The 72,089-nt window shown below is 38.3% G+C and overlaps 2 protein-coding genes across 3 annotated transcripts; both read right to left on the reverse strand.

Moving 5' to 3' along the window:
• Nucleotides 1-13,438: 13,438 nt before the first annotated feature.
• On the reverse strand, nt 13,439-23,689 carry ANKRD7 (ankyrin repeat domain 7). The gene is given in 7 exon segments (XM_060157536.1): nt 13,439-13,492; nt 13,494-13,584; nt 14,263-14,369; nt 15,290-15,463; nt 15,624-15,738; nt 23,457-23,592; nt 23,644-23,689. Coding segments are annotated over 7 exon segments (723 nt in total).
• Nucleotides 23,690-35,483: 11,794 nt separating this feature from the next.
• Nucleotides 35,484-43,737, reverse strand: LSM8 (LSM8 homolog, U6 small nuclear RNA associated). Of its 2 annotated transcripts, none has more exons than XM_060156800.1 (4): nt 43,607-43,737; nt 42,384-42,424; nt 39,758-39,885; nt 35,484-37,629 (listed from the first exon to the last, which is right to left on the reverse strand). In XM_060156800.1, exons 1-4 carry the CDS (start codon nt 43,635-43,637, stop codon nt 37,539-37,541), a joined length of 291 nt encoding a protein of 96 aa, XP_060012783.1. In that variant the 5' UTR covers nt 43,638-43,737; the 3' UTR covers nt 35,484-37,538. The 2 variants fall into 2 exon arrangements, with proteins under 2 accessions (XP_060012783.1, XP_060012782.1); XM_060156799.1 differs by having other exon boundaries at nt 43,523-43,652.
• Between the last annotated feature and the right edge of the window lie 28,352 nt (nt 43,738-72,089).

The following is a 72,089-nucleotide window of genomic DNA, read 5'->3' on the forward strand; positions in this document are numbered from 1 at the left end:
GTACCATAAGCAGTCCTGTGAGTAAAATGGTCGAGATTTTAAAACACTGTAATCACTTAGGAGTAAAAACTTTGTCTAGAAGGGAAACATTAATGATCATAAAAAGAGGAAATATTCAAATAGCATAACAGTTCAGTGAAGGATGAATATATTATTATGGATAGAGTCAATTACTGTAAGGAATCACTGACTTAAGATCTATTGAACCAAAATAAAGTCATCTCTGCATACTCTATCACATGCAATAACATGACGAATAATAGGTCAATAGCCTTGATATTTCAGTTGTTCATGTAAATCAATAAACAAGTAGAACTACATCAAACTAAAGGGCTTCTCCACAGCAAAAGAAACAATCAACAAAATGAAAAGGCAATATATGGAATGGGACAATATATTTACAAATCATATGTCTGATAAGGGATTAATAGACAAAGAACTTATACAACTCAAGAACAAAAAAGCTAACAACTTGATTAAAAAATGGGCAGACGGACTGAATAGACAGTTTTTCAAAGAAGACGTACAAATGGCCATCAGGTACATGAAAAGAGGCTTGATATCACTAAGCCGCAGGGAAATGCAAATCAAAATGAGATATCACTTTACACCTGTTAGGATGGCTATCATCAAAAAGTACTTCTCCACAAGATATCTATTATGACACAGGGAAAAAAAGATATGATTATGTTAAGGGTCTTGAGATGGGAGATTATCTTGAATTTTCTAGGTGGACCCAAAGCAAATACAAGAATCCTTATATGTGTATAAGGGAGGCAGTAGAGCCAGAGAAAGAGATGTGAGGCAGAAGCAGAGATCAGAGTAATTCGATATCTGGGAGTCAGGAGCCAAACAGTGTGGGCAGCATCTTGAAGCTAGAAAAGGCAAGGAAACAGATGCTCCCCTAGAGCCTCCAGAAAGCAACACATTCTGCTGATACCTTGATTTTAGCTTTGTGAGACCCATTTTGGACTTCTGACCTCTAGAACTGTAAGATAAAAAACTTGTGGTGTTTTAAGCCACTGTGCTTGTGGTAGTTTGTTACAGCACCAATTAGAAACTAATGCAACTCCGTAAAGAAGAAATATCAGGTATTTATTTTAAAGCAAGAAGGTAACTACCTAAACCTGAGTAAGATTCACTTACATCTCAGAAAAGACTGCAGGATAAAAGCATCCATCTTATGTTACACATAATGAAAATTTGTTTCATTGTAGCTGGTAAAATAATTGTGGAGAAAGGCCTGATTTCTTGACAAGGTATTTCGATGAGCACATTGCCAGTGGGATACACACTGTGAAAGTGACAAGTCTCTTCCAAGTTTCACTGGCAAGAGGAAAATAATCCTGCATAATAAAAGAGACCAATTGGGGGTGCAAGACTGAGCTTCTATGAGACAATTAGGGGATGGGGGGATGTGGAAACCAGAATAGGACAAGAGTACTTGTCCTGGGGACTGCGTGAATGAAATGCCAGGAGCTGTATGCTGTGACCCTCTCCCCATGGTTTCTGTATTAGTCAATTTTTGCTGGGACAAAAAACAATCCCAAAGTCTCAGTCGCTTAAACAATGAACAATTATTTCTCACTTATGAGTATTGGCTGTGGCTCTGCTGGGCCTACCTGGGTTCCTGATATCAGTTAGGCTTTAGTTTAGATCTGCACTGAGTCTCCTGCTGAGACCCAGGCTGAAGAAGTAGCTGCTATCTAAGCATGCTGTTCTCATGTAGGATGGTAAGAGTGCAAGAGGGTGATGGGCTTCTGCTAGAAAAAGGCAACCTGTCACTCCCACCCCTGGAAGTCACATGGGTAAACCAAGTCAGTGGGAAAGGGAATAGGGTCAGGGAGAAAGAGTGGATACTGCTGAACAATATTACAATCTACTATAAAACTACAGTCATACTAGGAAAATAATAAAAAAAAACCTGGTGTCATGTGAAATTTGGTGAAATCTATAGTGTACGGTGAGTTTTGCATTAAGGTCTGCACAGAACTGAAACAGTAAGCCCAGGAGAAAAACAACAGAAGAAAAAACTGGTTACAGTTTTATTTATTCAACCCAAAGTAAAAGGAAAGTAAACTAACATTTTTATAAGTGACATCTCTTTATCAGGTACTGTGCTGAATAATTTCATTCTCATTTACTTTCACAACAAGTTTTTCAGATGAGGAAACAAGTTCAGAAAGGTTGAGATTCTTGCCCAAGTTCCTATAGTTTGTGTTCCATGATGCTAATCCAGGAATATAGCATTAAGGAAAGTTGAAAAACTAAGGAGCAGAGGGGCTCTGAGTGAGATCGGTGGGCATAGAAATTGATTCTTTAGCAATAGAAGACTAGACAAACGCAAAAAGATGGCACCCTCCATCAAAACTGGGAAGGACTTGTTTTATATGGAAATGAGGTTAAAACAAGCTGGATCTATAGCCCAGGCAAAGACATGGTCCATGGGTTTCTGGAAGACAGTAGGGTAGCATCAGCACCCAGGAGATGGCTGGTGCCAGCAGAGGCTACAGTTGTAGAGAGATAACGAAGGGAACAAATTCAGCAGAGTTTGTGATGGAGCTAAGACAGGGCCACCACTAGCCCATTAGAAATACCCTTGAAAATTAGAAATGTGCCCTTTCTTCCTTTGGCACAGACCTGTGTCAGAACACATACTTTGGCCAGTACCACCTGCTCCCTCCAAGAGGGTGGCCTTCACAACCTATGGCATCACCCTAGTTTGGTTGGGATGAGAAGGGGAAGGGTAAAGTTTGAGGATTCAATCATAAAGAACGATATTCCTCCAAGCTGTCCACATGAGTGAGAAAAGTAGTCTATTTATATGGCTGCCTAGAGGAAATTTAAATATTCACCTAAAGTTGGGTATATATTAAATAGGTGTTTTCTGTTGTTAAACTTCTTAAGAGTAAATGTGCTCTATTTTAGACATTACCAGACATACTAAAAAGGAATTCTCAATGTAAGAGCATTCTAAGATTTTAAATACTTGAGAGAATTAAAAACAATGAGCTGGCAATTAAACTCAAGTCAAGTATTGCTGTACTACACCTGCCCTACAACATACTGTTTTAAAGTATGCATTTTCCCCAGATGGACACAAATTCAATTATAAAATATCAAAGTTCTTTCTCTATCCTGTCTGGTTTTTTTTGAGATGTCCCATGTCAAAATTCCATCCAGACTTCAGGACCTGATTCAAACCCTCTCTTCTCCACCAAGGTTAACCTTGGGTAAGGTTCCATAAATGATCTGTCCGTCCTCTGATTCTTGGGTCCTTGGCTTGTGTCTCTATTATGAATTAACTTTTATTATGATGGGTACATTTTGTTTGGAACACCCAGAGAAACTTTACTTATGAAGGCAAGCCCAGCCGAAAGGTTTCTCTTTTATTTTGAATCACCTCTGACCCACCCTAACCTGCTGTAAGTATTAATAGTTTATCACTAGCTCTCCCATGCTAATATTGGGTTGGCCAAAAAGTTCGTTCGGGTTTTCCCATACCATCTTAGGAAAAACCCAAATGAAATTTTTGGCTAACCCAATAGTAAAGGCCTGATCTTCATTAACTTGGAAGTTGACAAAGATTGGGGTGGGGGCCAGACTAAACATTTGTGAGATCATTGAGGGCAGAGGATATAAGATACCTTTTTCTTCTTTGTACCCCAGTACATAATATAGAATTGAGATCAGAGGTTCTCAACCTGGGCACTGTTGCCATTTGGGACCCGACAAGGACTTGTAGGGGACTGTCCTGTGCATTATGGGCTATTTAGCAGTATTCCTCCATAGTGCTGACAACCAAAATTCTCTCCAGACATTGCCAAATATCCTCTGGGGGACAAGAAGTTGCCACCAGTTGAGAACCACTGATCTAAACCATAGTGAAAATTAAATGTGTGTTGAGTTGCTGTCAGGAATTGTAAGGTTTTTCCTCCACTTTGGCTCTTCCACACCTCCTAGCACTAGTGGGGAGTTCAACAAATATATTTAAATGAATGAATTCTTTAAATACATTGCAAATAATGCACAAAGCTTTCCTCTGAGCCATTAAAAATCGAGTTTATAAGGATGATACATATTCATTTGTTCATGAGAGAGATGGTATGGTATATTGATTAATGCAGCAAATTCTGGAGTCAGACTGGGTAGGTTCAAATCCAGAGTGCAGGGGTTCATATCCCAGCTCTCAGCTTCCTAGCTTAGGAACTTTGAGCAAGTCATTTAACCTTGTTGCACCTCAATATCCTCATCATAAAATGAGGATCCAAATAGTACTTACCTCAACAAGACTGTGAAGACTACATGAGTTAAGATACGTGAAATGCTTGGAATAGTGCCTGACACGCTTGAGTTATTATGTATTCAGCAAATTGAATACTTTACTCCAGGCATTTATAAGTGATGGGGATTTAACTATGAACAAAAAGTTCAAGCTGTCATGGAGTTTGCAATCCAAAAGGCAAGGAGGAAAGGGACAGAAAATAAAACACTGTAAGAGATGAACAGCAGGGCAGCCACGGAAGGCTGCGCTGAGGTCCCATGTGAGGCGAGGAAGCTGTCCCAGGAGACAGCTAAAGAAGTCTTCCAGGGAATAGTCCTGAAGCCAGACCATGCTGCATGTGTTTAAGGAATGGCAAGCAGCACAGTGAAAACTGTGAACTATATACTGTGTCTTTAAAAAGAAAAATGCAAAATTATAAATTTCCTCTGAGATAAAAAAAAGCTAAGCAAATTTTAAAAGACTACAAAAACATGCCCAAAATTGGACAAATGTTTTGTTTGAGTGATGAGACTATGGGTGATGCATTTTTTTTTCTTTTCTATAATACCCTGGATACATATTAATATAGTATTTCTAAAAAATCGAAAAGGCTTTATCAATGATGGACCTTGTAAATGAAACAGAATTTCCATTTACACAGGATTATTTCTATTTTTTCCTCTATTTTGTAGCTGGAATGTTAATTTTTTACTTTATTTGAATGTTCTAATGCGTGCTTAAGACAGTATGTTGCAAAGTTTACTTTTACTAATATCTCATTTAATATTTTGACTAAAAAGTTTTTTTCTGCCCATATGCTTAACACAAATTTCTTTTTTTCAACTGATGGGTCACAATATAGATGTTTGTCTTTTGAAATTTCTTCACATCTTCTAAGGTGAAAATGGCTCTCCATTTACCAAACTTTTCTTCATTGAGTAGTCAGCAAAGATTCTGTGATAGTTCACTTAACTGCTCTTTCAAAATAGACTTTTCTGATCCAAGCAGCAGCAAAGGATTTGTAGAAATGAGGTTACACGTCTGGAAAATAAGTGATATTTTTAATGTCTTCATTTATGTTCAAATATTTTCACTCCTAAGTATATTTCTTAAATTCTATGTCTCAGCTACAACACAATTATAATTTAGCACTGATACTTCTGCATTTTATAGTCATTTTAAAATAAGTTACCCCCTTTGAATCTGACAGAAATATAACTTTTTAAGTTTGCCATGTTTTGCAGTGTCTTCTGATAATTTTCTTGACCTAATATTTCTATTATGCTTTGATACATTATAGTGAAATTTTAAAATTCACTAGAAACTAGAAACATATATTGCCAGGGTAAAAGGATTCAGGGTGGTTTTGTTTGCCCTCAGGAGATACACAAAATGTAGGAGAGGTGTTTCTATAGGTTCTACTGCTTTATTTCCCTAAAGAAATGAAGTATAAAATCACGGAAATTCTTTACTTCGTATAGCTGTGTGGACATTAAAAAAGAGACAAGAAGTTGTAGGAGAGGGAGATATGAAGATGTAGATCAAGAGTCCAAAAAGCCAAAATTTCATGAAAGATTATAAGATTAAGTTTATAAAAGAGAAATTAGGGAAATTCTCTCTTAAATTTACTCACCTAGAATCAATAGGGCCAAGCATTGTTCTAAGTATCATAATTATACATTTGGGGGGATAGAGAGTGTTTGAACAGCTGTGGCATTTAAATGATCTCCTATTCTCATCAGGCTCTCTCTCTCTTTCTTTTTTCTTTTTTACACTATAGGTGAAGGGTAGGGTGGAAGTGTGGTTGCTAGTGAATATAGAGAATAAATGTATGACATTTTAGTTCATCCAACATTTTTTAAATGCCAACATAAGACATATTCACACACATACACAAAAGCTGTGTTTTACAGACCTAAATAACTGTATGTATTTTTTAAAATAAGCACCAAAAATTATTTTAATGCATGGTGTTTTCAAATCTTCCCAAATACTATTACTTAATTTTAAGTTTTGTGTAATGATTAGGTATATATTATATTAACTATTTTCAAATATACTTATGTGAAGTATTTTGAGAATAAAATAAAAATATACTAATAGTTGTATATCTTGAAAATCTCTATATACATGCAAAAAAGTGTTTTTTATAACTATTCAAGAGACTGAATAAAAATGTCTTAATCATTCAGTATATTTTTACATTACATTTTCATTCAACAGTGTCAGAATATTTTAATCACCAGTATTCCTAAGAACGGTGCTTAAAAATATTTACCATTAAAAATAGGAGAAAATTTCAAATCTAGATATTATTGGCAAAAGCCGTGTCCCTTCTTAAAAACCAAACAAATAAAAATCAACAAGGAAAAGTACTTGTTCATTTTGTATCTTCTTACCTTCCTCCAGTTCTTCTGTATCAGATATAGAGTCCAAAGTTGTATTTGTAGAGTTAGATATCTGTTTAACATTCTTCTTTTCATAATTAGCAATTAATTGGTGATACCTATCCACAAAGAGAAAATATATATGAATTCCAGCATTCATAAATATTCAGTTCAATTCATGATACCTAATTATCAAGTCAAAACTGTAGACATTAGCTAATGCCTTTCCAAGCATATCACACAGAGCTGACCTCAAGCCTCCTCTCAAGCCAACTCCATCAATAGACGCCATTTTTATTTCACATACTCCCATTTTCTGGCACTTCTTTTTTTCCTATAACCACAGATAAGCCACTGGCAAGGTAGAAAAAGTGGCTTAAGTTATACTTGGTGTATTAGATTTCTAGGGCTCCCATAACAAAATACCACAGACTGAGTGGCTTAAACAACAGAAATTTATTTACTTGCAGTTCTGGAGGCAGGAAGTCCAAGATCAAGTATGCCAGTAGGGCTGGTTTCCTATGAGGGCCACAGGAAGGATCTGTCTGTTCCAGGCCTCTCTCCTTGGCTAGTAGATGACTGTCCTCTTGCTGCCTCTTCACATAAATTGTCCCTCTAATCTCCTCTTCTTATAAGGACACCAGTCAAATTGGATGAGGGACCACCCTAATGCACAGTCATTTTTAACATAACAACTCTTTAAAGGCCCTTTCTCCAAATGCAGTTATCCAAAATCTGTGGCACTGTGAGAAAGGACTTTAACATGAATTTGGGGGGAACACAGTTCAGCTCATAACACTTGGGCTTAACAGTAAATTGACAAAGTGAAGACATTTAACTCAGTCTAAGACTGAGCCATATCCAGTAAAGAATAAACCTTTTCTCCATGCCTGAAAAGAGCCCATTCTAGCCACTCATTAATAGACATATGATTTCAGAATTTCAGTGAAAGGAATGAGGCAATGTATGGGGTAAAGCTAACTGTAAAATAAATATCTAAATATAATTCCCTCATTTGAGACAGTTTCACTTATTTTTTAAAAACTATGTATATGAGAAACATATTTATTCTATGTTTCCACTCTGAATAAAGCAGTAGACCTTATGTACCAGGAAAGAGAGCTAACAAATGATACTAAAAATAGAGGCTGTGTACTCACTATGGTAGATAGGCAATAGCTACTTAACCAACAAAAGTCACAATTACAGAAAGCTTAGTTACCATTATAAAAGAAGGGCAAAAACAAAAAAAGAGGATGGGGGCATTAGATTGCAGCTTAAAGTCATTTGCAATTTTTATTATATGCTGATAGTTTTCACATCCTAAATGTAATTGCTTAGTCATTAGGAAATTACCTCTCTTCCCTTTTACCTCTCTGGAAAAAAGAAAAGTAATATAATGCTCTTAGAATTTTCAACATTGGTGATATTAAAATAATATTGAGATGATGAAAATTCCATAGTCATTTATTCTTAAATTAGTGATGGAGCAAACTACAAAAAGAATGTTCTAAAAACCACTTAGGGGAGATGAAAGAAGATTGTGAAATTTCCTACTTATCTACCTACCCAATAATAGCTTCATAAGACATATAGATGTAAACAAGTTATTTAGATAACTAAGTACTGTTTTCAGACCAATAAATATATTATTGTACAGATATATGTGCCTCCTAGTTTCATATATCCAAAGTTTTTAAGTGATGAATGAACAGTTAGGAACCCCTGTTATAAAGCAAATAATCCTTTTTATACTACAGATATTCACCAGTAATTTATCTCTTTATTTTATTTAAATTTTTAAACATATGGTTTGCTTATACCAAGGTAAAACAAAGTGCACATGTCCAATATTGCAAAGATGGAAATACTGTATTCAATTACAGTTGACAGGTTTAATAGATTATGAATTCCTTATTTTCTAAAGTTCAATTAAATTAAGACGTTTAAAATAAACATCTGAATGTATATATGAAAATTATTTTACTTTCCCTCTCCCCCTTCTAGTTCTCTCTCCCTGTGATTTTCATATGAAATTAATGATTAAAAGGTATTGTTAAAATGTAAATAAAGTAGATGGAAGAAGAATAAGAAAACAATAAACTAGAAAAAATATCTATGCATAATTTAAAATTGCCCTTAAAATTATAAAGAACATATTCTATATGTTGTTTAAATTCATTAGCTATAAAATAATTTCTGTTCATTGCATCTTATTTCTCATTGACTATGAAAATCAGAAATTCATGTTCATCATGAAAAGTTTTATCTTTTGGGTATAATGAGAATATACTTAAGAATTCTGAAACCTTAAACTATAGTTAGCTAATAACAAATTAACAATAATATTCAAAACAAACAAAATATTTACATTACTAATATGTAAAAACAATGAAAGGGGCTTATGTGGATTAATCATCTTTTGCCCAACTCTATTGCCCATACATTTATTTTCTTTATTGAGGTGTAGTTGATGTACAATATTATATAAGTTACAGGTGTACAACATAGTGATTCACAATTTTTAAAGGTTATACTCCATTTATAGTTTGTGTAAAATATTGGCTATATTCCCTGTTCTATACAATATATCCTTGTAGCTTATTTATTTTATACACTGTAGTTTGCACCTCTTAATCCCCTACCCGTATCTTGCCTCTGCCCCCTTTCCCCTCCCCACTGGTAACCACTAGTTTTTTCTCTAAGTCTGTGAGTCTGTTTCTTTTTTGTTATGTTCACTAGTTTGTTTATAAATTCCACAAATAAGTGATATCATATAGTATTTGTCTCTCTCTGACTTATTTCACTAAGCATAATACTCTCCAAATCCATCCATGTATTGCAAATGGCAAATTTTCATTCATTTTTATGACTGAGTAGTATTCCATTGTGTGTGTGTATATATATATATATATATATATATATATATATATATATATATATATACACCACTTTTTCTTCATCCAGGTGATATCTCGCTGTGGTTTTTTTCGTTTTCATTTGTCTCCAGGTAGTTTTTGATTTCCTCTTTGATTTCTTCAGTGCCATTGGTTGTTTAGTAGCATACTGTTTAGCCTCCATGTGTTTGTGTTTTTTGCAGTTTTTTTCTTGTAGTTGATTTCTAGTCTCATAGCATTATGGTGAGAAAAGATTCTTGATATGATTTCAATTTTCTTAAATTTACTGAGGCTTGCTTTGGCCTAGAATATGATCTATCCTGAAGAATGTTCCATGTGCACTTGAAAAGAACGTGTATTCTGCTGCTTTTGGATGGAATGTTTTATAGATATCTATTAAGTTGATCTGGTCTAATGTGTCATTTAAGGCTAGTGTTTCCTTATTGATTTTCTGTCTGAATATGATCTGTCCATTGATATACGTGGGGTGTTAAAGTACCCTACTATTATTGTGTTACGGTCTATTTCTTCCTTTATGTCTGTTAATATTTGCTTTATGTATTTAGGTGCTCCTATGTTGTATGCATATATATTTACTATTATTACATCTTCTTTTAGATTGATCCCTTGATTTTTATGTAACGTCCTTTTTTGACTCTTGTAACAGTCTTTGTTTTAAAGTCCATTTTGTGTGGTATCAGTATTGCTATGCAGCTTTCTTTTGATTTCCATTTGCTGATCTCTACATTTCAAATGCATTTTAACAACCCTATATTTTTATTCTACTCCCTTCACAATTACTATTTTTGATATCATGTTTTATATTTAATTGTTTTGTGTATCTCTTAACTGCTTATTGTGGATATAGATGATATTACTACTTTTGTCTTTTAACCTTACTAGTTTTGTGCATGGATGATTTCCTACCGTTCCTGTATGTTTGCCTTTACTGATTTGTTGCTTCCTTTTATAATTTTCATGTTTCTAGTTGTGGCCTTTTCTTTTTTGTTTAGACAAGTTCCTTTAACATTTCTTGCAAAACTGGTTTGGTGGTGCTGAACTCTTTTACCTTTTGCTTCTTTGTAAAACTTTTGTTCTCTCCATCAAATCTGAATGAAGGCCTTGTTTTTCCCTTTCATCACTTTAAATATATTGTGCCACTCCCTTCTAGCCTGCAGAGTTTCTGCTGAAAAGTCAGCTGATAGCCTTATGGGAGTTCCCTTGTATGTAACTTGTTGTTTTTCCCTTGCTGCTTTTAATATTCTCTCTTTATCTTTAGTTTTTGCCATGTTGATTACAGTGTGCCTTGGTGTGTTCCTCTTTGGGTTAATCCATATGGGACTCTCTGCCCTTCCGGGACTTGGAAGCTGTTTCCTTTTCCACGTTAGGGAAGTTTTCAGCTATTAGGTCTTCAGATATATTCTCAGCCCCTTTCTCTCTTCTCCTTCTGGGACCCCTATAATGTGAATATTAGTGTGGTTGATGTTGTCTCAGAGATCTCTTAAACTCTTTTCATTCTTTTTTCTGTTCAGCATCAGTGATTTCTACTACTCTATCTTCCAGCTCACTGATCCATTCCTCTGTATCATTTAGTCTACTGTTGATACCTTCTACTTGATTGTTAGTTTCAGTCATTGTATTCTTCGACTCTGTTTGGCTGTTCTATATTTTCTAACACCTTGTTAAAAACTTCTAAATTCTCAGTCTGTGCATCCGTCTTCTCCTGAGTTCTTTGATCATTGTTACAATCACTACCCTGAACTCTTTCTCGGGTAGATTCCCTATCTACTTCACTTAGTTATTCTGAGATTTTATCTTTTTTGTTCATTTGGAACATGTTTCCTTTTACCTCATTTTGCCTAATTCACTTTTTATTTTTCTGTATCTGGTAGGTTGGTTACATTTCCTTGGATAAGTGGCCTTTTTGTAGGCCTGTGCATCCCAGCAGTGCACTCTCCTCTTGTCACCATAGCTATATGCTCTAGGGGTGCCCCTTATGTGGGCTGTATGTGGCAGGCTGATTTCTATTCTATTGTGGCAGGCTGATTTCTATGGTCAGTCTTGTAGGCTTGGTTGGCCCCTGGTCTGGTTCGTTGCCAGGCCCTGCCCCTCTGGTTGGCAGGGCCAGGTTATGAGGTGGCTGACTATAGAACCCTGGGGGTCCCTGTAGCTAGTGCTGGCTCCCTAGTGGGCAAACTCAGGGTCCAGAAGACCCTGGTGCTATTGCCTGCCCACTGGTGGATGAAACCAGGTCTTGGGGCTAGTGCAAGCCTACTGCTGGGCAGAGCTGGATCCTGGGGACTGGTTGCAGGTCCCAGGAGTCCCAGAGCTGGTGTCAAATTGCTGGTGGGTGGGGCCACTTCCTGACACAGTTGGCTACAGGGTCCAGGGTGTCTTCAAGCTTGTGTTGGCCTAGTAGTAGGTGGGACCAGGGCCCAGCTGGTCACAGGGCAGGATTTGGCCTGCTGGTGGAGGGGCTGGATTTGTAGGTTGCAGTGCTGTGGTTGTCTTGTGGCTGCTGTCTGCCTGCTGGTGGGCGAGGTTGGTCCCAAGGCTAGAACATGCTTGCTGGTGTGTGGGACCAGGTCCCTGGGCAGGGTCTGGCCTGCTAGTGGTGGGCCAGGTCCACAGGCTACAGGGCTGCAGTTGTCTTGTGGCTGGTGTCTACCCACTAGTGGGTGGAGCTGGGTCCTAGTGTCTCTGGCTGGAGGGCCCTGGGGGTCCCAGGTCTAGTGCCTATGCACCGGAGTGTGGGCCTGGGTTCTGGGCCTTCTGGTGAGCAGGGCCCTGTCAAGGGGCAGCTGTGGGATCAGGAGGTCTTAAAGTAGCCTGTCTGCTATGGGTTGGGCTGTGTTCCTGCCCAGTTAATTAATTGCTTGACCTGAGGCATCCAGCACTGTTGCCTACAGACTGTTGGGCCAGGGCAGCACTGCATCCTGAGGCCAATAAGCTAGAGGAATGATTCCAGAATGGTGCTTGCTAGCACCAGTGTCCATGTGATAGAACAAGCTCCCAAAATGGCTGCCCCCAGTGTCTGTGTCCCCAGGGTGAACTCTAGTTGCCTCCTGCCTCTCCTGGAGACTCTCCAAGAACAGCAGCTGGTCTGACCCAGGCTCCTTTCAAATTACTGCTTCTGCCCTGGGTCCTGGAGAGTGTGAGACTTTGTGCGCATCCTTTAAGAGAGAAGTCTCTATTCCCCCCAGCCCTCTGGGACTCCTAAAAATAAGCCCTGCTGGCCTTTAAAACCAAATGCTCTGGTGGCTTGTCTTCCTGGTGCAGGACCGCCAGGCTGGGAAGCCCAGTGTTCAGCTTGGACCCCTCATTCCCTTGGGAGAATCTCTGCAATTGTAATTATTCTCCCACTTGTTGGGCACCCACCTCGGGGTATGGGACTTGACTATATCATGATTCTGCCCCTCCTACCCATCTAGTTGTGGTTCCTTCTTTACATCTTTAGTTGTAGAAGATCTTTTCTGGTAAATTCCAGTCTTTTTCATCAATGATTGTTTTGTAAATAGTTGTAATTTGGGTATACCCATGAGAGGAGGTGCACTCAGGGTCTTTCTACCCAGCCATCACTGCCAGTCTCCTCTATTGCCCATATGTTTTATTAATGGTATATCACTAGTTGCTGGAATCCCTGTTCTGGCATACTTCAAATTCCCATGCCACTGGGAATTTATTAATCTGTAGACTCAGCCTACCTGCAGTTCTTATATTGATTAGGTCCTATATTGCTGTTCTTATATTGACAGCGAAAATCAAGCATTCCTGGATCCATGGGTCCAGAGTTCTTCATGTGTTTACCCCTATTGTGTGCTTTGTACTTTGGGGTTCGTGTTTCTTTCCTTATGCTCAAATTCCACACAATTGTTAAAAGATATGCAGTATCACTTACATAGTAAAACCATTGAAAGAAGCATATTCCTCAGCTGTGAATCCATAAATATCTTGACAAGATAGGTTCACCTCTTGCTGAAGAAGAAGACTGACTAAACTTGTTGGTTCATCACTGAGAGCAATCATAAGGGCTGTTCTGGAGCAAGAGATATAAATGTGTCCATTCATGAATCTTAACCATGTCTTGTACTTTTTAAAAAATGAGTCTTCTAAATTTACTGTTTAAATGTATGATCAGGAAAAGAGTTGGGGCAAGAATGTAAAATGTGGGGCAGATCTACTCAAAAAGGTGTGCTAATCACAGATCATATCATGAAGTCTAAAGATAAGAGTCTCTAGGAAGCAGCTAGCTCAGTGGTTTTCAACCCCTGCTCCTGGGAACACTAGTGTTTTCTGGGAGATGTCTCAAAAATTCTATGGAGGGGAGTGTCTGGGACTCTGGGTACCCTATCCCCATTTAACTACGGCATCTGGGATTTAGAGATTGAGTTTCTGTGTAAGATTCTAATGTTAAAAAATAATAATAGCAATAATTACATACCAATCTGGCCCAACTGTTTGATTTTGCAGATAGAGAAATAGATCCTGGGAATCTAGGTAATTTGTCCAAAATCATATGGCCAAATCTTTTCAGTTTCAAAAATATGTCTCATATATACATATATGATATATATATAGGCTTACTTCACACTGAGGTCGAGAGCAGCCTGGAGTATTTAAGTAATGAGCACCTAGAATTTAACATATGTGTGCATGTGTATATATTCCTGTTAGATAGCTATAGTTATATGCTCTTATTTAACATTAATTATACCTTTGATTCTTATCTGAAGCATTCACATCTGCCCCACTCTTCAGAAGAAATTCTACCATTTCTGCATTATTTTCAGTAATGGCAAGTAAAAGTGGAGTATACCCATCCTGGAAAAATTATTTCAAAATGATTATTTAAAATATTGTACCAACATTCCATGCCTTTTAAGTTCAATTTAAAAAATAAGTATGCTTATAAGAAACCTCTGTAATAACCTATAATTGAACAGAATCTAAAAAAGAATATATATATGCCTGTCAAAAAATCAAAATAAAATTATAAAAATTATAAAAATAAATAAATAATACTAAAATAAAATATAGTTGGCCAGTCAAAAAATAAAATTGAAGTTTCTGCTTTAGGCTTAATTCAAATTGTGGGCAAGAGCACTCTGGAGTATTTAATTACTGAGCACCTAGAATTTAACATAAGTATTGCAAACCATCAATTCACATTTCGTAATGTTGTTACAGCTGAGTTTCCTAGGGTTTCATTTAAACTTCCAAGGCTGGCACTTATTTTGGCCTGTCATGCAGATAAAGTATCAGTGAACTAAAGTGTTAGGAAGCTTAAAAACATATATTAATCAGTTATCCATAAAGTCTTAATAGGTGACTTGGATTACTTTTAGTATAACAAGTGATTTTCTAATTTTACTCTATTATAATTATTCACAAGTATACCAATAAAATATAAAAGGACATAGTCTTCATGATTTTTAATCAATGTTCATTTATAAGGAAATCAACTATTTCTCATGTGATGTACTTCTTTGAACAGTTATAATTGTTAAACCTCATGTTGCTTTGGCGGTCAAGGTTATAATCTGAAATGAAATGGAGAAAGGTTTTTTTAAAAAGGAAAACCTTATCAGTATTTGATAATCTCCTTCTCCTTCTCCCTAATTTCATTTTCTAAAATTCATGTTTTATATAACATGTGTCTCAACAGATATAAATTATCTGCAATGAATACCTTCTTTTACTGCTTTCTAAAATATAATGTATTGTTTTTAATAGAAGACTACCTTATTTTGAGCTTCAAGATTAGCTTTGTGTTCAAGCAATTTTGCAACTAATGAGTCACTTTGATGACAAGCAGCATAATGAAGAGCAGTATTGCCATATAAATCCACCAGGTTTGGGTCTGCGCCATGTTCTAGAAGAATAGTAACACAACTCTCCTTGTCACACTGTACTGCCTGTCAGTACAAAAAGAAGAGACGGGTAACCAATTTACTATTTAGGATCTGATATATTAAACTAATGTTTAATACTATGTTTTAAAATATGAAATATAACAAAGGTTAACTAGGAGAAGAACTCAAATGTAATTCAATTGAAAAGGAAAAATCAGCATACCTTAGTCAATGGAGATCTGTTTTCACCATCCCAGACATTTACTTTGCACTGTTTCTCAATTAAGAGAGATACAATATTTGAATATCCATTAGCACAGGCCAGGTGCAAAGCTGTTCTGTATCAATATAATGAAACACAAAGTTACAGATAAGTCTTACTTTGAGAAGTTATCTGCTATGCCCAAGAACATGCCAGATCATATATTATTAAGGTATTTGCTTTGTGTACTTATTTATATTTACACAAAATTTAATTAATTATAATTGCTTCTTACTGAATTAAAAGAGCTGTGCAAATGCCTGAAGATCAAATATTTAACTGGTTTCACTTCAAAGAAAATTTAACTATGCATTAAACAATAGGTTTTTTTCAAACACCAAAATGGAGTATGAGCCTTGGAGAATGATAAAATTAGACATCCAATTATGTCTAGAAATGATCTCCAAAACCTAAGATACATGTGCCAGATAACAGGAGGAAAAGACATTGCCTATGTTTGCCTATTGCATGGCATACTACACCTGTGTGTGTGTTTCTCTTTGCTCAGCTATTAAAGCTGTCATTTGCATCTAAGAAGTGCACACAAAAGTGAAAGCCTAAGTACTCTTTAAGTTGTAGATCCCAACCTAATTTTCAGTTATTAAAATAATTTCTACTTCTCAAAGAACCATATTCTATGTAGCCTCCCAGAAACCAAGCATATAGTCATGAGGTATGACAGATACTAATGAGCTCCATTTAAACTTTGTAGCTTTTAGCCTGGACTAACCCTCAACAAACTTTTATTTATTTGTGAAGGTGATGTCTTTATATCCTTATTTTAAGATAATTTCATAATACAAAGTGTATATACAGGTAGCCCAGGTCCCAAACAAAAGATTTTAGATGCCATTTTCCCACTTCATTTTACGTCCTCAGAAGTACTTTATGGGTACCTAAACAGAACTGTTATTGACACTAAGAGTGGCAAAATGTAGCCCACAAGGACTTGAAAATAAGGTAACTTTCAAAGAACAAGGCTCATAAAATCCAAACATGATGATATAACTTACCATTTATGGGAGTAAACCCAAAAAATAATTTTTAACAATTTGGAAATACGAAAACTCCAATCAAGTTTACCTGAATATAATCTCTGGAAGGCAAGACTGTAACTATAATTCAAAAAACCAGAAACCTAACCAATTATGTCATTCTCTCTGAAGAAAGACTGTACTCAGAAAGAGGATGGTCAGCTAAGTGATAGACTGAAGCAGAAGTTATCCATGATTAACATCCTTCATGGTAAAGAATATATGAATTTAAGGAGCCCATACTTCCCAGTCATTGGAAAGGAATACTTCGTTTTTCTGTAGAACAAAAATGATTCCTCAGACATCATGGTCTAGATGAAATATCCCTCAAAATGATCTACCTTGTTTTGCCACGATTCCATCCTTACCAAACAAACTTCTGATAACTAATTTGGTTTCTCAGAAATTGTGACACAGGAAAAGCACTGATTAGCCTTTTTGTTGACATCCATAATTTGGCTTAAAGGTAAATTTCCTTATGTAATAGGAAGTTTCTCCAGTCTTCAACCTGAACATATGGGGCCGAAAGGCTTTAAGCTGACCTAAAATAAATCCTTGCAGTAGCATAGCAAATCCTAAAAAACAGTTTGATCCATCCCCTTCACCCACTGTTATATATATCTCAAAATTTTAGTCTCAAGGAACGTAGGTGGCTTTTACTCAATCTTTAGATATAATTCTCTTTCCGACTCCAGTTTCCTTTTTTCATTAAAACAAACAAACAAAAAGCAAAAACAAAACCAATTTCTCTTTCTCTGAGAGAAAGTAATTGGCATTTGAGTAATTCCCCGGAGGTGTTCCAGAAGTGGCTGCTGCATGGCTGCTGAATATTTCACTCTTGCAATTGAAGTCTAAACCCTATGTGACAGGGGGCCTTCAAGATGGTGAAGGAATAAGACGGGGAGATCACCTTCCTCCCCACAGATACGTCAAAAATACATCTACATGTGGAACAACTCCTACAGAACACCTACTGAACGCTGGCAGAAGGCCTCAGACTTCCCAAAAGGCAAGAAACGCCCCACGTACCTGGGTAGGGCAAAAGAAAAAAGAAAAAACAGAGACAAAAGAATAGGGACGGGACCTGCACCAGTGGGAGGGAGCTGTGAAGGAGGAAAGGTTTCCCCTTCACTGGTGGAGATGGGGAGTGGGTGGGGGAGAAGCTTTGGAGCCATGGAGGAGAGCACAGCAACAGAGGTGCAGAGGGCAAAGCAGAGAGATTCCCATGCAAAGGATTGGTGACAACGAACACTCAACAGCCTAAGAATATTGCCTGCTCACCTGCTGGGGCTGGGAGCTGAGGCTCAGGCTTCAGCGGTCAGATCCCAGGGAGAGGACTGGGGTTGGCTGAGTGAACACAGCCTGACGGGGGTTAGTGCGCCACAGCTAGCCGGGAGGGAGTCCGGGAAAAACTCTGGACATGCCTAAGAGGCAAGAGACCATTTGTTGTGGTGCACGAGGAGAGGGGATTCAGAGCACGGCCTAAATGAGCTCCAGAGACGGGCATGAGCCGTGGCTATCAGCGAGGACAACAGAGACGGGCATGAGACGCTAAGGCTGCTACTGCAGCCACCAAGAAGCCTGTATGTAAGCACAGGTCACTATCCACACCTCCCCCGTGACAGCCTGTGCAGCCTGCCACTGCCAGGGTCCCGGGATCTAGGGACAACTTCCCCGGGAGAACACACGGCGGCCTCAGGCTGTTGCAATTAGCATGCTGACCTTTGCAGCCACGGGCTCACTCCACATTCGGTACCCCTCCCTCTCCCCGGCCTGAGCCAGAGCCCCCTAATCAACTGCTACCTTAACCCCGTCCTGTCTGGGCGGGGAACAGACACCCTCAGGTGACCTACATGCAGAGGCAGGGCCAAATCCAAAGCTGAACCCGAGGAGCTGTGCAAACAAAAAGAGAAAGGGAAATTTCTCCCAGCAGCCTCAGGAGCAGCGGATTAAATCTCCACAATCAACTTGATGTACCCTGCATCTGTGGAATACCTGAATAGACAACGAATTATCCCAAAATTGAGGCGGTGGACTTTGGGAGCAACTGTAGACTTTGGGTTTGCAATCTGCATCTAATTGGTTTATGGTTTTATGTTTATCTTAGTTTAGTATTTAGAGCTTATTATCATTGGTAGGTTTGTTTATTGATTTGGTTGCTCTTCTCCTGTTTTTATATATATATATATATATTTTCCTCTTTCTCTTTTTGTGAGTGTGTATGTGTATGCTTCTCTGTGTGATTTTCTCTGTATAGCTTTGTTTTGCCATTGTCCTAAGGTTCTGTCTGTCCATTTTTGTTTGTTTTTTTAGTATACTATTTAGTACTTGTTATCATTGGTGGATTTGTTTTTTGGTTTTGTTGCTCTCTTCTTTCTTTTCTTTTCTTATTTTTTTATTTTTAAAAATTTATTTTTGTTATTTTATTTTATTTTACTTTATTATTTTTTCCTTTTTTTCTTTATTTTTTCTCCCTTTTCTTCTGAGCCATGTGGCTGACAGTATCTTGGTGCTCCAGCCAGGTATCAGGCCTGAGCCTCTAAGTGGGAGACCTGAGTTCAGGACATTAGTCCATCAGAGACCTGGCCTCACATAACATCAAATGGCAAAAGCTCTCCCAGAGATCTCCATCTCAACACTAAGACCCAGCTCAACTCAACAACAAGCAGGCTACAGTGCTGGATACCCTATGCCAAACAACCAGCAAGACAGGAACACAACCCCACCCATTAGCAGAGAGGCTGCCCAAAATCATAATAAGTTCACAGACACTCCAAAACACACCACCGGACGTGGTCCTGCCCACCAGAAAGGCAAGATCCAGCTTCATCCACCAGAACACAAGCACCAGTTCCCTCCACCAGGAGGCCTACACAACCCACTGAACCAACCTTACCCACTGGAGACAGAAACCAAAACCAACGGAAACTACGAACGTGCAGCCTGTGAAAAAGGGACCCCAAACACAGTAAGTTAAGCAAAATGAGAAGACAGAGAAATACGCAGCAGATGAAGGAACAGGGTAAAAACCCACCAGACCTAACAAATGAAGAGGAAATAGGCAGTCTGCCTGAAAAAGAATTCAGAATAATGATAGTAAAGATGATCCAAAATCTTGGAAACAGAATGGAGAAAATACAAGAAATGTTTAACAAGGACCTAGAAGAGTAGGTCCTTTGAGTAGTATGACTGAAAGTGTTCATTTGGAATTGAGCCTTCACCTACAAGGCAACCTACCAATCTGAGGGACTTTTTAAATAAAAACCATAAAAGTAATTTAATTTTATACCTAGGAGAGATATTAGACATCTTCAATTCACTTTCAAACTCATTAGGCACAGAACTCAAAATAAAAACATAAATATTAGCTAAATAAGCAAAGCACATTAACAGGGAGCTCCTCTGGTTTAATAAGAAATAGTCTTCAATGGGGCTTTGCAGATCTTGGTTTAAAAAACATCTATCCAGTAATAGTTCTGATTTGACAAGATGAGGAGATTTAGGGTCAAGGTCATACAAATGCAGGGAAGGCCTCAAATTCAGATTTTTATTCCAAAAACAGTGTTATTCCTACTGGGCCACTATGGCCTTCAAAACAACCTGCTCATTAACTGTCATGGTGTTTCTCCCATTCTCTCCTAACCAGAAATTTCCACTTTTATTATCATTATTTTTACTAGAAAACATATTTAGAATATTATTTCAATAAGGCCATTATTTATATGTACATATACTTACATGAGGCATCAGGGACATTTGCACAATGCTTCTAAAATGAGTTTATGCAGCCCTCAATAAAACACTATAATTCACCTTTTAAAATATTCAAATAACACAAAACAGAAGTCTCCCATAACCGTTCTCACTCTACCTACTTCCTCTGCCCAAATCTCATCTCCTCTTCAGAAATAGTGTTTTAACTTTAGTATGCATCCTCTCAGATTTTATCCCATTCTCAGTCTTTCTACACACACACACGCAAATATACAAATAGAATATAGAGTTTGAGACTTTTTTAATTCAGCTTTATTGAGGTATAATTTATAAAAAATTTAAGTGTACAGTTTTATGAGTTTTTTCCAATATATAGTCATATAACTGCCACCATAAACATAATAAAGAACATTTCTATCACTCTAAAAAGTTTCCTCATATCCCTTCACAATCAATCCCCCTTCCTCCAGTCCCCATATGAAACACCTGGTAACTACTAATTTGCTTTCTTTGGCTATAATTTTGCCTTTCTAGAATTTCATATAAAAGGAGTCACTTGATATATAGTCTTTTGTATCTAGTTTCTTTGACTTAGCAGGACACTTTCGAGATTCATCCATGTTGTTGCATGTATCAGTAATTTCATTTCTTTTATTAATAAGAGATATCATTTTATTGCTGAGTAATATCTTTAAATTATCATATTTATCTATGTATGTATATATATATGTATTCATTCATCAAAAAATATTAATTCAGCACTTACTATGGCTAGGCAAGGTTCTAGGTGATGAAGATACAGCAGCAAATAAAACAAAAATACCTGACCTTATGGATCATACATGGCTAGTGGAAGAGGTCAACGAAAAAACTTAAAATACAAGGTACAACAGACAGTATTAAGTGCTAAAGAGAAAAATCAGGCAAGGAAGAGGAACAGAAAATGTCAGCATGGAGATGGGGTGCAATTGTTGGAAGAGTAGCCAGGGAAGCTCTCACTGATAAGATGACAAACACCTGAAGGAAGTGAGACCAAGCCATGTGGATATCTGGGTGGGGAAGGACTCCAGGCAAAGGACCCAGCAAGTCCAAAGGCCCTAACTGCATGTCTGGCATTTCTGTGGACACTAAAAAGACCAGGGTAACTGGAGATGAATGAAAGGGAGAGTTGTAGGAGCTAAGATCAGAGAGATAACAGGGAGGGGGGTGAAGGCTGTGTAGGGTTGTATGAGCCTTTGGAAGGACTTTGGCTTTTACCCCTAATGAGATGGAAATCCAGTGGATGTTGTTAAGACAAGGAAGGACATCACTTGACATACATTTTAGAGGATCATTCTGGCTAATGTGTGGAGAATAAATTGGAAAGGTTAAAAGACAGAAAACTACCTGGGAGGCCACTGCAGTAATTCTCATTAAGATATGATGGTGGCTTTGACTACAGTGGTACCTTGGAAGGTGGCAAGAAATGGCTGGATTTTAAACATGTTTTGAAGGTAGAACCAAAAAGATTTACTGTTGAATGAGATGAAGGATGTGAAAGAATGAGAGTAGTCAAGAATGACTCTAGGGGTTCTGGCCTAAACAACTGAAAGAAAGGATTTGGCATTTATAGAAAGAGAAGAGCAGATCTGAGGAGGAATAACAGGAGCGCAGTATGCGGATGTTTGAGATTCCTAAGCAGTGATGGGGTGGAGCTAGCGGCTCTCACAAGCCCATTGTTAAATTTTCAGGAATTATTCGAGCCACTTGACATCACATTGGTAGGTGGAAATCAGGGATTCTCTTCCCTTCTCCCCACCCCCACTCAAGAGCCTGTTATATAACGTTTACCAGCACACCACAGCCTGTTAGATATACAAGTGATAGTGTAGGCATTTGTATATATATGAGTCTAGAGTTCAGGGGAGAGGTCTAGCTGGAGATTAAAAGTTGGAAGGCATTGGAATACACTTACAGACGATCTCTCTTCATCAGGCAAGTCAGGATTAAATGAGAGGGACAGAGAGAGAATTATTTTGAGGTCTGAGCCCTCAAATATTTACCAATCAGGAAGATGAAGAGAAAGCAGCAAAGGAGTCTGAAAAAAACTGTCCACAGAAGTAGAAGAAATGCCAGGTGAACCAAGTGTTCTGAAAGACAAGACGATATTTCAAATACTACTGCTAGGAAAGTAAGAGACTTGGCTGAGATGCCTGCCAGGTACGACTGAGAACTGACCACTGAATAAAGTCATGTTGACGTTATTGATGACCCTGTAAAGAAATTCAGAGGAGTGGTGTAGGATAAAAGTCAGATAAATTATTGAAGAGGTAACTCTGATTTTATTAAAAGAGGAGGTAAAACTATGAGCAAGTGGACACAGATCCTCTAATCATAGTTTCCAGTTGTCCTATTACAATGAAAGATGACGCTTTATATACCCTATGACCTGAAAACTCCCCACAAGATTTTAAGGTAGGCACATATAGTACATATTTTCTGTTATTAATGCCAAATACATAACCTCTTCATTTCTTAACATATAAAATTAATTTTGTTTTTGCAGTAAGTGGTTGTTGATGAGCTTTTTGAAGATACTCTACAACTGAAAAAAAATTTTCATAGGAGATCCACATTAAAAAGTTAATTGTTTTGCTCTTTCAAAGTCTTAAAATCTTAATAATCACTGTTCTGGGAAGTCGCCTCTACTCTTTTCCTATTAGTACATTAGGAATACGGAAAATCTTAGTGGCTGGGGACAGTATATACCAAAGAAGAAAAACCATAGCATGAGGAAAGGGTGAATTGCCCAGTGGAGGTTAAGGCAGTGGGAGGAGTGGAGGGAATTGGGAAGGACCCAAATGCCCTCAAATATCCAGGTGAACATTTCTAAAACTAAGAAGCTGAAAGTTGGGGGTATGACCCTCTGCCAGTGGTTCCCAGACCTCTCCACTATGGGAAACTCAGAGTGACAACCAGTGGGGTAGTCCAGACAAGTCCTGTTTCTGGTTAGAGGACCCAGTGACCCCAGCTTCCCCTCCATGCTGCCCTTCATCACTCTGGTCACCTGTGTTCTCTGTCCCGCACGTTCACATCATGTTTCTTGAGCTGAAGATACTCCTTCACCTTCTCTAAATCCCCAACCGAGGCAGCTTTGTGAAGTTTCTTTAAATCCTTATCTCTAAGGTTGTAGCCTGGCTGGGCTGGAGGACCGATACTGGCTGGCCTGCCTATGGGCAGGTGTGAGCAAGAACTGTGGGGCTCATCCTTCCTTCTCCATAATGTGAAAAGCTTCTTCATGGCGGCACAGGAAGCAGTCCTTCAGTTGGACCAGGATGTCCCTGGAGCTCCTAACTGCCCCACCTGCCTCTCCACCATGGCCCTCTGGCTCGCGGGCCCCTCTGGCCAGGTAGGTCCTCCCCGCAGTGCTGGAGTCAAAGCCAGCTAGAGACCGGAAGTGGGCCAAAGATCAGAACCTGTGTGGGCGGCTTTTTCCAGTTGCCTAGCAACGCCCAGGGCCTCTGGCACCCGAGGTTGGGACCCAGCCCCCCGGTTGCCCAGATACAGATTCTTCAGTCAAGATCTTAGATTAACTGCTAACACTCTCAGTCTTCCTATTAGATCCAGCATCTTTGGGTAGAAACCTATCAACTTTCTTACAAATACCCCTTTCCCTTCAAGGATAGACCTAGTAGCTTGAACTCTTACAAACCAAGATTTACCCTCCTCCTGGTAGTTATGAACCTCCTCCAGTGATCTTGCCTCCAGCCTACTCCCTGCCTCTCACCAACATGGTTCACAAGGCGCAACTCGCTTTTAACAATAACTGAGATCCCTTCATAATCTCAATTTCAAACATACTTTTGAATACCATCTCTCATATTTTAGCTCACTCTCTCATCACAAAACTCCAAAAATCCTTCTAACTCATTGCACCTACAGTCCATTAATTCTGCCACATTTCACTGACCTTGACTACCCCACTCTGTGTTCTCACTTCCCTACTTAAGTAGGTTAAGTTCCATGGTTAATCATTATCACTCTCATGCATATGCCTTCAGCATGTTTACCCCCATTCCTTTTCTTACTTGTCCACCTAAACCACAGAGCTGGTTAAATCTAAAACTCCCATCTAAACATGTCTGCCCTAAGCCACTGGTTGTGACTAAAGGAAAAAACAAATCCATGCTGTCTTTTCTCACTTTCAGTTCATGAAAACCCACCTGAAATGGATAGGTATGCTTCCCAGCAATCCTTAGATACTTGCCTGATCCATTCACACTTATACTTTCCTTGAACACTTCATATATTCTCTTTTTGAATTCATTCTCAGCTGATGACCTGGCTTCCTGATCCATTGAGAAAAGTGAGTTAATCAGAAGAGAAATTCTGCAGGCTACCAGGACATCTACCCACCTATCGACACCTTGCCAAAAAATATTTTACCTTCTCTCTTGTTCATGTTGATATCCATGTTCTAGCAAAGGCCAGCACTTCGCTTACATACTAGAAGCCCATCCTCTGTATTGCTTCAGCAACCCCCCTCCCCTGCTTTCTCGTGTGTCGTTAAAGTTTCCCTCTCTGATGACATTCTTATTAACATAAATACATGCTAGTGTTTGTCCATCCTAAAACAAACAAACTGACCCACCTCCCCCTGCAACCATTGCCTCATTTCTCTCCTTTACAGCAAAAAGACTTAGAATTGTCTATAATCTTGTCATCTCTGTCTACATTCTTCTTCTGTTCTCCCTTAAGTTCCCATCATTACCCTGTTTTCCCGTTTCTCTCAATCCACACTGCTTTAAGTACGATTGACCATGATCTCCAATTGCCATTTCTCAGTTTTCATGTTAATCATGTTAATCTATTGCTTGCTTCTTGAAACACTTTCTTCACTTGGCTTCCAAGACGTCATGCTTCCCTGGTTTCATTCCTTCCCTCCTAACCATTCCTCTTCAGTCTATTTCGGAGAGCCCCAGGATCAGTCCATGATTAGCTTCATTTTCCCCCCAAATCCTTGGAGTCATCCTTGAATCTTATCTTTTACACCTACATTTAAACTGCCAGCAAATTCTGTCAATTCTAACTACAGAATATATCCAGAATCCATTTGATTTCTTCCCCTATCCATATTCCCTTCTGGGTGATCTCATTCAGTCCCATGGCTTTAATACCATCTATGCAATGTCAACTCCAAATCTGGAAGTTCCAGTCTGGTTCCCTTCCCTGAACTCCGGACTGGTATATCCAGTTGTCTATAGACTCTATAGGCATCTCGTGCTTAACATGTCTCAGCTGACATCCTGACATTCCAATCTGTCACTGTCTATCTTACTTAAGAGCAGGTAACTCCATTCTTCATGTTGCTCAGGTCAAAAGTTTTAGTGTCATCCTTGACTTCTTTCTTTTTCAAAGGCCACATCTAATCAGTTAGCAAAACCTGCATGCAATACTTCCAAATACATACAGAATTTGACCACTGATATCCCTGTAGTCCAGGCCAACATCATCTCTCTCATTTGCATTACTTGACCAAAAAAAATTAGCTGTGTTAGAACTGGGACAAGAACTGATAAGCTTCAGGACTTCAGGACTCCTCCTGTCATATCACACTACCTCTGGTTAATTTTATGAGCTGCACCGCCTTCAATTCATGATGACCTGAGAATAATTTTTCACTTATATGCTAATATAAAGCTAGTACAGCTCAGAAATTTGAAATGTATAGATAATTATATGCTAATTTTATACAATTATTATTAATAGAATAATGAGCTGCTGTCTCTTTTATTATCAGACACATGAGTATTATGTAATATGGTTAGTACCTTATAAGAGTATTAAAAGAGCAATGTTATTTATCACATTTTTTTCCTAAATAACAATTCCCATGTAATTTCTCAGGAAAAATAATAAAAGAGATCCCAGTATGCTTCATCTCAAACATAGCTATGCAGTTAAAACTTCTCAGTGGATTTTCTGTTGGTGTTCCTGCTAAAGATACAGAAAGTAGGCTTATGAAAGTTTTGATAATGAGTTATTTAAAGATCAATATGTAAATTTCATTGCTAGTTTTTCTTTCTTGAAATTCTAAATTTGTGGTTATTTAAGAAGGTAATTGTTAAAGTCTAAAATAATAATGTAGGAAGGGAAATTTCTTTAGTTTCAAAAGTTCACTAAGTTCATTAAACCCATATGGTGTCTTTGTACAAATTAGGAAGTAATTATGTATGTCATTTGTTTCTCTATAATTACAAATAAATTGGACTTGTTATAAAATGGGTTTATTATTTTTACAACAAATTATTTCTAATGATTATTAAGTCATAATCATTTATAATAAATGGCATAGTGATTTATTCATAAGAAAAGCACCTGTTTTTAAACTGGGACTTTAAACAAACAGAAAACAATACAAACTGCAATAAGAAATGTCAGGTTCAGGGCTTCCCTGGTGGCGCAGTGGTTAAGAATCCGCCTGCCAATGCAGGGGACACGGGTTCGAGCCCTGGTCTCGGAAGATCCCGCCTGCCACGGAGCAACTAAGCCCGTGCACCACAACTACTGAGCCCGTGTGCCACAACTATTAAAGCCCGTGCACCTAGAGCCCTGCTCCGCGACAAGAGAAGCCACTGCAATAAGAAGCCTGTGTGCCACAACGAAGAGCAGGCCCTGCTCACCATAACTAGAGAAAGCCCATGCACAGCAACAAAGACCCAAAGCAGCCAAAAAAAAAAAAAAATCAGGTTTAGATGGTGTACACTAATACCAACAAGATATTATATTTTAATTTACTTTTGCGATCAGTCTAGAAATTATTAAAGCAATTCTTTACTGAGAATCACAAGTTATATGTGGCTGCATTAACAATTATTGACCTTTCTCTTTCATAATTTGAAGAGAATGTTTTGTTCCCCTTAGAACAAAATACTTTTCTACTATTTGTTGGCTCATCATTATGATTTACTTCTTAATCAATTTAGACTGCCATAACAAATTACCATAGACTAGGTAGCTTAAACAACAAACATTTTTTATCACAATTCCAGAGGCTGGAAGTCTGAGATCAGGGTGCCTGCATGGTTAGGTTCTTGGTGAGGGCCCTCTTCCTGGTTTACTTGCTATGTCCTCATATGGCTGAAAGAGCTAGCTGTCTCTGGCCTTTTCTTATAAAGGCACTAATCCCAGTCAGGAGGGCTCCCATGACTCAATTACTTCCCAAAGGCCCCACCTCCAAATATCATCACATTGGAATTAGGGTTTCAACACATGAATTTTGGAGGGACACAAGCATCCAGTACGTAACATTTACTAATTTTGTTAGAACAAGATACTCTATTGCCATCAGCCAGAAGAGTTATGTTTGTATAATAAATGTACAAAGAGCCCATCTCTGGACCTAACTCAAAGTTTTAATAGAAGTACAAAAATATGTCACAAAGACAAAAATGCTGCAATGAAAATGGTGCCTCTTAGAGGTGGTAACTTGTGCAGTGCATGACCTGAACAACTGTATGAAGCCACCATTAGTTTAGTCTCAATTTTATAGATCTTCTATACATCAGGCATTTTACTAGGTGTCAAAAATACAAGCATGAATTAGATGTAGTTCTGATTGTCATGGTACTCACTATAGAGTAGAGTTAATTTCTATAGTTTTTCAAAAATCTTTTCTAAGGAAAACATAATTTTCATTCATTCATTTATTCACTCAAATAATTCTTGTGTCTTTTAAGTATACTGGTATTTCTCTAATATTGGAGCATAAAAAAGTCTTTTTCTTACCTCAGTATACACTTAAACTTATTTGTGTTGTATTTCCATATGTTTCTACTTTGGGGGTAGTATCTACATTGTCTAAGTTTGATCTTTATATTCAATTTTCAAGGCAGCTAAGTCATGCGACAACATTCTGTAATAGAAAGATCAGTGGGTAGCTTTTTAAATGGTTTTTTAAAATGCCAGGTTAATGGAAAAGGTTTTCTATGTCCTTTGGCATAGGGCTCATCATAATGCCTTGCAAGCTGACAAAGCATGATGATGGAAAGGATTTAGAAAGTGACATCACACTGCACTGACTCTTTGGCCCATCCTGCTACCTAAGAGTCCAGCCTCTCTAGCACCAAGAAGAGAGACTCTCAAGAGGTCACCACTTAAAAACTAGAATCACAAACTCTCTCATTATCATCTCTTTATTGGAAAGAGAGTCAATATTGACGATAAATACTGTTTCAAATGCTCCTCACTGGTCCTCTTCCCTTGATAGATGAACCTGGATAATCTGTGCCACACAATCTAGTTTCTACAACTAGTTTCTCCAGCATGAAAAGTACTTTTTTTAAATGACACCTTTTTGGCTTCCATGGTGCAAATAAGAATCTCTTCCACTAGGAGGGACACATGGTGCCTTACTCTGGTAGCTTGAATATGTTGATATCAATTGCTATTTGCATATCTGGCAGGTTCCCCTCTGGCAGATTGCCACCACCTCCTCAATGATTCATCTTAAACTTACCTCATTAAGTATAACCTCCAATGAGAGTTAGTTCAGAGTAGGTAAGTTCTTAACATGGGACATTTTATTTGTTCCTCCAAGAGAGAGAAAACACCAAATAACCAAATTTGCAGAATTCAATTCACAAAGTAGATAAAATGGCTAGGGCTAAATGAGTTTACTAGCATCGTTCTGAGAAGAAAAATAAAAAGTAAATACATTGGTGTCTTTTGCACTCCTCTCCCCTGGCAGCTGGAAAGTTTTTGAAAGGATCATTATCTCTTATCTGTTTTCTGTTACCCGCCATACTGAGAAGTATGGTGACTTTAGGCCTTATGATGGGGCCTTCATGCTATACTGAACAGTCTCTACCTACATTACCTCCCTAGACTAAAGAATTATAGTGAAGTAAGTGTGCTGTCTTCTTACTGCCCCTAGGGGAAAAGGTCCAGAAAAATCATCATGCTGTTTAAATTTGTTATTCTGCAATTGTGATACCAATTCTGTGTCATGATGCCATTTTCTGATTTGACAGGGTTAGGTTAGGATTATGATAACTGTAATTCACTTCTAGGTATCAAATTTTGTTAAATCACATTCTCTGACATATAATGATTGTGATGGTAGGGAGGTGAGAGATTTTAATGCACCAATTGCCTACCAATAGTATAATCAATATTCACTCTGGTATATTCTTCAGGTGTGTTCCAAAGGGATACTTTGTGGCAAAGTGTAAGAGTATTATGTTCTTAATATTATCATGTATTTTTCTATTGCTGATTCAAATTCATTTTACTTTTTAGTAACAGAAGAGAGTTCTAAAGAAGACATTAAACAGGTAGGACTTTATAGATTGATTCATCACTTTTTTTTTAACGTCTTTATTGGAGTATAATTGCTTTACCATGGTGTGTTAGTTTTCTGCTTTATAACAAAGTGAATCAGTTATACATGTACATATATCCCCATATCTCTTCCCTCTTCCATCTCCCTCCCTCCCACCCTCCCTATCCCACCACTCTAGGTGGTCAGAAAGCACCGAGCTGATCTCCCTGTACTATGCAGCTGCTTCCCACCAGCTACCTATTTTACGTTTGGTAGTGTATATATGTCCATGCCACTCTCTCACTTTGTCACAGCTTACCCTTCCCCCTCCCCAGATCCTCAAGTCCATTCTCTAGTAGGTCTGCGTCTGTATTCCCATCTTGCCCCTAGGTTCTTCACGACCATTTTTTTTTTCTTTTTAGATTCCATATATATGTTAGCATACAGTATTTGTTTTTCTCTTTCTGACTTACTTCACTCTGTATGACAGACTCTAGGTCCATCCACCTCACTACAAATAACTCAATTTCGTTTCTTTTTATGGCTGGTAATATTCCATTGTATATATGTGCCACATCTTCTTTATCCATTCATCTGTTGATGGACACTTAGATTGCTTCCATATCCTGGCTATTGTAAACAGAGCTGCAATGAACATTGTGGTACATGACTTTTTGAATTATGGTTTTCTCAGGGTCTATGCCCAGTAGTAGGATTGCTGGGTCGTATGGTAGTTCTATTTTTAGTTTTTTGAGGAACCTCCATACTGTTCTCCATAGTGGCTGTATCAATTTACATTCCCACCAACAGTGCAAGAGGGTTCCCTTTTCTCCACACCCTCTCCAGCATTTATTGTTTGTAGATTTTTTGATGATGGCCATTCTGACTGGTGCGAGATGATACCTCATTGTAGTTTTGATTTGCATTTCTCTAATGATTAATGATGTAGAGCATTGTTTCATGTGTTTGTTGGCAATCTGTATATCTTCTTTGGAGAAATCTCAATTTAGGTCTTCTGCCCATTTTTGGATTGGGTTGTTTTTTTGACATTGAACTGCATGAGCTGCTTGTAAAATTTGGAGATTAATCCTTTGTCAGTTGCTTCATTTGCAAATATTTTCTCCCATTCTGAGGGTTGTCTTTTCGTCTTGTTTATGGTTTCCTTTGATGTGCAAAAGCTTTTAATTTTCACCAGGTACAATTTATTTTTGTTTTTATTTCCATTTCTCTAGGAGGTGGGTCAAAAAGGATCTTGCTGTGGTTTATGTCATAGAGTGTTCTGCCTATGTTTTCCTCTAAGAGTTTGATAGTGTCTGGCCTTACATTGAATTTATTTTTGTGTATGGTGTTAGGAAGAGTTCTAATTTCATTATTTTACATGTATTTGTCCAGTTTTCCCAGCACCACTTATTGAAGAGGCTGTCTTTTCTCCATTGTATATTCTTGCCTCCTTTATCAAAGATAAGGTGACCATAGGTGCGTGGGTTTATCATTGGGCTTTCTATCCTGTTCCATTGATCTATATTTCTGTTTCTGTGCCAGTACCATACTGTCTTGATTACTGTAGCTTTGTAGTATAGTCTGAAGTCAGGGAGCCTGATTCCTCCAGCTCCGTTTTTCTTTCTCAAGATTGCTTTAGATATTCGGGGTCTTTTTTGTTTCCACACAAATTGTGAAATTTTTTGTTCTAGTTCTGTGGAAAATGCCATTGGTAGTTTGATAGGGATTGCATTGAATCTGTAGATTGCTTTGGGTAGTAGAGTCATTTTCACAATGTTGATTCTTCCAATCCAAGAACATGGTATATCTCTCCATCTCTTTGTATCATCTTTAATTTCTTTCATCAGTTTCTTATAATTTTCTGCATACAGATCTTTTGTCTCCTCAGGTAGGTTTATTCCTAGGTATTTTATTCTTTTTGTTGTAATGGTAAATGGGAGTGTTTTCTTCATTTCACTTTCAGATTTTTCATCATTAGTGTATAGAAATGCAAGAGATTTCTGTGCATTAATTTTGTATCCTGCTACTTTACCAAATTCATTGATTAGCTCTAGTAGTTTTCTGGTAGCATCTTTAGGATTCTCTATGTATAATATCATGTCATCTGCAAACAATAACAGCTTTCCTTCTTCTTTTCCAATTTAGATTCCTTCTATTTCTTTTTCTTCTCTGATTGTTGTGGCTAAATCTTCCAAAACTATGTTGAATAATAGTGGTGAGAGTGGGCAACCTTGTCTTGTTCCTGATCTTAGTGGAAATAGTTTCAGTTTTTCACCATTGAGGACGATGTTGGCTGTGGGTTTGTCATATATGGCCTTTAATATGTTGAGGTAAGTTCCCTCTATGGCTACTTTCTGGAGGGTTTTTATCATAAATGGGTGTTGAAAGCTTTCTCTGCATCTATTGAGGTGATCATATGATTTTACTCCTTCAATTCATTACCTTTTAAATAGGGAAATGAAAAGAAATGGAACTAACATTTATTCAGTGTTTTACTCTGGTCTAGATACCATATTATGTGGTTAACTTACACTCTCTGCATAACCATCATATTAGCTTTGCAAGGATGCCATGCTATCATTTTCTTCTTTTTATTAATTACAAAATTGCTGTTCAGGGATATTGATTAATTGGCCCAAGATCCCATAGTTAAGAAGTGGCTGAACCATAATTTAATTCCAAGCCTGCTAGGCTCCCAAATCCATTCCTCTCCCCATAGTATCTTTGCATTAATAGTATCCAGATACAGGATCAAGTTAAGAGATACTTCGTGAAATCTGATTTAGCTATATGTTTGCTTTTAAAATTCTTTTTCCTGAGAAACCTGATTGGGCCTAGAGTTTGTTCATTCTGTTTCATAGATAAAGTAGTAATCAATACTTTGTTTTCATAAATGACAGTGTGTTGTAACCCCTGAGATGTCTCTTACCCCCAACCCCTGCTCCTGGATTCTCTTCCTTTCAACATACTTCAAATATAGTAACAAGTTGGTACCATTTTCATTATATGGTATTTGTAAAGCCAGCATATTGGGAAAAGAAAACTAAAAACAAAATGTTTACAGTATAATTGAAAATCACCCTTATGATAAGACAGAAGAAGCCACATCATAGAGCTGAAGGAGCACCAGAATAGAAATAGTAAGATGGGATTTTGATCCTAGTTTTACCAATACTTGACCTGTGTCATTTCTGGCAAGTAATACATTTATAAAATAAAAGGATGTTTTAAAAAGAAAGATGTACAAAAAAGATGGAAGTAAAAGGGCATAACAAAAAATCAGTACAAAAATTGGATGCTTTTTTAATGCTAAACCTAAGAAAAGATCTGAAAGATGTCTTAAAGAATAGTCCTCTCCTTCTCCATTCACCAAATGATGATAGTAGGCAGCAGATGGTATACTGTTAACTAATGATAGAAGACTGCTGGTCAAGTCCTAGTTTGCCTTTATCCTTAGTGTTATGCAACCTACAGAGACTCTGCAATCCTAAAACAGAAAAAAGCGTTGGGAAAATGATTCATATGAATTATATCCACTTAAAAAGTCAGTTTCTAGTTACTTTAAATGAACTCAAGCCCCATAAGTTATCATAGAGTTCTGAAAGAATTTGATGAAACAACTCATGACCTTGGACAGTAAATTTCTGAGTCAGGATGGTTTGCTTGAGGTACTACATAGATAGATATAAGCTTCACAAGGACAAGAGACTTGTTAATATTGTTCCCTGGTATATCCACAGCTTTGAGCAATTATCTAGCATGCATTAATAGCTTGACACAAGTCCCTGACAAAATTCCAAAATCTATTTTTTAAAGTCTGTGGACACGTAGAAAAGAAAGCAGTGATCACTAGGAGGCAGCATCAATGCACAAAGACCAGCTATGCTCATGTCATGTAGCTTCCCCATTACAGAGAGGAGTGAAGATCACATCAAGCATTTGACCAAATTCACACGAATAATCCCTGTAAACAAGATGGAGGATAAGGACTAAATATCTTGCAATTAAATGAATTTGTAGCTGGTTTAATGAGAGCACTGTGCTGTTTAATGAATCAGTATCAACATGGATGGAGGTAGCTCTGCCTTGTCAACATTCGTTTTTCAATCTTATATGTAAGCAGAAAGTAATTTTTTTAATCAAATTTGTCCATGACGTAGAAACTGAGAATAACAGCCCAAGTTTTAAAAAAAAAAAAATTAGTAAGATAAAATTTAAACTGAGTAAAAGGAAATTTATAAAATGAAGAGGCCCCAGTTTACATGTGTTTTAATTTTCATTCTGTCAAGAATATGATTGCCATAAAACAAATTAATCTTACTGTATATGTTAAAATAATATAAACTTATTATACATACCTTCTATTTAACCTGAAATCCTCATAATTTATATATTCCAAACTCTTATGATAGCAAGTGGGACTCTGTAAAACTAAAGTGGTAAGACCCATGTTTGTAACCTTTCCGCGTTGGTCTTTGAATACCTATAATAGCTGTTTACTGTTGTAGCCCACAATCATACCGTTTTAAATGCAGTCTACTTTCACTTGCCACACCCTGGAAGATAGGTATTATCCCTGTCTTAAAGGTAAGGATTCTGAGGCATGATTGGGGATTCATCCAGGCATATGACAAGTGCTAGGTCTTTTAGTAATTCCACCACACTTTCATTACTTAGCTTTTTAGTGAGTATTCCTTTCTGATCCATTTCAGATCTACTGAACCACAATCAGTTAGAGTAGGGCCCCAGAGTACTTAAAGCATCTCAGGTAATCAAATGAAAATGGTCCACAACGCAGCTTTGGGAACTGCCTTAGATACCTAAGTATTTCCTTCAGGCTTCTGAGAGGTACTTGACAGCAGAGATTTTGAGGTTATACTTGCTGCTGCTAGGCCATATTATATAAGGAGTACAAAAACCTGGTTGATTTAAGAGCCTGATATTCACAAGTATGACCTCCTGTAAGACGCTTAACCCTGTTGAGCCTGTTTCCCCATACATAAAATGATCAGCATTGTAAGCACTTGGCATCATGCCTGGCACATCCTATGCCCTTGGTAAATGTTCCCTACTAATTTTGAAGGTGAAGGCCCAGAATACACTATACTGCCAGTTAAGGACTGCTTTTTAACTGTGGCTACTACACAAATAGGTTCACATGCCATTATGAAGGGACTGTATACTTTCTCATCCACATGGTAAATCTTTCATGTTACACATCTGAGAAAAATGTTGACATGGATAGCCTGCATTAGGTTAAAAATTTAGAATGACTTTATAAAGGTATTAAACAGATGTTTAAGTAAAGCAAATATTAATAAAAGATTATCTTTGTTTTAAACAGATAGTATCTTTTCAGTTAAAAAGAAACAAATTAACTCCTTTTTGCAGTTAATTGCCCTTTACAAAAAACTTCAGTGAAAATATTTTGCCAAGAATAATTTCTTTGATTCATTAAGTTGGGCTTAGTGTCTGAGTCACAAAGCACAGAGGTAATTGCAAGTTAAAATTGATTTTAGGCTTTTTTATAAATAAGAAATTGATTACGGAATAAAGTCTCATTAAAGAATATAAAAGACTTGACACTGCATATTAATCACGTTGCCACTCATAATTGTGGCTCCCTTACAATGCTCATGAAAAATGAAATCCAACTTGAATGGGTTATGAGCATAAAGAGCCTACCGTGTGCACCCAGGAATGAAGAATTCCATGTACCATTTGGTGTATTTTCATGCATTTCCCCCACCAACCATTAATAAAGACATCCAATTCATATTCTGGAAATGATTTTTCTGGCATCAGTAAGGAAAATACATCTTGACAAGGCATTTTAGATTTCATAAGGAGAATACATCATATTAGAAACTCATTACTGTGAGGGAGAGGGACTATGGTTTGTTTACTGGTTCATGTGTAATTTGTGTTAGATCAACTATGTTGAGAAAGCATCTGATTCTGGACATCATTTATACTTAGAATACATTTCACTTAGCAATCGAATGATCTATATTCCTTATTTGACTTTTGGAATTAGTTTACCAATTTAAAATACATTATTTAAACAGAACACCTGGTTTACAGTCCCTAATTAAAGTGGCCTGTTTGCTTTAGCCACTTTGCATTATTTTCTTTTTATTACTAAATTGATCATAAAACCTTATACTACAAAAGCCAAATATTTATGAATAGCCAGTACTACCTAGCCTTCCTCTAATCCTCCCAGAGACAACCCTAAACATCAGAACATCAGCCAAGTTATTCTAGGTAATGGTGCTTGATGACCAAAACTATCTCAACAGTTCTCTCCTTACACGTCTTGCTTTTGTGAAAATGTGAAGATATTTTCCTCTGGAAAATGTTTTAGTTGTGAACCAAAAAACTGCCATGTTTAATAAGTAGGGTTTTCAATATTAAAAAATATGATGAAACCCACCTCTGAACTCTGAAAGGATCCATTCCAGAAGCCCTTTTCAGAATTTATACAAATTAGCCATCATCTCTTCTTATTGAGCTTGTATTTTTCATTTTGAGCCAAGGGACAGCAACTATGGCCTACTGGCCAAATCCAGCCTGCCACCTGTTACTGTAAATGAAGTTTTATTGGAACCCAGCCACGGCTATTCGTCATGTATTATCTATGGCTATTTTCATGCTACAAAACAGATTTGAGTAGCTGTGACAGAGACCATATGGCCCTCAAAGCTTAAAATATTTACTATCTGCATCTTTACGAAAGAAGCTTGCCAACTCCTATTTTAAACACTTTCATTAAAAAAAAGAAGAAGAAACTATTGAAATTTTGTTTGAATTACAAGAATGTAAATATTTTTCTATTGTTATCACAATGTTACACACTTTGGCCTACATATGACTTGATGAGAATTTTTGTGGACTAGCCTGGATATCTAAACACTGCTTATAGCATTGTTTCTATGGATTCTTGAAAAAGTATACACCACCAGTTGTACAAGGGAGTTTTAGAAAATAGCCTGTTTGTAGATGAGGGACATTTATCTACTTAATTGATTCACTACAATAATCAACCAAAGAATAGGCCTGACATGCTTGGAGAAAACAGGTTTACTTCTTTTGAAATCAGGTTTATGGAACTAGGGAGTCATGAAAAGTTGTTGACAATAATAGCAAGCACTGCCTCAATATAAACTTAAGATTTATTTACTCATGTTTATAAATAACAAAAAACTCCTTTAATACTAGAAATTCCCCAATTCTTAAAGGATAAGATGGCTTTTAAAACCACATGGAATCAATTTTTTCAGGTAATATATAACTTTGTTAGCATTTTTCCTTTTCTCAACCAAACACACTTTTACCCACACTTCTAAAGTGCTAGGGAGCCACCAGGGCAGTGTGATAAATGGGGATGGTTCAGATAACTGCACAAGACAAGATTTACCTTCCTGGGACTTTCTTAAAAATCAGGGACAGAAACATATGTATTCTGCACTATTGATGGTATTTGTATGCTTAATTTATATAATACTTGAATTTCTCTTTTCAACTAGTTTTCCATAAATATCAAAATAGCAGAATGTCTTTTCTAAAAGTTCTCAAAATAATCATTAGATTTTTATACTATTTAATAGAAAAATAAAACCAAGCTACCAAATGTATGATTTAGGCCAAAAAGAAAAGTTTTTTCCAAGAAAATGTAGAAATATTTTAATTTACATATCATATTACAATGAATCAATATGGAGTCAAAATCCACAATTACACTTTCATAAAAATTCTGCCCATCATCCTCAGAATAATCAGTTTCTGTACAAAGATTTACAGATGTCCAATATATGTAGTTTATCCTTAGTGTGCTACAGAGTTCAGAGGTTCTGCTCGAATATTCCCCAAATCAAGTGCAGAATCTGTCTCTTCATCAATTTCTCCAATGACTGCACTGTAATTGTTTAAGGGAAAAAAAAATCAGTTAAAACAATCTCATTTCTGATTAAAACTGAGAGAAGACAGTATAAAAGAACTACTACTTAAGGTGAAAAACAAACATTTTCATAAGGTTGTGAATTGTACTTTTAAAGTCACAAAACCCAAATAAACTGAAGGCAACATTGTTACAGGAACGAATATTAAAGAACAGACTGCATATAATGTGACTGGATCACGAGTCTTTATTTGAGTAACTTCAATGAACTAAATCCATCAATGGTACATATAAAATCTATTAGTTTTCCTTTCATGATTTCTCAGTTGACTCAATTTAAATCCAACACCAAAAAGAAGTACAATTCTTCACACATAACGATAATAATAGAACGGCTACTTAGGTATCTAACAAATGATTTTTTGTTGTGATTGGCAAGGGTTAAAGCCAACAAATTTTTCCTTGATTCAACACTAACATAACACCTATAACATTATTTTCACTAATACCATGCTAGGTAACCAAGCCATGGCTCTCTAGCTGGATACAGTCATTGTTACATCCAGACCATGGGACATGTATGAAACATTATTACATAAAAAATTGGTTGTTTAAATTTGTTTGGTTTTAATGAAAGTAAATTCTATAGACAAATGTTATACAGAATTTGCCCGATTTTGCTTTAAACTGTATACAGTCTTCAGTTCTCTAATAAATGGGAAGTACCAAACTTTAGGAGAATATATTAAGTTTTCTCAATATGAAACATATCAAGATCTTAATTCCATCATTAAGAATTTAGTATCATTTAAAATTCTTATGGAAGACAGTGGAGTGCTGGAAAATGTTTTAAAACTAGCTCTCCAAGGAAAAGGAGGAGGCTGATTTGCAGTGTTGACTGCTATCCATAGTGCAGATACCCCCACTATGGCCAATTTCAAGCTACCAAAAAGACATCAACCAACCAGCTTGCAAAATTCCCCAAAATATAAAAACCTGCTTCCGTGAGCCAGTACAAGCTGGCTCCAGCATACCACTGTGTCTACAGCAATGTTTAAAAATTTTTTTAATTGAAGTTCAAAAAAAAAATTTTTTTTTTAATTAAAGTAGGAGAAATCATCTTAAAATCAATTATTATGCAGAGCCCCAATATAAACAATCAGTGCTGTTCTGGTCAGGAGACCTGGGCCCCACCTGCTTCGCCTTTACAGCTCACTTCACCTAAATATTATCTCTATAGAATATTTTATAAACCTCTGATTAAAGATCAAATGATTTATACATCTAAAGGTGATTTTCTTAAGACAAACAAATAAAATGAGTAAAGTATTCCTTTATCTTCCATATCCTACTTGTCCAAAAAAATAATCTGAGATGCTAATACATCTTTTGCTGCCTTCCAGCCATGTTTTAATTTTAAACAGTACTCACTAGGAAACTGATTCAACACTCTTCTAGCCTCTATAATTGCACTAATACAGAAGCTGCTAGCCACATGTGACTATTAAAATTAATTACAATTAAATAAAATCTAAAATTCAGTTGTTCAGTCACACCAGCTACTTTTCAAGTACTCAATGGCCACACACACAGCTAGTACCTACCATAGTGGACAATGCAGATATCCAACATTTCCATCATCCCCAAAAGTTGTATTGGACAGTACTGTTCTACACTGTTGCACTTTTCTTAAATTGCTACCACTAAAATATATCTTCTCAAACTGCCATATCAATGTCACAAGTTAACTGAGGCTACAACATAAACATGGGACATCTTAAGTAAGCCAATTATACTAAAAAATTAGAAGAAAAAAGTAAGTAATGGATAAATACAGCTATGTTATAAAGCATTATTTAAAACTGTTCACACAAGAGATTTCAAAGACATTTTCAAACCCTAGCCCTGGGCCCTGGAGGTATATTTATGTTCCTCTGGAATTAGGGGTATTTTGGAAGAACATTTTAAGAAGCCTCTCCAGTGAAGTATTCAGTGTAAGGCAGGGCTCTTTCTGGACCCTATCCGGGCTACTTAACTATTAGAAATATGGACAAATCTCAGTAGATAGAAACCTCTTCTCCATATAGCAAGGCAGTACACCTATAGTATATTTAACTTGCCTTTAAAAAAGACATATTTTACTCACACATTATCACCTCTCACGATGTATAAACCTAGTACCACTTGTTCTACTCCCTGTGAAGAGCTGAACACTCGTTCGTGGCTTTCATCCAAAATCAAATTAATGGTCTGGTCAAAACCTTTCAGTGTTCCCTGTAAAGAAAACATTCAAGAGAAAAAGACAAATATTCTGATTTACCTGAATGTGTTAATTCAATGACACCATTTTAGTTGTGAGGTACTCCAAGAGAAGTACCTATTTTAAATATATATAAGTTCTCTATAAAATACAATACCTCTTTATGATCAACAGGCACCAAACTTACCTCTTGGTTTTTTAAGAGGGGCGGTGGGGAACCCACCGCACTTCTGACTAGTGCGCAGAGTTGTTGAGAATTACAAAGGACACCTATGTACTAGTTTATTTCCAAGGAAGTAGCATAAAAGCCCAGGTAGTCCAGGAGCTAATATTCTAAAAATACAAACTAAAACAAGGGAAACTTAAGGGAAATAGTCCACTACACAGCAGCTATAGCAATGTAACAGTATCACTTCATGTTACATGCTAGTAAACATGCTGCACACATTATCTCAATTAATCTCTACCCTTTGTGGTAGATACTACAAACATTCCCACTTCAGACAAGAAAATCTGAGGCACAGAGAAGTAACCCCTCAAGGTTTCATGGGCAGAAATTAGCAGAGCTAGAATTCGAACCATGAAAGGCTTGCTTCAAAGCCAGACCACTAAACTTCTATATTATACTACTGTGAACAAGCAAATATAATCTACCACTTTTCAGAGATTCAGATTAGTACACAAACTTCAACTGGTAGTTATAGCTAAGGCTTAATGAGTACTTAGTATCTGCCAAAGTGTTTGATGGGCCTCAAACACTTGAAGGATATATTCAGAGAAAATTTTATGAAGAATCATGGTTCTTAAAAAAGGAAGACATGGGCCTATTACAACATGGTAACTCAGATGCTATTCAAGTTTCTGAAAAACATCAATTTACATTGGTTTTGGTTGGTTAAATTTCTCATTAAAGTTTCATGTTTTAAAATTCAAAATATATAAAATTAGAGTGAAATAAAATGTGAGCTAGGAAGAGAAACATTAGTTAATGTTAGGAAGAGAAACAAAATATGGAGTATTTACTATACTGAACTAGCAAAAAGTTGTTACCACATCCATACATAGCCTCTTGGCTTCATTTTACATGCAACTATTCTATAAAGTGAACCATGTGTCAAAGAAATACACAACTACTGAACTTTAGTACTCAAAAATGCTCTTTTAGTACTTAAAAATGCTCTTTTTAAATGGCTTTCCTTCTTCTATAAAATTAATTTTCCAATTTATCATCTATCCTGTTAACAAAAACAAGAAAATTTAAACTTGAGGTTTTTACAAAATAAAAAACTATTTACAGATATTTGTTAATAGCAGTAGGCTTCTAAGATGAGATTAAAACATTTCAAACTGTCCTTATTTTTTGACTCAATACAATGTGAAGTACCTTAAAAACAAAACCAAAAACATGATTGTTCTCTTGATTAAGAGGAAAGCAAGGCAACTGGCCTTAGCTTTCGGAGTCAAATTCAATTTAAATCCCAGTTTGGTTCTGCCACTTATATCCACGTGACTCTGGGAAAGTAACTCACTTTTTCTGAGCTAGGTTCCTAACCTAGAATGCAGGGTTAATTCTTTTTCACAGAGCTGTACCGAGATTAAGTGAGATAACACACGTAACATGCCTGGTGCATGACATATGTTTAATAAATGGCAAAGTCTGACACTTTGGTAATCGTCACTTAGGGATCCACTGAGAAAAAAATCACAAGGATTAAAAACAAAACAAACAAAAACAGAACTGCAGAATGGGAAAATAAAAGACTAAACTATAGGAATTAGATAGACAATAGAGAAAGTTTAGCAGCCTTAAAACTTTTTGGAAACTTTTTGGAACAATCATATGAATTATAAATGAAGAAATTAAGTAGCCCAAAATCATGGGATAAATTCCTCAGATCAAGGAACAGGTCAAGGAGAGAATCCAAGATTTTTCTGGAATTAAAATGGGATACTGTGATAAAAGGACAAATGAGATGAAATGAATTTATTCATTCATCATAATTCATTCTACAAAAAAACAAGAGATCATACAACCTAAGAATATCTGAAGAATATCAACACCATACAAGTCTTAAATGTTCATTATTTTATAGATGTAGTATCTAAATCTTAAAAAAGTTTCTAAGAACCATACACAAAATTTCAAAAAAATTATATGATTCTGGTAGTGGTTGTCAGAACACTGAATGGGGGAGGAAATAAAAGATGGAGGAGGAAGATAAATATTATAAAATACAGGCAGGTATCTGCAGACTAGACTAGAAGTTCTCTGAGGGCAGAATCTATTACCCATCCTAGCTTCTAGAAGCCTTGTATGTAACTTACAATGTTTATTAATGAAAAAAAATATGGATTGGCAGCTATTTATCAAAGAGATAAAGACCTGAGTCATAAGAAAACTGCAATGCAGGTGTACTGTGGTGCCTAGTCATTAGAGATCAGAGGTTGTACATAAAAATTAACAACCAATAAGCCTACAAGAAAGCAGAGAATGAATATGCCAAATACTTACCACAATCATTCTCCCATCAGAAGTAATGACAGCAACAGTTCCTGATAACTGAATCAAGGAAAGCGTATCTCAGCGCATGTAAACTGAAAACTTAAAATCTGGTAAGGAAACGGTTTAAATTACTAGGAAAAAGGTAACAGAATTAAGATATAACTATTCAACACAGCCACATTTACAACATAAAAACTTTATGTTCTTCAATTTGGTGTGACATTTACACAATTTAAAAAAGGGAAAAAACAGAAAAAGCATCCCTTTCTGTGTGTGGTCAGTGTATTCTATCTTAAAACAGCTGGGGTATTTGGTACTCTTTTCTTATTGGGGAATACTGCCAATTTGACAGTTGAGCAAGATATTTCTCCCTTTCTCATACCTATTTCTTTATCTCTAAAACGAAAATTGGATCGTTGCTAAACTAATCAATGTTGAATGATTTCAAGCACGTTAAGACACTGTCTTCCAGGACCTGGCTTCTGGAATTCAAAAGAAAAGAAGCTATATTCAATGTCACAGGTACCAATATGCTTGCATCATTAAAAGCCTTTGGCATTTCACTTTTGTCCCAAATTTGTACATGAGAGCACAATGCAGTGTTCCGTTCCTAGACTTTAAAACAGTAACAGCTGTATAGGGTAATTCACATGGGCTTTTTAAAGTTATTTGTCCCTCAAAACGATCCATTACAATAGCAAGCATTATTTTAATTCCATCAACAAAGAAGTTGAGATTTCAAGTGGTAAAGGGGCAGATATTCAATTTTTGCACCATCTGTAAAGTTTTTGCTATCCTCGAACAACGAGCAAAGCCTATGAATAAAACACATAGATTTACACGACCATCGTTGCCGCTAGTTAAACCGTTCCTCTTATTCCCAAACCTGAACGTATAGGCCCTAGGGAAACAGGAAGGATGAATCAATACCTGATTTCTATAGAGACACGGAAAAGTTTGGAATAACCACGTTGGTGGGGTTTTTTTTTTTTCAGATTAAAAATAAAAGACACCTTGGGCCCGTACAAGCGGCAGGTTCCAGCCCCAGGGGCGGGATTGGTGGGTCCCAGATCCTTAACCCCTGCACCCGCATACCGGGCCCCGCAGCTGCCGGGTATCGCAACCACCCGCCGATCCCGACCCCCTGCCTCTCCAGCACCGGTCTTCTCCGGTGCAGGCGCGGGACTCGCCACAGCACCAGCAAATGCCTGTGGTGGCCGGCTCGAGGATACGGTTGATGTAGTTCTCCAAGGCAGACGTCATGATGCTCGGCCCGGCAGCTGGCAACAGAGCAGGACCGGCGACAAGAGGAGCTAAAACAGCCCGCCAGGAACTAGCGGCGGCTCCCGCCGACTAGCGGCAGCAAATACCGCGAGAGTACCGCACTGCTGCCTCCGCGAATCAGAGACTGAAAGAGCCCGGCCAACCATCCCCAAGAGGCTAAGCGGCGACTAGTTTTAATGCGCGTGCGCAGTATATTTCTACTGTGTTTCTGGGCGGTGTTCTCGGAAGCCGAGAGGGACAAAGCGAGCAGGCGGTGGAAGAAAGGAAGAAGCCTTCGGAAGGTGGGGTAGTGGGGAGACGGTGGGCGAGCGGGCTTCATAGCGGAGTGGAAGGCCATGTGGCAGAAGTTACGAAGGGGAAATATTGAGAAAAGACGGGCAAGGCGGGAGACAACGGAATAAGGTGTTTTCGTCACACGTGAAATAGAGAGATGAGTGCTGTTCTGGTATGAAGTGTAGACGCGGGGAAGTGGAATCCCTAATTTCCTGCCACAGGGCCGAAAATTAACCTTCTAGAAGCTAAATGGCCTAGGGCAAAGTTGCACACGTTGTAATCATATGGTATATACGCCTGGAGAACACAGCAACAAAAAGCATGTTCGCACAGTTTGCATTTGCCTCTAAAAGTGCTTCATCGCGGAGGCGTTGTTACTCATTTATGTAAGAAACAATCCAAACAGAAAAGTGTGAGTCTCCCTTAGAAAACAGTCTTCCCTTTACCACGCCACAGCCTCCCTCCCCTCAGGGTGAAATTAGTAGCTAAAAGGCCTGCAGGTCTGCTGCGCAGTCCTGGAAAGGACTGATTCAGGAAGAGCCTTCTAAATAAGGACCAGACGGTTCTAGTCCAACACTGCTAACCATATCGTGTGGGTGTCCTTGCACAAGCAACGTCAACTCATTTGGGTCTCAGTTTCCTTAGATCCTGCTACATTTATCATTTGGGGTATTTATATGTGTTAGAAAACGTCATTTATTTTACTGTGGTACCCTAACTTCAAAGGACTTGAAGTTAGGAAAAAATCTATGTACAAAATACCAGTGAGAGTTATTTCCCCTTTGTACAAAATTGCCTTATGATTTCAGTTAGACTTGTGATTTCTTAACTGAAGAATTGAGGATTTGAAAACTCTTGCAATGTCAGCAGTTTTCTTCTGAAAAATCCAGCATATGTTTTCATTACAGCATACCCACAAAATTACCTACAGATCACTCCCAAATGTTTAATATTTTATATACTTAAACTTACTCTGACCTGTTCGAAACCACATGTAGTCAGGAATTAGGTGGTGCATGTCCCGTTTTTTTTTTTGGGGGGGGGTGGATGCTGGAGGGCGGGTAAATGAAAGTATCTTCCATAAATTAAAAAAATGAAGATACTGTGTGGTTTGCAAATGTTAGACATTGCACAAAAAACCAAAGTACTAATTAGTGATAAATGAGGTATCATTAGTAAGGAATTTTTAAAAAATAATGTGCCAAGTATTTAAAATCAATAACCCATGTAGTGTTTCATCTCTTAGAGTGTGTTTATATGTGAAAATGTTCATTTACATTATATAGTAACTTACAGAACTAATTTCATCATAATACAAGTTTATGACCTTGTGTGGTTTCCATTAAATTAATATGCCAGATAAATGACAGATGTGCAGTGTTTATGGAGCGTCACAAAATCTCTTTGGTTTGAAAATTTTTACATTCGTCTTAAAACTATGTTTTCTGTAGTCACTAATGATCACAGATGTGGAGAGAGCCTATGGATAAAGAAAAGTCTTTAATAAGACAAAAATGAGTTACATCTGGATGCAAACATTACATATGTGATTTATCTAAATTAGCGTTGTGACCTTGGAAGTACACAGACATAGAGAGTTCAACACCTCATAATGGAAAATTAAGTTAAAGTTCCAACAGGGGGAAATGATATAATATAAACATCTGACAACTAAAAAGTTAAGTAGGGGTACCGTGAGATTTTGAGCTTAATTCAAAAATCTCTCAAAGCGCTACCCATACTCTGTCACTCTTTACTGAGGAGTAAAAGTATGCTGGAATGTTTTTTGTTTTATTAATGGAGCACTCATTTTATGCCATTAGTTCTGAATCAAAACTTTGAGCAGATAACTAAAATTTTTTATATGTAGTTCACTTATGATTGGCTCAGTATTTCTTACGTTTCCCAACCCACTCATGAATCTCTCTCTCATTAGTAATCCAACGGCACGTATCTAGAACAACAGCCAAGATTTATCAAAAATAGGGCAGAAAAGAGATGGGAAAGGGTAGAAAGGAGTTCCCTAGATATCTGACATTCCTGGAGTTACTTTCCCTTAGTACAAGGGTCCCCAAACCCCTGGCCTGCGGTGCCGCTACCGGTCCAGGGCCTGTTAGGAACCGGGCCGCACAGCAGGAGGTGAGCTGTTGGTGGGCGAGCCAGCAAAGCTTCCTCTGCCACTCCCCATGGCTCCCCCTCGCTCGCCTTACCGCCTGAATCACCCCGCTCCCACCCTTGGAAAAATTGTCCTCCCCGAAAACGGTCCCTGGTGCCAAAAAGTTTGGGGACCGCTGCATTAGTAGAAACCAAGGTATGTAAAGTGGATCTTTCTCTGGTTAATGATTCTCCTGAGAAGCAGGGCATAACTCACCTCCCTTTGTATCGTGTATTCTTTCATTAACCTGAAGAATCATACTCATACTAGATTCTGAGGAAACTGAATTTGCACTTTACTGTGAATGGTTTATGGGGAAAAAATGACGATAATTATTGGAAAATTAAAATACTGCTTTTAACCTAATTTGATATGAGCTTTTATTTTTATTGATTTGTATTCCTATAAGTTCCAAACGTGTCAACCAATCAGCAGTATATATTGAATAGATCTTTCTAGGGTTCTCCAAGGCAGAAAAGGACATAAATAAACCCTGGTATCTCCTTACAAGGAAATTCCTGAACAGGTACAGAGCTCTAATTATGAAATAGTGTATGGAAAAATAATAGATATCCCAAAATATAAAGAAAGGTAATTGATGTGGAAATATTAGTTCATTTAACAGTATAAATTACAAAGTGTTTTTCATATATTATGGGGGTTTTTTTCCTTTTAAGGTATTAAGACAGGCATTTTTAACACCATTTTTTAAGGGATGGGAAAAATTAAACTAACTTGCTAATCGAGAAGCAGTATAGGATTGTGATTAAGAACACTATCTCAGGAGCTAGCCTGTTTGGATTTGGATCCTGTGGGACTTTGAGTGGATTACTTAACCTTCTTGCCTCTGTTTTCTCATCTGTAAAATGGAGAAATGATGGTACTTACATCATCAAATTGTTGGAGGACTAAAAGTGATTCTTGTAAAGCCTAGCATATAATAAGCACTCGATTCATGTCAGTTATTATTGCTCATGGACATAGTTTACATCACAGGTAACCTTTTACTCAGTCCCAGAGCTTGTTCTACTACATTATTTTGCTCACTGCCTTTTTTTCTGATTGGATAAATTGAGCAGTGCACATTTTAATTGCTTAAGGAAGGGGAAGGTGGATATGTGTTAGAATCTTGGACATTTTATGAAAAAGGTAAGACTTAAATTGGGGCTTGAGAAAAAGTACAAATGCACTTTAGGAAAATTAATCTGACATTAATTATTTACAGTGGAGGTAGGAAGTGAGGATTAGAAGGCTAGCCGGACTCCACGTGTGAGTTTCTGATTTGTAGCAGTAGGAATGGAAAGGCGGAAGACGTGATTCAAAGATAGTGGTTAAGAAAGGCAGGGAGGCAGACGGCAAATCACAGGCAGCACAGTGATAGTGGTTGGTGAACTGGCAGAATGGCAAGAGTAGGGAGACCCAGGAAAAGACAGGGCTGCTTGTTAATAAAGTACATGGGGCCAAGCTGTAGGACTGTGTAGGTGTGACACATACTGTGCACCAGGCAGTGGTGAGGCCACCAGACACACGCTGGGTTCACTAGCAGTGGCATACACTTTACCCTAAACATCTGGAGAACCAGTCTATCTCAGGAAGCCCACTGTGTCGTTTATAAAGGATAATGCATATTAATAAAATACTTACATATACGTGTATGCATTCTTTACATTATTTATATTTTGGAAACTTGAAACAGTAATATAAACATTTCAGCTACAATGTGACATGTACATTCCTGAAAATCCTCACATTCAAAAAAATAGCTCACTTAAAATAACAGACCTTAGGGAAAAAATAGGTCTGGCAAAGACCACTCAAACCCTGAACAACTGAACTAGAGCAGTGGTTCTCAAACTTTGCTGCTCATTGAAAACAGCTGGGGATCTCTGAAAGCTACTGATGCCCTGGTTCCCACTCGCAGACATTCTGAATTAAATGGTGTGAGGAGAGCCTGGCATCAGGATTCTAAAAGCTCCACAAGTGATGGTAACATGAGCAAAGTTTGGGAACCACTGGACAGCATTAACAGAGACAATAACAATCCAAATGAGAATAGCACATTTAAAAGGACATGTGAAATTCCTAACAAGAAATGCTATAGTAACTTAGAGAGTTTTACCTTTAAAAAAAGTTGAAGGGGGCTTGAAAAATGATGGTATATGGAAGAATTGACACTGCTGAGTGATGGAAGCAAGGGCAGGAGAGCATCATCCTCAGACGTTGCAGCTGTAAACTTTGCAGTTGTAAAGTTTGCAGGAAATATAGAGATGCCAGAGACAGATGGCTCTGACCCATTGTCTGTTGTTGCTTTTGTGCAGATCTAGGAGAAATGCAAAATAAGCACTATCAAAATGGAGCACATGGCTGAGCTAAACCGAGGGAAGAATAGGATGCCACACAGTGAACAGGTGTCATTTGGGTACTGTATTTCTCCAGACCAGGAGTGGTCGTGCAGTCAGCTGTGTGACTTTATATTCAGCTGTTGGTTCTTGGTAGCACAAAACATTAAATTGCTAGGAAAAATTATGTATGTACCACCCTGCTTTCTGCACTATTCCAACATTACTCCCCTGTTTAACAGTCACATGTGAGCTGATTCATATTACACCAGACAGTGCTGTAGCACAACAGACTTCTGATATTCCACTTCAGATCTGGACTTTGGTTAACCTGCCCCTATTTTACTTATCTCCTCCTGTGGTTGAGGTAGGCAGGTATTGTCACCTCTGACTTTGCCCTAAGAGGATGCTTGAATTCATACCGCTTGGGGCAGCTTTATTTAAATAGTATGTGAAGAGTACAGCTAATCCAGTGGAGCACCCAGACCTCAGCCTTTTCAATCTCTTTTGTGTGTTTGTGTGTGTAAATTACCATTTTTATGTAATCACTATTGCAAAGCAGATTAAGCAGCATTGTTTTAAGCTGAGTGCTTGACTTGCTGTTTTTGTTATTTTTGCTTGTCTTTTAAAGATGAATGTCTTTAGCGGCTTGGATTGCAGTACAGATAAAATTTGTACTGTCCTTTTTACTGTGATTTTGGCGTGACAAACTTGGAAAATGATGTTGATGGCAGAAATTAATAAGTCTGTGATCTTCAACGTGAACTCACTCGTGACGGTATAATCCACACTGAAAGAACAGGTTTATTTAGACTTGTTGCAGACGTTATATTGCGAGAGATCAAAGCTAATTTATTGATATACTGAGGTTAGGCTGTGAGGTATGAATAATGTGAGAAAGTACAGAAAGATAAATGGTGTGGTAGTGTGAAGTATATAAGAATTGTCTTGACAAAAACTAAGTTACCTTGAGTCACTAATGGAAAGCAGATGCCTGGAATTACATAAAAATATGTATGGAGTAAAAGAAAATCAAAGCTTTACCTTACTATTTCTGAAAAATTCTCATTTTATAAGTTTTGCCATTATTTGGTTTTATACATAAAATAGAATTACACTCCCACCTCTACCATTTTTTTTTTCTTTTTTCAAACCATGGATCTAGATTTTAAGAGCTAGAAGGAAATCTAGGAATTTCCAAGTCCACTTCTCTCATTTTGTAGATAGGAAACTGAGTCCCAAAGAAGCTGAGTGACTCTGAGGGTTACATAGCAGAGCCTACAGTGAAGGCCTCCTAGATTCTAGTTCAGTGCTCTTTACAGTAATTAGTAATAAAGTAACTTTTACTCACAAAACAAAATTTGAGTCTATATCTACAGATCATCAGCCCATATCCATGGATATGTCATTGTCTGCCTTTGTAAGGCAGACTTTTTCAAAGATCAGAAGGAATTGATATCCAAGAATATACTCAAAGGCAGCTCGATATTTTTCAGATATCAGTACCTCTGGGAAGAATAGCAAAAGCGAATAGGATATTGTGGTAGGCAGAATAATGGCCCCCCAAGGATGTCCACATCCAAATTCCTGGAACCTGTGATTGTTACCTTATATGGCAAAAGGGATTTTGCAGATGTAATTAAGGTTAAAGACCTTGGGGTGGGGAGAATATTCTGGATTATCTGGGTGGGCCCTACTCTAATCACTTGGATCCTTAAAACTGGAAGAGGGAGGCAGGAGAGTGGGTCTGAGAGATGTGTATGATGACTGGTTCCACTGTTGATGGCTCTGAAGCTGGAGAAAGAGGGCCAGGAGCCAAGGACTTCAGCTGGTTGTCTTTAGCTGGAAACAGCCCTTAGTTTACAGCCAGCAAGAAATCAGGTATCTTGGTCCCACAAAGGCAAGCATACCGAATTCTGCCAGTAAACCAAGTGAACAGGAAATAGATTCTCCTTTAGAGCCTCCAGAAAGGAACACATTCTGCCAACACCTTGATTTTAGTCCAGTCAGACCCATACCAGACTTCTGACCTATTGAATGTAAAAACGATAAAGTTTTCTTGTTTTAAGCCACAAAATTTGAGATAATTTGTTATGACAGCGATAGAAAATTAATGGAGATAATGCAACCACTTAATTTATTATCTTCCTGGATTTTGACTAAAGAAAGTCATTGAGGAAAGTATAGCTGTACTATACCTAGGAGATTTGGAGAATATTTGACCCTTTATGAACAATTTAAGTACTACTGCTCATGACCGTCTTTCTCTGTGGCACAAAGTCTTTCTAAATTTCTCCCTATAATTTCCTCCACAGTGAGATTCGGTGTAAAGCATGGGTTTCTTTAACCTAGATTACCATTTACTTCATGTGTGTTTCTTACCCATTATACTGGTATTATCGTAAGGTGGAGGCTGTCAGGGCAAGGAGGAGGGGTGCGTGTTCAACCTTTACTGAAATCTTAAGTCTTGATGGGGCATTCAGTGGTGTTCTTCTCAGCCTCTGTCTCACTTGTGAACATGTTCGTGGTTCTGCTGGTTTCTTCTCTGGGTTTTATTTTCCCCAAAGTCATTTTGTTAGTAAATAACAAAGCCAATCTTTGAACCTAAGCAGTCCAGCTCCACTGCAATTTTAACACTGTTGTCCAAGGGAAATGCCCAATAGAATGACAAAATAAAGTCGGTGATATAAACAAGAGGTAGGTCATTTAAAGTTAATGGTCCCGGTGTGGGCACTTAGTTAGGACAGTTACAAAGAGGCAGATTCAACAATTTAAAAAATCTTATTCAACAATAAATGCCTCTGGTGCATTTATTTTATTTTTTCTTCCGTATTAGGCATCTGAGTTGTTAATATTAAACACCTCTAACGGGGGTTGGCAAACTGTAGCCCTCAGACTACAAAATTTACAATTTGTTTTGTAAATAAAGTTTTATTGGAACACAGCCATACCTATTAATTTATGTATTATCTCTGCTGGCTGCTTTTGGATGACAATGGCAGAGCTGAGTAGTTGTGACAGAAACCATATGGCCCACAAAATAATTAGTATCTGGCTCTTTACAGAAATTGTACAGACCTCTGTTCTCTAATGTCAACAAATGAGATTTCTAAAGCTTTTATATGCACATTACCAAATTGTCCTCTACAAAGTTTGCACCACTCATTCTTCCACCAGGAAAGTGAGCTAATTCATCATCCTGGTCAGCCTCAGATATGACCATAATGCCCATTTTTGACCAGCTTTGAGATATGATCCCTCCATTTTTCTGAATTTGCATCATGAATAACAAAGAAGCCAAAACTCAGATATATTAAGACTTTAGAAGAATGTCTGTGGTGTCTCCTCCCTCTCTCCCTTCCTTCCTGTTGTTGGAATGTCACTGTGGAACCGAAGAAATGTTTTCCAAGTCATTACCCCATGTGATAACTCCTGCAGTGGGATTTTTCATGCATAAAAATAATGACAGAAAATAACGATCTGCATTTTAACATATGCATCAGAAACTAAATTAAAAACCACAGACGTCATAACACAATGGATTAAAAGAAATTCTCAGCAGAGAGTTGTTTTGAAAAACAAAAGGTGGTAATTCAAATTAAAGACAACCGTTTGTCAGGGGTGTTTATTATTGTTTTTCAGCTGTTCAACATCAGAGCTCTCTTAACTTCTTGAGAATTCCCTTCTTTATGAGTTTGGGTGGGACAACAGAGCTCATTATATCAGGTACGTTTTTTGCTCTTTCTTATAGCAAGAGAGATCTAGGCTGTTTATGACTACCTGACTTACAGAGAACGCGCTCTTGTGGTCACACAGCTGCAGCAAGAGCAATTTCATGAAGGAGCCATGCCGTTAATACTCCTGGTGGCATCCAGGGCACGTGGGCACATCAGCAGTATGGGGCATGCAAGCTTCAGTCTGTATTGTTTTGCAGTGGTGTCCACAGGGTACTAACCCAGTTTTGCTGTGTGTTTGGGATGTGCTATGTGGTTATGTAACTTCTGAATCTTGTTCTGCAGCCTGTCTCACAATTATGTGAGCTCCTGAATATCCTTCAATTACTTCCCTTCCTGCTTGAATCAGCTCAAGCAGGTTTCTGCTTTCAAGCTGGCAACTAGGAATTCTGACTCTAGAAACATTCTGGAAGCATAGTGTTAGCAGTAAGCTACAGTAATCTTCAAACACTTTTTTTGTTCTTTTAGCTTCTAAATTTTTTTAAACTAAAAAAAAATTTTTAACTGAAACCTCCTTATCCAAGCTTACTTTAAAATCCTAAGTTTTTGTATTATAAATTTATTAATTATAAAGAATGTAATTCCTGTCACATAGTATTTTGTTTATGTGCTTTAACTGTATTTTCTTTCAAACCTTGGAGTTGCAGATTTAACTTAAAGTTTATGGCAAAGCCCATCCTTTTCAAACCCATCAACTGACTTTATTTTCACTTTAAATATGTTACCAAGCATTCTGTGAAAACTGCTGGAAAGTCAATCCACCATGAGCCCTAAACCTCCCTGCACATCCTTTCTGGGTGTGCTGCAAATGCAAGGCCTTGGTCATTCTTTTTACCTAGCTAATTGTATGTCCCTTCCAGCTCAGTTTTTAGGTAAGTAGGTGTATAATAATGACCATTTTCTAATTCTTTCAAATCTATTTCAGTGTGCTCCAGTGACTTGGAGTTGTTGATATGTGCATCTGTGTTTGAGGGCTTTTTCTATGTATGTGTGGCAGGCTGGAAATGCTGGGGAATTAACCTCCTCAGAAAGCCGTCTTCAGTCAGTGACTGACAGGAAGGTTTGTAGATACCTCATCCCCTTCATCAACCAGGTGGGATAATTCAGGTGGGCTATCTCCAGTCATTCAACAGAGTAGCTGGCGTATAGTGCACCTTTCATCGACTGCCTTCCTTCCTGTAACACTTCTCCACTCCCTTACTGGCTTTCCCTAAATAAACTACTTGCACTTGAATTCTTGCCTCAGGATCTGCTTTCGGGGGAACCCAAACTAAGACAGAGATCATAAATACTTCTTCCTTTCAAAGGGGCCTGTGTCCTACTTGTTTGTGGCTAGCCATAGCCTAACTGCAGTCTTTATCATCTGATTTCATCTGATCATCTTTTACATGATGCAAAGGATGGGATGGGGCTTCTGCCCCTCTCCACAGACCTGTGCAGGCCTCTGTAAATATACCTGGGTAAGCAGTCACTGCTGCCGCCAGAGTTGCTTTAAAGTAGGTTGTTTACTCAAAAATGAAATACCTGTCTCTGGTACCTTAGCCAGGCTGCTGCCCTGAAGCTTCAGTTAGGCTCCATGATACAGCAGGAAATGAAGCACAGGAATGACCCCATTATCTGACTGTAGCACAGGAGCTTATCTTTCTCCCTGACACCACAGTGATCTAGTTGTGGCATTCAGAAGCCTGGGCTAAACTCGGTTTGGTGATTTTGGTCATGGAGAGGAAGGTTTGAGCTACCCATGCCTCTTTACTGGGGTAATTGGGTATGGGATAATTATTCTGTAAAGGCCCAGAGCTTACAGAATAAGTCACTCATGTAGGCATTGCCAATACTAGTGGCAGTCAAATACTTAAAGAAAGGCTTCTCCAGTCTTCCCCAAATCATGTTGGGATGGTGACAGTTTACCCCACCTTTTTGTGAGACTATCCCTATCATATTACCCCCTCTGAGTCCAGGGATCTCTTTATAGACCTTTCTGTTCAGAAGAGTGTCTTAGGACAGAGTCCCCAGAAGTACAGCTTGAAGCAAGGATTTATTTGTTTGTGATTTATTAAGGAATTGTTTCCAAGTGAAATCAGTAAGGAAGTGAGAGAAGCAAGAGGGGAAAGGGGAGAAACCAAGCGTGGGTGAGTTTGCAGGCTAGGTTTCGCTGAGGGTAGCTTCAGTCTGACCCCACGGGGAATGCTGCTGTGTGAGTTGATGATGTGCAGTTTTGTCCTCACTCGAGGCAAGGGAACTGGGCTTTCAAAACCTCCCACCTGTCACTCTTCAGGGAAGGCTCAGGGAGGCAAGTTTCCAGCCCATTGTGAATGAGGGAAAAGCCCAGCCAGCCCAAGGGTAGGCAGTATTCCAGAAAAGAATGTAGGTCTGGCCTCTGGAAGTAAATGCACATGAAGCCAGGAGAGAAGTGCACAGAAGCCATGAAAGCAATCTTAGGAAATCTGGGTGGAGCACTGACAGTGTGCACTTTAGTGGGTGATTCAAGGTTCTAGTCCATTTAAGATTTGGGGATATTTGAAGTAGGGAAATGTTAGGAGGGTCAGAAGATAATTCCAATTTTGTAAAAGAGATTTATAAAATGTATTTCCACTTCTTAACAAGGTGTTCAGCCCCAAAACATTCATTTGTGATCAAGGCAATTCTTTTGTTACATGGGCGGAGATAAGAAAGGGACTTGTGGAGGATCGTGCACCATATAGAATAAATTTCTTGTGACAACATTAACAAAGCCTTACATTGTTGGAAACATTGCTTGGCACACTTTGTTATTGGACTGCTCTTTAATATATATGTAATCCAAGTTTGCCCAGGAGTTGTCATAACTTGAGGGTACAAAGGAAGTCATAACAATGACAACTCAGATTTCTCTGGTTCATGCCTAATCTGCCTCATGCAGGATTTCCATAACCCATTCAAAGTCTTCTTGGTCATTCTGGGAGTCCACCTGGGATTTTTTTTGCAGTAACTCACCAAGTGTCTTTTCATTTCTTCTATTCTGTGTTTCTTTATTGATCACAGAGTCTTGGGCGTTCTCTTCATGGTGGCCCTCTCTACCAGCACCAGGACTTATACCTGTAAGATCAATGTCTGGGGAGGGGGAGTGTGTGGGAAGAAGGGGGCTGTCTCTCAAAACTTCCAGAGCTTCAGGCTGTCAAGGTTGCCATAATGATCATCTATTTTCAATATCTTCCCTGAGCTAAAGCCATACTGCATTCAGATCATTAGTGAGGAGGATGCCTCTCTCCTTGTCTCTAGCAGAGCTTATAGTTGGGTTCTGAAGGAGTGCTGCATGTGCACCCAGGTCTCAGAATCCTGAAAACAGCTCTTTCTTGCTTCTGTCTGTAGCTGTCTCCCTGTCCTCAGAGTTTAAACATGACCATGGGGATGGGTGAAGAAAAAGGCCCTCTTCTAGTCTCTTTCCACTGCATGCAAATGAACTTATGCGAATAGATGACTGTAAACACATCAGAAATGCCCAGAAATGCCCAGTCGGGCATTCTGAATTCTAACAGTTGATACACCTTTATCTTAAATTATCTTCCTATGAACACCCTTCCAAAGAAACACACACACACAGGAGACCTCTCTATAAATATAAATGTTGCAGAGGGGTTTCATTTGTTCCACTCACTTATTCAAAATTTTTTTAATGAAAGTTTGACATGCCAAAAAGTAGAAAAAGTTATTTGATACAGTATCAAATAAATAAGACATGCTTTTCTTAAGTAGCTAACCATTCTCCACAAGAATAGTAAACCGTGTGTGTGTGTGTGTGTGTGTGTGTGTGTATCTCACTAACTACCATAGGAAAGCAAAAAGAAAAGTATGCAGTGGTGTTTTTACCACACAGTTACTGCTGGCAACAGTGTCTCTCTTTGCATAGCTGGGCTTCTTAGGCCCATTGTGGTCAGTATTTCTTGCTGCTTTAGGTTGCCAAGTTAACTGGGTATGAGGAGGACACTACTAGATGGAGAACCTTGTTTCCTGACCATTATCAGTTCTACAAACATTGGTGGCAGAGTGTCAGCTCCTGCTCTTGATTTTACCCTGTAATGACATAACTTCTAAATAAATGGAAGTAGATGAGGTGGTTTTTCGTGTGGGTTTGGCTTGGCAGACATTGGAGTAGAGTTGTGTACAATTAGCTCAAGTTTTAATGGAGGCAGCATCTTGGATGGAATCACAGGAATTGGAATATTCCAATTTTAGCACTTCAGCAGTTCTAGTGGATTATTCCTTGTATCCAAGAGGTAGACATCTAGCCTGTCTGTACTGTGTTTTAGAAATCCTCTAGAACTAATGCTCATTTTATACATGGATAAACTGATTAAAGGATGTGGTTAAAAAACCTGCCCAAGATTACACAAATAACTCTATGGTAGAACTGAACCAGGACTCAGATCTCCCGAACATAATCGCCTTCCAGTCTTCCAAATTACCTCCCTACATGGGCTGGCCGGCTTTTGGTTGCAAATAATGGAAAACCTGAACCGAAGTGGATTAAGGAAAAGAAAAGGCAAAGGTTTATATAAATTCACATAACCAAACTGTCCACAGACTCTTCTAATTTTAGGCTTTGTCAGAGTCTTGATTTATAGGTTCATGATGCCATCGGGACACCAAGTTCATTTTGATTCTTGTAGCCCTGTCCTCCTCTGGGTGCTGGACACATGTATATGCTAGATCTCCTTATGGTAGCGTTAATGGGCCTGACATTCTTCTCACACTATGTCAGGTCCCCGAAGCTCTCACAGAAGAGCACAGAAACTTCATTCATTGGAGGACTTAGTAAGTTGCTCACATTTCATTGGTCAAAATGTGATACATGCCCATCCCTGAACCAGTCACTGTGATCAAGTGCAAGATGCTCTGCTGGACTTAACATGGGGGTGGGATCTGCCCTCTCAGCCACACAGCTGCTTTCTGCTGGGGATGGGTGAGGAGTTCTCCTGTGGAAAATGAGGTCCTTTTGGTTGGAAAAAGAGGGGAAATGGATGCTGTGGAAGAAGCCAACAAGTATCCACTCTTCTTTAAGATGTATTTGAAACAAATGCAACAAAGCTCCAATATTAGGATACCTAAGTAGCTCATAATTTTAGTTATATTGAGTTGAATCATAGTCCCTACATATCATAACTATAGTATCCAAAATATTATTAAAATGTCTATTTTTTCCTTTTGAGTTTGTTTGAGGTTTTTTTAATATAACCATGAACCTAAATTTGGAAATAAAGATTTAAAGATATTTGATATTTATAATTGCTATCCTTTCAGTGAGAAGCCCTAAAATCTTATGGTTCAGAATATAATATATTTTTTTTCCAGAGACCCATGCTCACAAACTTTCTGAACAAAAAGCATTACCCAGGACCACTGCCAACTCAAAGGACAGAAAAGCTTTTTTGAGGCTTTTCCTCCTGTGTTGTCTGCACCTGATCAGCTCCCCTACACATTTTCAAATAGCCTCTGAAAATGGACTCTTTGTACCTTTCCCAACAAACCCCGTAATTCCTTATTCTCTTTTCTTTAATAATTACTTTCAAAGTTTTACCACATCTTAGGGTGCTATACACATTGAATAGAATGAGCTGTGCAAAATAAAGATTTTGGTGTAGGTCCAAAAGTACTATGCTTTTTATGTCTGAGAAAATGTTTTAAAACTCACCGCCTACACAGCAATAAATGGTTTAATGATAGTCCTTTAAGTGCGCCATCAGAAATGTTTTATAGAATTTCATGAAAGACACACTAGTTTATTTCCATGGAGAATTGGTTTCATTTTAAAGATACTATACTAAGGAAGATTCCATACAAACAACTCATTTTCTATATAGTCTTTTAAAAGTTTCTTTTAAAGGTTGAACTAGCATTCACATCAGGGTTTGATGAATCAGAGCAGTGCTGATGATTTCAACAAGGTAATATTTTTGCAATCTTCAGTAACAGGCCAGGATTGCATGGACTGTGTTAGACCTTACATAAGGTCTAATACAAGGGTACAAAACAATACATCATAATTTAGAAGCTGTGATAGTTAATGTTGTCATATATAAATAAGTAAAGTGGCTTAAACGGTGGTCTCTGATGAGCTTTGTTAGTAGGAATCAGCTTCCCGAGACCGCTAATTGTATTCACATTGATGAGATTAAATTTCTAAGTTTGCAAGGTTGAAGGTCAGATCCTGACTGGATGACTACATCAAGATGCCCGCTTTGTGGGGATCTGTATGGGTGAGCATCACACCCGGGAACCGGGAAATCCCTAGCTCTCATGGCTCACCTTTTCTCAACTTTTCCAGCTCTGTTGTTCATGTTATTTGAACCAAGCTCCTAGAGTTATTTTATGCCATATTAACATATGAGATAGTTTACAGATATTCCCTTAAGGAAAAAAGGTATTTATTTCTGTCTTTTATTTTTGATAATATAAAGACTTAATGTTTTGCAAAAAAAAAATTGAGTTATTTGAGTACCCACCTGGCCTGAAATTGAAGCATCAGACAAACTAACTGGTTCTCATCCCCGCTACTGTGTGTCTTTCTCTTCTCTTTTTTCCTCCTTGCCACCTCTTTTGAATGAGCCATTTGCTCTCACTGCCTCCACTTCCTCAGTGCCAAGTCTCTCCTCTCCCCCCTCCACCATCTGGCTCCCACCCCCATTATTCTACTGAAACTCTCTTCAAAATTTATGACTGATAACAGGCAGAGCTTCTTAATCCTCATTTCACTTGACTTGTCTGCAAAATTGGTTGCTGTGTTTTATGACCTTCTTTTGAAAATATACCTCCTTCCTCTCCTGATGTCTAGAACCTACAGTCTCCATTTAATTTTCCTTTTTTAACATTCCCCACATTTTCATTTTATACCCCTTTCTTCTGGTGTCTTTTACTGGAAGCATTTTTTAAAAAAGAACTATAACATGGCAGATAAAGCCAATCTACTATTCTTTCCCCCTCCTCTCTGTTCTCCTATTCTGAAGTTGTATTATCATTAACATACGTTTCTACATTTCTGTGTCTGCATACAATGTACGTTACTTTGTTTTAAAACTCACATATCCGTATATCATATTATAGCATCCTTTGCATCCTGCTTTTACTGAACATTATGTATTTGAGATTAATCTATTTTGATATATCTAGATTTAGTTCATTTCAATTTCTCTGTAATCTTCCGTTTATGAATTAATAACAGTTTCAACTACCCTTTAAATACAGACTTTTCAAATTAAGACTTTTTTTTTTTTTTTTTTTTGCGGTACGCGGGCCTCTCACTGTCGTGGCCTCTCCCGTTGCGGAGCACAGGCTCCAGACACGCAGGCTCAGCGACCATGGCTCACGGGCCCAGCCAATCCGCGGCATGTGGGATCTTCCCGGACCAGGGCACGAACCCGTGTCCCCTGCATCGGCAGGCGGGCTCTAACCACTGCGCAACCAGGGAAGCCCTAAGACTATTTTTTAGAGCAGTTTTAGGTTCACAGGAAAATTGAAAGGTACAGAGATTTCCCATATAACTTCTGCCCGCACCACATGCATAACTTCCCCCCATTATCAACATCTCCCAACAGAGTGTACATTTGTTGCGGTTTATGAACCTACATTGACACATCATAAGCACCCAAAGTCCATAGTTTACATTACCGTTCACTTTTGGTGTTGTGTATTCTGTGGACTTGGACAAATGTATAACGACATGTATCCACCGTTACAATATCATATGGAGTGGTTTCACTGCCCTGAAAATCCTCTGTGTTCTGCCTGCTCGTTCCTTCCTCCACCCCAACCCCTGGCAACCACTGATTTTTTACTGTCTCCATAGTTTTGTCTTTTTCAGAAGGTCATATAGTTAGAATCATACAGTATGTAGCCTTTTCTGATTGGCTTCTTTTCTCTTAGTTCTACTCAGTGAAGTATGGGGAAGGACACCGGCTGAGAGATAAAGGTGGAAAAGGTCAGGTAGAACATTATGAATTTAAAGCAAAACGGTCATCTGTGTGATTCCTATGAGTACTAACAATTTCCTGTTTAGGTGCAAAAAAACGTCTGAAGCAAGGTGAGTTCATACGTGGGTTGGGGTTTTGTAAGGCAAACTCAGTTGAGGGAAAGAAGGAACTGGGAGTTGAAAGTATTTGCAAAGGGGCACTATGTTGATGATAATGGAATCTGTGCTGAAGAAGGTGGGAAGTAATGACAAGGGATGGATAATAAGAAAGTGGTGGGATGAAGGGACCAAATGTCCCCACGTCATTGCAGAACCAAGTGGTTGTATGAAGTATTTGTATCAGTGAACTGAATGCATAGCTATGCAGTAGGATGTTAGATCTTTCTATTTGAAAAGGTTCATATTTTTAAAGAGATGTAAAAGTCTGGGGTGTGACCATAAAATAGGTGACTGAAGGGGGAAAAGGAAAATGTCAATGGAATACGGAAATCAGGAAATTGAGAAGCTGGGGCTTTTTGATGGGTCATCCACTTATTGAAATCACCAAAGATAAAGGACAGAAACCGGGTGGAATAGAAGACTCTTTTCAGGGAACAGAAGACTAGTGAATGAGGAAGTGTGACTAGGAGGTTGGCAGAAGAGTGTAAGAAGGTGTAGAAAGAGTGGTATAGCCCAATGATGCTAGCATTGAGAGAACAGTGATTTTTGCAGGAGGGAAAGGGTGATAATTTGAAAATAGCAAGGAACATACCTACCTCAACTCCTGGCCCTGATGTTTGCTCAGGACCCAGGTAGGTTTCAAGTAAAGCAAGGAGGTGGAGGGAGTATTGGAAGAAAAGGGAACAGCTGGTGACAGGTTGGGGGTCACAGGAGACACTGAAAGGGTTTGTGTGGGAAGGGAGGGAAGTGGAGAAGATAAACAGAGTCTGTGGTTTTGAGTCTGTGAGAAAAAGAATGACTTAGGCTGGGACTCCGGCAGATTGATGAGGTACTTGGGGATGTGAAAGATGATGGGATTGGTTGTGAGAGGCTCACCTTGTAATACTCTTGGTGGTGTGTTAGCCTCAGGCATTAAGTTATGGTGTGGCCTCAGGACTGATAGTCTGTCAGGAGGTGAGAGTTCTAGAATCATCTGCCACAGTCAGTTCCGTTACCTTGGACAAGGCACCAAACCTCTGAAAACCTCAGTCTTTCCACATATGCAATGAGTAGTTTATCTAAATAATCTTTGGAACTTCTTCAGGTATTTAAAATATCTGAGAGTAAAGAAATGAGGTCATGCCACTGGTAAGTTTGCAGTACTAGAAATAAATATTCATCTTGCAAATCGATGATGTATCAGGAGCTAATATTAGGAAGAATGAGAACTATCTGAGAGTTTATGCATCTGGTACCTTTGGCTTCAAAGCATGTTAATGATTTCAACAAAACAGATAAGTGACAGAACAATTCAGCATATTTTAAAGACATTTGGTTATGCCTTCCTGCTAAAGCAAATATACTTTGTAACTCATAAATATGAGTTAGTAATAGATTTATGATCTCTCAAATGCTAAATAGTAATTAAAGTTGAAACTGAATTGCCAACCCTTATCTCTCACCCTTCTTCCATTCTTTCGTCCCCCCCATCCAAACTGTATTATTTTCATTATAACAGTAGAATAATGCATGAATGAGACGCTTGAAAGCATACAGTCATAATTGGTGAAGGGAATGAGTTAGTAATGAAAATGCTTCTTCACAATTAATATTTAGATGAATTTTCTAACTTATTTGGTTGAATTGATGGGTCAATTCAGTCAACTCTATAACCACACTAATAACCTACTGGTTAAAAACTGCTTATTTCAGTCCAAATTGTGGAACAACTTTGGGTCCAATCAGATGATGAACCCTACTAGCTGAGGAGCTTTTTTCCGAGTTTGGTGTCCTGGTAGGCATTTTGTTGAATGCCTTAGACTCTTGAGGGAGAAAGGTCTCTAAGGGTAAAAGCAGCAGAGCTTGAGCTTGGTTGGGAAAAGACATTGTGTAAGATAAAAGGGGGGCAATGTGGACGTTAAATATTCCTTACTTGCAAATAAAAGCGCTGTGTATTGGAGCTAAAAACCTTATACGTGTGAATTAATTTCACTCAATTAAGCAAAAAGTTAAAGTCAGAATATTTTAGTAGATGAAAAATATATTTGCATATAAATGAAAGTGATTAAGTAGTTTATCTTGTGATAGTGAATGTAACTTTAAAATTTTGTTTAAGAAATATGGCATATTAGTTTATTTCATCCTAGATATTAATTATACCTACAGTTCGGGTAATTGGCCACTAGATGGCAGGGCTGTGACTAGAGTAAAGATCACAAGACAAATGGGCATTCGGTAGTCATAAGCAATTGAAAGAATCAAAACATGGAAAGCCTTGTAATACAGTTTAAAAGCACAAGTTAAGCACATACTTATGTATTAGGAGTTTTGTAAAGGCTGGAGATGTAAAAATGAATATTACATGTTTTCCATCACCAAAGAGGTGATAGTCTTGTAGCCAGATATATGTGTGGATTTTTTTTTTAAGCACTATGATAGAATGTGATAAATACTATTACAGATTTTTTTTTTAATTTCAAAGTATAATAGGAAATTAGGGACTATTACAATTAATTCAGCTTAGGATGATGATGTTGAGGCAAGGAGTTCTTAGAAAATTATAGATAAGGTAAAATCTGAGAAGAGCTCATCTTTCTATAAAAAAACAAAACAAAAACATATTCTAAAGCCAAAAAGTACAAAGGAAACTTATCTTTAATTGTTATGGATAAAGTGGCAATTAAAAATTTTATATATGATTTAAAAGAAAAAAAGAAAAACGAATTTCTCTCTAATCTTTACTTCTAATCCAGTGGTTCCCAACCAGGGACAGTTTGGCCTTCCTCAGCGCATTTGGTGATGTCTAGAGACATTTTTGGTTGTCACAGCTGGGGAGAGGACGCTACTGGCATCTAGGGGGTAGAGATCAGGGATGCTGCTAAACAACCTACCATGCACAGGACAGAAAGAAAACATTACCTGACCCATAATGTCAACAGTGCCAAGGTATTGTAAAATATAGGCACATGTAACCGAGGTTTAAAATTGGACAAGAGGACACCAGTAAAAGTTCAGTATTTAGGAATGAGTGTGGTTTGAAACATGGAAACTAGAATTTTTGTCTCAAGATGAGGAGCAGATGAGAAGAAAAGTTCTGGTGTTTGGAAGGAAAGGTTAGAAACAACACCTTGAATTACAGATATTTAGGCAAGCCCACTCAACAGCATTTGAATGTGTAGGGCTGGAGCAAGGACAACAGAAGTTTAATCTTGCCTTGTCGAATAAGGGCTGGAGGGTGGAGTGGCCAGAATCAGCACCATGGAACGTGCAGACCAGGGTTTGGATCTCAGCTCTGGTGTTTGTTAGCTGGGTAACTCATTTTACTTTCTGAGTTTTCACTCCTTTAAAATGGGGGATTTGTTGAAAGGATTAGAAATGTATGTTAAATAGCCAGGACATACAAAATGCTTAATAAATGATATTTAACGTTATTGAGACATTCTTAGAGTCCTAACTATACTTCTCCTCCCACAGTTGTCTTTGTCCCTTTTGGAAAATTGGTTAGTCAGGATACAGCTATATTGCATCATAGTGAAAATAGAAAAACATATGAATTGTGGGATGTGAAGAGGAAAAGTGAATGACAAAACACAAGCAAAACTTTTGCAAGACGTCATTGGGAGAAATATTGAAAGCTGAGACAGAATCACCAAGATCTCTGAACAATATTCCTATCCATTAGGGAGGATATAGCTGATATTTCTGTGAGGAGGTGAGGGATGGGAGGGGTTGGAGGGAGGTGTTGCTGTGATTAGCCAGACACAGCCAAGTTAAATCCAACTCTGCTGCCCCTGCACCCACACAGCTGAACAGAACGAACCACACAGTGATGCTCACTGCTCTCTTGCTCTCACAGCCACCGTCCCCAGGTAGGTGGCATTGCCCTGCAAGATACTGTATATCCCCAGTCTGTACTCCTTGTTGACTACTTCATACTTTCTGAACCTTTCTTTAAATCTTGAAGGCATCCTCCAACATAATCACTCTTAGCCAATGACCTTGGTTCCCATTTCACTGGCAAAATAGAAGCCTTCAGAGGAGGACTTCCATGAACTCTCACACCTCATCCACTTACTTCCTGCATCTGTGTGCATTCTCTCCACCTTCTTTCCTGTTACTAAAAATGAACCCAAACCATCTGTACTCTTAGCCAAGGCTGACCTCTCAATGATGTACTATATTCCATCTCTTTTCACCTACTAAAGGCGTGACTCCAGCAAGTCTCACCCATTCTCTTGGGTCATAATTATTCCCTCTCTTTTAGATCATTTTCATCAAAATACCCACTGCTGTTATTTCTCCCATTTAAAAAAAAGCAAAAAAGTTTTATTGTACCAGCTTCACCTTACTTTTTCTCTTTAAAACAAATGTCCTTAAAAGCATGCTCTATATTGACTGGCTCACTTTCTCTACTTCCATTTTCTCTTGAACTCAATCCATTAGGCTTTCACCATCGCTGCTCCACAAAAACTGCTCTTTTTAAGATCACCAGTGCAATTTGTATGGTCACAAATCCAAAAATCAGCTCTCAAACCTCACCTTCCTTGAAGGATCAGCAGCATTTTACGTGGTTGGTTACATTCTCCTGCTTAAAACCTTTTCTTTACTTGGTTTCCTAGATGCCACACTTCGCTGGATTTCTTTCTGCTTTGTTTGCTGCTTCTCAATCTCTTTTGCTCTCCCTCGACACACTTCCTCTGCCAGCCTCTACACTTTGGAATGCCCAATTCTGAGTCTTTAGATCCATTCTCTTTTCTATCTATACTCAATCCCCTAATGATTGTGTCCAGTCTCATGGCTTTAAATACCACACGCTGATGACCCCCATGTTTATATCTCTAGCTTGAATCTCCTGAATTCAAGGCTCGTTGCTCAAACTTCCTCTTCAGCATCTTCAGTTGGAGGTTTAACAGCCATCTCAAAATTAATATGCCTAACACTAAACTCTGTATACAAACCCCCTTAACTCAGTTAGTGGAAACTCCATTCTTCCAGTTGCTCAGGCCAAAACTTTGGAGTAATGCTTAACACCTTTCTCTTTTATTTATCACATGTCACTTCTACAGTGTCAGCAGATTTCATTGTTTGACTATTGTCAGTTATGTCTCCAATCTGCCTAATCTGTCCACATCTCTCCACCTGTGTTGTTACTTTTCTGGTACAAGTCATTCTCCTGTTGCCTGGATCATTGCAGTGATCTCTTGGTTGGTTTTCCTGTGTCTTCTTTTAGCCTCTTCTCCAAGTCTGTTTCTTACACAGGAGTCAGAATAATCCATTAAACACTTAGATCATATCACCCCTCTGCTCAAACTCTTTACTGACTTCCTATTTCAATCAGAACAAAAGCCAGAGTCCCAAATATGACTAAAAGATCCTGAGCAGTCTGGTCCCCCATTAACTCAGGCCTAATCCTTTACTTCTTTCCTTTGCTCACAAGTTCCAGCCACAACTGTCTCATCACTGTTTCTTGAATACTTCATGCAGTCTTGCCTCAGGTTCTTTGTACTTGCTGTTTTCTCTGCTTTTCCACTAGATTCCCTTGTGGTTCCCCCCCCCCACCTCCCTCTTTTACTAAAGGCCTTTACTCAAATGGCATCTTGTCAGTGAGGCCACCTTTGGTCAATCTAAGATTTTAATACCCATCTTTTAACATTTTCTCTATTCCCCTTCCCTGCTTTAGTTTTTATCCTTAACGCTTACCACTCTCTAGATACTATATATTCTATGTATATATTCTGCTTATTGTCAATCTCCTCTCTCCAAGGGGACAGAAGTTTTTGTCTCTTGTTCATTATTATAATAGCAGTGCCTAGAACAGGGCCTGCCACATAGTAGGTATTCAGTATATATTTGTTCAGTGAATTTCAAATGAATATTTGTTGAATGAACATTGAATGAATCTGGTAACCCTATGACCATCGCTGGGGAGGAACGTTAGAGTATTATGTGAAAGTTTCTCACATAATAATGCTCAGCAATGTAATTTGGCAAACGATATCAAAAGCATTTCCTTTCAGAATCATTAAAATTACTCTAAATCCTCCAAAGCCATAACTGATGGACAGGGATTGACAAGAGTTGCCATATGGCATAGGCAAAACTAGAAAATTCAGTTCTCCTATGGACATGTCATGCAAGACAAGGCTGCCCCTCTTAGGGACTTAGATAACTCGATTTCAAAGTTTCTTGACTAATATTTTCATTATTGATTGCTGAATAAAACAAATACCTAAAAACTTAATGGCATAAAATAATGTTTTGTTATGACTCATAATTCTATGGCTTGACTGAGCCATTCTTCTGCTCTACTCTGCATTGCCCATGGTCACGGGGACAGCATCAGTCATCTGGAGGCTTGACAGGAGCTCAGCCAGACCCTCAGCAGGGGTCTTAGTTCTCTTCCACGTGGATCTGTCCACACTGAGCTTCAATTACAGTGGCTGGGGTTCTGAGAAAGAAGGTTCCAGGAGTAAGCATCCGAGAAATGGGAAACAGACGCTGCTGCATCAGTTAAGGGTTAGACCCAGACAGGCACAACATGTTGAATTATGTTAGAGCAGTCACAAACCCGGTTAGAGACCACGGGAGATGGACTCCACAAGAGGCGTGGTGCTTTGGGGGTTGCCACATTAACCCTCCACTACATTGGGGCACTTAATTAGACACCTCTGGAATGCTGGATCTCATTTCCTGGGTCTACCTCTGATTTCACCCGAGGCTGTGATGTATACTTGTGGGCAATTTCAGGCTGACTTTGTACCTCTCACTTAAAGTAAGAGCCAGATTTTTTAGCTTTCTGCCCCACATCCTCCTCTGATGCCAGGGAACCTGAAAGTACAGGTGAGTTAACTTCCAGGACAACCTTGTGCAATGGCAGGTAGAAGCTGGTGAATAGATGCTCCAAGCCTCCTGTCCCTCATGCTTCTTGGTATGTCCCGGTAAATTGAGCTCCTTTTGCCCACACTGAGAATTTTGATGATGAACCCTTAAATTGGCTTTCCTATTTTCCAAGCTCATGAATTTCCCTGACCCCTCATTCCTGTGTCCTAGGATCACCATCCAAATAAACTATCTGTACTCAAGACCTTCTCTGAACTCTTTGCTGGGGGCAGGGGGCAAAGTTACAGAGGTAATTTTATCTGATAATGAGAAACATCCTTTCATGTTTCATTTAAAGAATAAAGCTAGGCCTTGTGGAAATGGTTGAATTTGTGCCTATAAATTCCAGTAAAAGAGCTGGTATTCTGAGGGTTGGATATGTGCTTCAGTGTATAAAGCTCATTGAAGTGAGGGGGAAGGTTTAGTCCTTTGTCAGTTGGAAGACCAACTGGAGAGGATGACTCATTCTCTGTTGGCCATTCCTGCACAGAAGTTGGATGTCTCCAGTTTAGAAAGTGTTTAAATGTGCATGCAACTTTTCTTTTTCAAGATAGGTAAAGCCTTACTGAAAAGACAATGCTGTCTCCTTAGGAATGGTGATTATTTTAAAATTTTTCTGTTTAGGAAAATAAAATATTTGGTACCCAAAGGCTTTAATTGTGGCCTATAAGCTAAGAATGGGGCACCTTCATCCAGTGAATAATTCAGTTTAACTGGAAGAATAAATTCTTATGCAAATTTTGGAGGAATTTCAATGTGTATGGGTGTATATTTATACTAGTAGTTGAATTTATATTTAAAGAAATATAAATATTTTTCAAGTAATGTCTTTAAAATATATTTAGTTTCTTTCACAATTTATTTATATCTCACCTTCTTCAAAAATGACTTACAGCTACTTACAATGATACATTAAATGTGACCAGGAAGGGTATATTAGAACTGAAATGAAAGAAGAAAGAGTAACAAGGGTGGGTCACAAAGCAAATGTGTATCCAAACATCAGCTGTGTTGCTATGCTGGCCTTCCTCATGCGTACTCCACTTGAAATGAATTAGAAAAATACCTGCAGAGGGTGAAAGTTCTCCCTAAAATAGAACTTTGGATATATTCCAGCATAGAGATGCACATAAAATAGAATTCAAAAGTTCTGCTCTGTGTAGCATGGCAACAATTGATGTAGCTTAAAAACAATTTAAAGCAGTTATAACCAGATGCTCACTTCACAGAAAACAAAAATTTTCAAAACCCTCCATTTAACACCCATAGAATACCTGACTTTGAGCAGAGCTGCTTGCTCACACATTCTCCAAAATGCCCTTTATGCTTAACATTCACCAAGATAACTGAGATGACTTATTGTATTGGCCTGTTTATAAATTGGTTAAAAGTTCTGGGACATCCTCCAAAAATAACGATTTTCACCTTTAAAATGTTGGTATGTAACTCTGTTTCCTGGCAGTAATGAGCCTGCAGAGCATGTTTGTTCAGGCCACTCATGATTCGAGATGATAATATAACCGCATCATTAGTCTACAAAACAATGTTCATATTTCTGTTTTCTGTGGGACTGTGTCCAACTCATCTGAAAGTGGCATCTGATTATTAAGAATCAAGTTAGGAAAAAAAAAAGAATCAAGTTAGAATAGTGAGGGTGATAATTTTGCTTTACCCTTGTGTAAAATTTTAGCTCTTCTATCAGAGTCCATTTTTGATAAATTTAAGAATTGTTTTAGAGCAAAGATTGCTACCACATCCTGCCCACTGTCCACCACACACAGTGGGGTGTCGCTCCAGGACCTTGCTTCAGACGTGTAAGCTCTGCCACCTATTAAACCATTGATATCTCTTTAAAAAAAAGGAAAGGAAAAAGGAATTGTTCTAGGCTGCTGTTCTAGTTAATAGTTGAAATTAATTTTATTATGTACCTAAAAAATAGTATGTTTAATCGGCTATGAATTATCTGGGCATCCCCAGGATAACATTTGTAAACCCATAGAACTTTATTCCAAGTTATCTAGATTGATCCTACAGTTTCCCTTTGTCACCAGCTCAAGAAGCTTGGTATTAGCTCTTTTTTTTTCCTTTTATCCACTCACCCCTAACTCCCCTCCCCCAAAACTGTCATTCCAGCTCTAGAACTTGGCTCTTTCTGAAGTCTGTTCCTTTGTAATAACAATGGCCTTATTAGCTAAACCACTTAACCTTTCCATGTCTCAGATTCCTCAGCTGAAAGCACCTACCTTCCTAGAGTTGTGGTGATTAAATGAGTTAATTTAATACAAACGTACTGTAGGGAAGGGAAACATTTTTTCCCCCTACCCTCCTAAATTCTCTGACTGAGGTCCTATAAATTGCACTAACAGAAGACAGATTAACTGGAGGAAAAACAGAAGTTTATTAGCGTGTGCATTGCACAGACACATGGGAGCACTCAGAGCTGGGTAACTCAAAGGGGTGGTTAGAATTTGGGGTCTATTTACCTAACTCAGAGCGGGGAAGGAAACTTATGGAAAAGCAGATGACTCTTTGGACAGATAAATGGGCCCTTAGGGGAATATATGGGAGACATGATAGTTGGTTGTTCTGCATGTCTGGGTGTGGTGCTGGCTTCTCCTCTCCCAGAAGAGAAGATTACAGTTGCTTTCCGGAGGGGACTTATGACAATTGAGTTCTTTGGGGAGGCTCTCCTTTTAAGCAGGTAAGGAATTTCAGGAACTGAAATGTCTTCAGCTCAAAATAATCCTTATGTTAAAGTGGCATATTTGGGGATGGCATATCCTGATCCCCTTCAATATGTAAGACCATGTAATAGTGTTGGAACATTCCTGACAAGCACTCTCTGAGTGCGTGTTGCTGTGATTGCAGTGACTGCTATGGTAGGATTCTCTTAGAGCATCCGTAACTGGAGGTTTGGGTCCAGCCTCCCTGTTCCAGAGCCTGTGTCCACGGAGTTAAAGGTGAGGGAGATCCTCATCCCTCACCTCTCCTTCCTTCAAGATTCTGAACCAATTAGGAACAAACCTAAGAAGCAGTAGTACCAGATGGTGCAGAGACAATGTGGGTAGAAGTGGACCCCTGAGCCCCTGGGGCTGCCTGTAAGATGGGCACTTGAGGACAACCTGTCATGAGCCAAGGAGCCATGCAAGGTCGGGGGTGTCTCTCTCAGAGAACAGATGTTTGCTTCATATTTTAAAAAGCTGCAGTGCTCCTGCTGCCACTGTGAAATCTGAGCTCTTTCCTGCAGAAGACTGTAATTCCTCTGCTCTGCTTTGGCTAAGGAACAATTGAGCTTGAACCGATTTGCCTTCTGTGTTAACCTGATTCACACTTGCCTGTTTACCGTTTATGTGTGAGCTAAATCACATTACAGAGATGTATGTAGGAGACTGTTCTATGATGGTGGGACTCATGTTTGCCCTTTCGTTTTAAGGTTAAATCTGAATGTCAGCTATTTATTCCTGCTGAACAGGGTGAGTGGAAGCAGGTCTCAGCAACTGCAGGCGGGGTCCTGCAAGCTTACCAACAATGGTAGGGCGTAGACACCCACAGATTATCGGCTCTGCTAGGAAGTCGTGGAATTAGTTTAAACACATATACGCAGAGTAAACTGTGTGTCCCAAAGTTTCACTCTGTTGGGTTTTTTGGTTTTGTTTTGTTTGTGCATTTTTAATATTCACAGCCATGCTGAGTTGCTTTCCTAGGCATTCCAAGTTTTCTCTGAGAAAGTAATTATTTTTTTTGTTTTTATTTGTTTTTTATTGTGCTGGTCACCAAGTTGCATAGATTTTGAGTGGTCCACTCATACTCTGTTTTCCCATAAGCTCTGATAATTTTACTAGCAACACATATGTTTCATTATACAGTAGAAACACATGTATCTTGTTTGACAAAAATTGCAGCATACCAAGAGAATGTGGAGAATGGGGCTTCCCTGCTTGGTCTGACCTATTTGGTCTGTAAGTAGGTCTGTAGCTTTGGTCTGTACTTGGTCTGTTTATGATATGGAAGCCAGAAGTAACAAAGAACTCTGACCTTTGTAAAATTTATGTGGAAAGAAGTATAAGAGAGAGTGAGAGATCTAGAAGAAAGGCCATGCATGAACTCTGACCTGTGATGTCATTGTTAAGAATGTGGACCCTATAGTCTAGCTCTCTAGGTTCAAATCCTGGCTCTTCCACTGATTAGCTCTGTGACCTGGGAAAGTATGCCCCACTTCCCCCTGCAGAAATACAGATGATATTACTAGTACCCATCTTCTAGACTTACATTGTAAGAATTTGGAGAAATAATGCACATGTAGTACGTTGCAGTATGGTTTCACCCCGAAGATATGTCCATGTTCTAATCCCCAGAATGTATGGATGTTACCTCCTTCGGTAAAAAAAAAAAGGGCTTTGCAGATATAATAAAGTTAAAGATGGTGAGGTGAGGAGATCACCTTGGATTATCTGCATAAATCAAATGACAAGTATCCTTATAAGAGTGAGGCAGAGGAAGGTTAGACCAACAGAAGAGGAGGCTGCTATGTGGCCAGGGAGGCAGAGATGAGAGTGACTGAGCCATAAGTAAAGGGATGCTGACAGCCACCAGAAGCTGGAATAGCAGAGAATCGGTTCTCCAGTAGAGCCTCGCAAGGGAACACAACCCCATCAACATCTTGATTTCAAACTTCTAGCCTCCAGAACTATGAGAGAATAAATTTCTCTTGGTTTAAACCAAGTTTGTGGTAGTTTGTTGTAACAGCCAAGGGAAATAATACACCATACAAACCATGTAAAGTTCCTGGCCTGTAGCAAACCCTCAATAAATATTCGGTGTTATTATTACCCCTGAACAATAGAAAAACGTGGCCTAATGGATAGTGGTTTCTTCGTGGTCTCTCCGATCACTTAAGTCAGTCCTCTTTGCATGAGGAGCTGCTAGTACTGACAGTTGCTAAGAATGGAAGATTTTTCTTTGGCACTTCTG

The sequence above is a fragment of the Lagenorhynchus albirostris genome, chromosome 8, assembly GCF_949774975.1.
Source record: "Lagenorhynchus albirostris chromosome 8, mLagAlb1.1, whole genome shotgun sequence".
In the NCBI taxonomy this organism is placed as follows: Eukaryota; Metazoa; Chordata; class Mammalia; order Artiodactyla; family Delphinidae; genus Lagenorhynchus; species Lagenorhynchus albirostris.

Bases quoted from the DNA above. Each gene is read 5' to 3' on its own strand.
- LSM8 (XM_060156799.1), bottom strand. From the start codon at position 43,637: ATGACGTCTGCCTTGGAGAACTACATCAACCGTATCCTCGAGCCGGCC. The intron at 39,886-42,383 runs GTAAGTATTTGG...TTTTCTTTACAG, and splicing joins CTGATGGGAGAATGATTGTG to GGAACACTGAAAGGTTTTGA. The intron at 37,630-39,757 runs GTGAGTAAAATA...AAACAATTACAG, and splicing joins ATCGTGAGAGGTGATAATGT to TGCAGTCATTGGAGAAATTG.